Genomic DNA, 72,089 nt, shown 5'->3' on the forward strand with positions numbered 1-72,089 from the left:
GACCACAATCAAATGGAGCCCTTGAAAGAAGTCATGCAGTGTTAATGGATTATATTAGAGCTTATGCTGAAAGTTTTAATGATTGGGATAGATTATTGCCTTTTGCAATGTTTAGTTATAACACTTCTGTTCATCAAGCAACAAAATTTACTCCTTTTGAGTTAGTATACGGTAAACTTGCACGAACACCTAGTTCCTATCCTATTAATGATAATTTAGAAACTTATGGTTCGTATTTAAAAGAACTAATAATAAGATTAAATGAATTAAAAATTTTAGCTGCTGAAAATTTAATCGAAGGAAAACAAAATTCTAAATCAAACTATGATAAAAAAGTCAAACCATTCTTAGGAAAAATAGGTGATATGGTCTATGTTCAGAAAGAAGTTAAATTACATAAAAAATTAGATAGCCAATATCATGGCCCTTACAAAATTTATAAAAAATTAGATAAAAGCAATGTAATTTTAGAAAGTAAAGAAGGAAAACTTTTTCAAAAACACGTTGATAAGTTAAAACTTGCTTACATATAAAAAAAAGAGAATATTAATAAAGTTTATCTGTTTAGGAAAACAATGGCGGAATGCATTGTCACCAAGCCTCTTCGAGGACAATTGTACCCGTCCTACATTCTTCCTGAAGGGAGAGTGGAGGAATTAGAATTTGCAAAATCCCAATTGGAGGAGCTAGCCATAGAATATGATTTATCGAAACCTGTGGTAACATTGGATCGAATAGAAGGTCCTCAAAAGAATCAACTTTTCTTTATGAAAATAGCCATAGAAGAAAAGAAAAATGGCAATACGTTTGTAGTTGTAGGGGATGGAAAGCCATCTAAGAAGCAGTCCTTACATTCTGCTGCCAGAAAAATCCTTAAAAAATTGGAGGAAATCTACTATTTTAGTGAGGAAGAGAATATAAATAATGTAAAAGAAAACACGTACGTATATTGTCTTAATTGTCCTTTAAAGATTCTACGCATCAAACTTTATAAATGGGAAAATGCGTGTCAGTATTGTTATGCTCGAGGACACGTGATGACTGAGTGTCAAAACGAAATACGAAATAAAAGATTTCGTTAAAACCTCAATGGACTCTAAGAAAATGAAGTATGGCAATTTAAATTTTTTTTGATAGTTAACTAACATAAATGATAATCAAGATGTAAATATTCATTTCTTTTACTAACAATTATATATTGGAAATTATTTTATTTGCATTTATTAGTATTTACTAACAAAAAAAAACAATAAAAAAAAGGGTTTAAAAAAAGGTAGTATTAGAATATATTCTTTATCCAAATAAAAAAAGGGGAGTTGGCTATAACAACTATATATAAAATAACATTATGTGTAACTATAAAATACTACAACCGTGCTTAAAAATACTATTTTACAACCAATCACTATAGTTGCTTTTATAATCATATAACTAATGCATGAAATACTTAACTAGTTTGTAATTATACAAATTATTAAAGTAAACTTTAATAATTTGCTTTTAATTATTAGTATTATTATTATTATTTTTTTTTTTTGGTGGTCAGGTTATGCATCACTCTATAAAACTTTATAACTTACATCATTAAGGAATAAATACATTAATCTAGATATTCATTTTATTTACTTTAACTGCTTTTTTTTAAAGAAAGAGTTTGAATTTATATAATAATTATTATAATACGCTGCGTAGTAGTAATAACATTTAAGAAGTAATGAGCATGAACTTTAATTAATTTTATTCAGTTGATTTTAAATAAACAAAAATACGATTTCCCTATACAAACATAGTTAAGAATGCATGAAATACAGTTGTCATTTATATACAAAGTATTTAATCAATTTAGAATAAGAATGGTCATAAGTTTTATCTCTCTTATGTTATTGACTCCACATTAAACATTACTATTATAGAATATCAATGCTAATGCACTTACATAATCACTTACAATATACAGAGAAATATAATATGCATTATTGTAACAATAACTTTAAGTTTGCTTTAAGTATTACTTTCTTTTAACAAGGCGTTTATTCATAATCTATACCATCATTTCTATTTTAATAGATTTGCTTTATTTTATTTATTTTAATGCTAGAATAGTTCGTGATAATTAAAGAAAAACATATTAATCTATATTGTTAGGATTACATTATGCTATTAAATAATATATATATATATATATATATATATATATATATATATATATATATATATATATATATATATATAATCATTAATATTACAAAGCTGCATGATTTTACATATATTCTTACACATTTGTGTTTATTATAACATGTGGTTATTATTATAGTGCATATTAATTCTATAATAATGACCAAATATTATAAACATTTAATCAACAATACACTAAGATTTATTTTATCAAACAACATTTGAAATAGTATAAGTAATACTGGTTTACTTATATAAATTCCACATTGTGCATAGTACGTAAAAATTACAATTAACTAAGGAACAACTGCACTTAGAGATATTTTATTTTTCCCTTACTCTGTACTACAAATTATAATACTTTTTATCACATTTCAATGGGTTTTGTTTAATTATATCAAATACTTCGTACACCTAATGATATTCCTATGATTTTCTCACATTTATAACACTACAGGTATACGAGAAATATTAAGCAAAGAAAATATACAATGAATGCATGTATTAAAAAATTAAAAATTTTAGAGGTAGGCAACATATATCGCACCTATAGCACATAACGCATGATAAATATCTTTAAAACTAATACTTATATTAAAATTGCATGATTTAGATTAGTTCATTATTAATCATTAAGATTAAAATTTATTGGTATCCGCATAAGGAGCATAATAAAGTATTAAAGTATAAGAGAAAATATACAATTCTTACTATTTGTATTACATATCTTATAATCATTTATATTTAATCATTACTATAAGTCAAATTCATATACTTTTATTATAATACTTGTCAAATTGAAAAACAAAAAAAAGGAGCAAAACAACAAACAGTTGTAGATAAAAGAAAGATAAAAATCAACAAAATTCAATACCTTTTTCTTTTATCTAATAATCATAAAAAAAAAATTATTCCCAATAAATAAAACAAAATTCAAAATATTTAATCAATTTCACAGATGGAAATTCCTCTTTTTGGTTGGATCACGGACGTCAAAACTTACTTCTACATTGCCTTTCGAATCATATTATTGTTAATAATTGTGGTCATTGCAAGATATTTATATACATGTTGCAAATCCATTCATGCCAGGAGTAAAAGGACAAGAAATTCAAATAATAGAAATCAAAATTCTCAAAAAAGAAGTCAAAATTCCGTAAATTCACGTGTCATTCCATCCATTTACATCGAGGACGATGCAAACTTTTAAGGAGGGAGGACAATACAATAAAAATTTAAAAAATAAATAAATAAAATTCATCATATTAAACAAGCAAAAAAAAATAATTGTCGCCATTTCTCCATCTTTAAAATATATATACACGCCTCTTTATAATGGCCTCTTAATATGAAATTACGAATCACATACTAATGTCAACTAGCCATTGATTCGCACTTCAATATCACGTTACGTTGGGCGGCCGGACGGAGGAGGCGGAGAGAAGAAGATCATCACGTCGCTCATACACAGCAACTACGTGACTAATATGTATCGTAAGTCACAACGCGAGCGAAAGAATGTACAAAACCCTAATACTCCAATACATTTAAATTGTCCATCTTTTAAAATACAAAACATTTGATTAATTTAAAAGAAAAACCTATAAAAATACAAAAATGTAACTTATGTGCATGTGTATATACATGTATATGCCCATATAAAATATATGAGTATGTGTATGTATACATATGTGATTATTAAAGTAAAGAAATTGAAGATTACTGATGAACAATTAAAATACTATGTATTGGATATTAAAATTTTACGATAATATCTTAGAAAATTTTAATTTTATGCACTATAACATGTATTGTAATTGATTTATTTATTTAATTGAATTTACTGCAATTGTTAATGTTAATTAATTAATTCATAATGTGGATTTGAGTAAAATACCCGTTATACTTGGTTTATTTTAATTGAATGCCCGAGACGCCAGGTTATTTTGTGGAAAATAACCAAACCATTTATTCAATAAATTTAATATGCTAGCCCAGCTGTAAACAAGGAGAGCGGGTGGGTAAGGAAAATCACCAATATAATTTTTAAACCACACTTTAATTATAATATGAAACAGGTCCAGAAGGGACCTGTGAAAACACAGAAATTTAGTTGATATTTTGAAACAGGTCCTAAAGGGACCTGTGAAAACCACAAGTTTTCGTAGACAGAGTTTATTATTTATATTTTTGGCGATCAACTCCGCCGAAAATTCACTTTGAGACACTTTAAATGATGAGAGACTCACCAGATATACGCCGTCGTCCACGTAGAAGTCCTCGTCTCATTTTATTTTTATAAAACACAATTTAATCTTAAGCACAAAATTTACAAAGACACTCCTGTCAAACGCCAAAACGAGAATGATCAAAAATGGCTGTTCGTCCGCGTCATCGCGTCCGTTCGTCGCGCTTCGTCTACATGGTGAGTCTCGCCCGAGTTACAAAAGATCCACAATTGGTAATCGATGCGCGTCAGATGGTAATTTCATTAATTATCGACGGTCGAAAGAAAGTTCGATAAATGACCGATAGGGACTTAACCCCGATTGTCATTTTATGTAAAGTAAGAGAGAGAAAAGTGTTAGTTTTATTCTTAATTTTTATATGATCGGTGAACAATCATCTGACGATTCGCCCATAATGAAATTAAGGAATTTATTGAAATAAATGTTAAATAAAAGTGACAAAATTGAAGTGAAGTACAGTATGATTCCCGTTCTGGCGTTCAATTGATGATAAATTAATTAGTTTTCTTTATATGGAACGCAGGCAATAAAATGCCGTGTTACAACTCCCTCCTGCCAAGAGTGAGCCAAGGGGGAACAGAACTGGCGAACCGATGAGCTCTCCTCAAAGAGACTTCCGTCAGATAATTGATCACCCAAAATTGTTTCTTAATAAATTTTATATTCAATTAAGTTTTAAAAGTTTATGTTCAATTAAAAATTTTCAGATGACCGAATAAGAACTTCAAAATAAATTGTTTAGAATTGAACACGATGTAGTTGACTAAATTATTCAACTGTTCAAAACCTGAAAGTAAAGTATAAATTAAGCAAGGAGCAGGATTTGGTTTAGTATCACGGTCAAAGACAATGTGTAAAATTTATTTATGTGTTTTTTTTTTTTTAATTTTTAAATTCTAAGGTGAGGCAATTACCCTCCCCACAAGGGTCAATACAAAAATAAAGTAATTCTTTTTTTTTTTTTAAATAATAAATAAATTGTTAATTTTTTTTAGTGAACCGGGGGCAATCAAAGTATCTGTGACCACTCTGGCCACACTTGCCACATATTCCTCGACGGGCCTTATCGGCCCCCCAGAATTTAGCCTTCCTGGCTTTTTGGTAATGCGGCACTTCAACGTGCAGGACCCGTTTGTCGGATGGTACTGGGGTAACGGGATCTACCCCCCCCTGCTTCCTCGGGAATTGGCTCCGGACTTTCGGCCTTCGGAAGGTAGCGCTCTTCCTCCGGCGTCAATTTGACGGGCTGAGCCCGCCCAATCGCTTGGCGGATATTTTCCAGGTCATCCTCTGTAAAGAGGGAGGCCTGGGAAGGGAGTCGCCCTCTAGTCAGTAGGTGGCGTGCAGCCACCAACACATCTGGATCAACATCCGGATCCGCCCCATCCAAATGCTGCCTCGGATGCGATAATATCTCCTCTGTCAAAGAAAAGTTAAAGTCTTACTTCTTTGGTGAACTCTCTACACTAAGGGTCCAATTTCTGACAGAACGAATCGAATTCAGAATTTAAAACGAATAAGATCTATTACGGAGTTTGTGACGGTGAACGCGTTCTACATCCATTGTAGGTTCCGTCAACACAATTGGGTCAGTTTCCGATTCCGTCCTATTCGATTCCGAATCAGACCAGTGGATTTCTAATAGATCGCGGTCAAGAGATTGATCCTCATCCGAGTCATCCGAATCGCTACTAATCTCTTCCGCATGATACGGTTGAAGGTGGGATGCGTGATATCTCCCTGCGAGACGACCGTCTAATGACGCTAGTTCATAAATATTCGCAGATATGATTTTAATTACCATAAAGGGGCCATGGAATGCAGGGGCCAACTTACTTGCTATATTGTCGCGTTTATTTGATAGGACGTGGAGCGGTTTCTTAACTAAGTCCCCGATTTCAAAACGTTGGTCCCGATAACGGCGGTTATAGTATTTAGCCTGACGGAGAAAAGCTTTGTCTTGGTTTTGAGTTATATTTTCTCTCAGGTCTTTCAATCTAGACATTCGAGTTGTCCACTCATTGACATCAGGAGGTGGCAACTCGACTCCCCCCTCCACAAGCCGACGGAACGATTTTAATGGGACGGGTTCTCTCCCCATATTGAGGAACGCCGGGGTGACTCGATTTGTACTGTGAAGCGCTGTATTATATGCAAAACGAAAGTCGCCGATGAAAATGTCCCAATTACGGTGGTTATCGCCGATAAATGAACGGATCATGGTCTTGAGGACTCGATTGGTCCTCTCGACTGGGTTCGCTTGTGGGTGGTATAAAGGGTTGAACGAGTGGTGGATGTGATAAGCGGTGGTTAATTCTTTTACCGCGTTATTATTATATTCTGTACTGCTGTCACTGTGCAACACCTGGGGAGTACCCCAGCGGTTTATAACAAGTTCACGAAACGAGTTAGTAATAGTATTTGCGTTCGCTGATCTAAGTGGGGCCAACTCCACCCATTTGGTAAACAGGTCTTGGAATACAATTAAGTATTCGAATCCTCTCGCGCTTTTAGGGAATGGGCCCATTACGTCCGTGGCCACTACACTCCACGGTTCATGGACTATACGTTGAGTCATTATGCCACGCGGTTTGGCTTGTTCTGTTTTATTTAATTGGCAGACAATGCATATGCGAACGAATTGTTCAATATCTTTAAGCATGCCTGGCCAATAGTATTGGATTGATGCACGATCGTAAGTCTTTTGGCCACCTAAGTGACCGGCCTGGGTATGTTCATGGGCCTCTGTCATAATTTTTCAGCGGTCTCCAAAAGGGACTACTAATTTCCATGCTGAAAGGTCTTCTACAAGATCTTCCAACAGAGGGTTACTCCGATAGTAATAGAGTCGATCGTCAGTCACTTTCCAGTTATGATACTTGCGTGGGTCATTAATCACGTTTTGTTTACGAATTTCGTACCATTCATCGTTAGTCAATTCTAGCGCGGCGATTTTGTTCTCAGTCTCGTCTTCGAACATTCGGGACAATGCATCCGGTACGAGGTGCATTGACCCTTTTCTATGCAAAATTTCGTAGTCATATTCTAATAATTCAAGTGACCAACGGGCTAATCGGCCAGTCGGGTTACGCAAGTTATTCAACCATTTAAGACAGCTATGGTCGGTTATCACCTTAAAGTGATAACCTTCCAAGTAGCAACGGAACTTTTTGATCGCCCAAATGACAGCCAAGCACTCTCTCTCCGTTACAGAGTAGTTACGTTCGGCATTTGAGAGTATACGGCTGGCATAGGCGATCACTCGTTCCTTGCCGTTTTGAATTTGCGTTAATACGGCACCGATACCACAGTTACTTGCGTCAGTTTGAACGTGAAACTCGATATTAAAATCCGGATAACCAAGGATCGGCGCAGAAGTTAAAGCTTTCTTTAGGGTTGAAGTTGCATTGACCTGTTCATCGGTCCATTTAAACGGATGATCTTTCTTTAAAAGACGAGTTAAAGGTTCGCAAGTCTTAGCGTAGTCGTGGATAAACCGTCGGTACCACGAAGTCGCACCAATAAAACGACGGAGTTGACGTAGGTTCTTAGGTTGAGGAAAATCTAAGATGGGTTGGACTTTGTCATTATCGATAGATAGTCCATTTTTATTGACGGTAAACCCTAAATATTTTACTTCGGGTACGCAGAATTGGCTTTTCGCGGGGCTGATGGTAAATCCAGCCTCGAGAAGGAGTTTAATTACGTGCTCCAGCCATTCCATGTGCTCCTTGAACGTCCGCGTGACAATGATTATGTCGTCCAAGTAAGCGAACACATAGGGCTTCATTTGAGCGGTTATAATTTTATCCATTAACCGTTGGAAGGTGGCTGGTGCTCCACAAAGCCCAAATGGCATTCTAGTATATTGCATCAACCCCTTCCCCGGTACGACAAAAGCTGTCTTAGCTTTACTTTCCGCACTAAGAGGAATTTGGTGGTAAGCTAATTTCAGGTCAATCTTGGAGATATAATGAGCCCCATTTAGTTTATCGAGAATATCGGCCATGAACGGTATGGGATAAGCGTCTTTAACTGTGACGTCATTTACTTTACGCACATCCAAGCATTGGCGATAAGTGCCTTCCGGCTGTTTGACCATACACACCGGGTTGCACCACTCACCATTGGATGGTTCAATTAATCCCTGACGTTCAAGATTCTCTGAATTTTTGATGAAATATTCGCACACTTTTGGTGACATTCGATGATTTTTTTGACGGATGGGTGGATGATCCTCCGTGTTAATTACGTGTTCCACTAACGTTACGGCTGGTAACTTATCTGGGAGAGGGGGAACTAACTGTTTTATTAGCGAGTCAAGTTCCGCTTGTTCTTCAGAGGAAAGTTCCATGAGACCTGCGCATTCTTCGAAGTTAATTGGTTTATTGGGTTTACAGAACGCGATCCTAATAATAGGTTTTTCAGCCATCCACAGCCTTTGGATACTAGTATCAATTACTACTCCGAATTTAGTCAGAAAATCTACTCCTAACACGCATTGATCGGTTAAGTCGGGGATTACTTTGATTTCTAAGTCGCGAGTCACTCCAGCGATAGTGACCGGCAGAATAGCCTCGCCTACTATGGTTACAATAGTTCCATTAGCCAACATTACGTGACCCGATTCAAGTTCCTTTATTTTATTACCATTTAACTCTACGATTGATTTACCAATAGCGTTCAAGTAAGTTTTAGAAGAGCCAGTGTCAACCAGTGCCTGAGCTTCAGCACCACCAATTAATAATTTAATGTATGGTCTCGAGTGAGGCCCGATTCCACACAATTCATCAAGGTTAATACCAGATTCGCGACACTTAACATGTGCCGAATCTTGGGTCAAGTTATTTGTATCTTTTTCCTGAACACCTACCGTTTCAGTCAAAAGTTTACAAGTTACTTCTGAATCAGTTAAGCTCGATTCAGAGTGATTTACTGGTGGCTCGACTAATCTCTTACTTGAGACATTATTAAAAACGTTATTTTTATGTTCCATTAGAGGATTACTTGAATTGGGCGATAATGATGTTGAATTTAGGTTAAGGTTTAAATTTTCTTCTAATTTATGGTCAGTGAGGGTCAAAAGTGTAGGATAAGGAGGGGCATTGACCCTAAGTCTGCTCTCCTCCACTAGTTTCCCTGACAATAGTCCGAGTCGCAGTTAAATTTCGTAAATCCCGCTTTACCGCAAATGAAGCAGAATTTCTTCCAAGTTATTTTACATTCTTTCCACGAATGGTCCTTTCCTTGACAATTAAAACAAGGGGGTCTGAATCTTTCTTAATATTATTTGGAGCCACCGGTTTTTCTTTAATTTTACCCGCAAAAGCGAATTCAGGGAAAAACGAGTCTTCCGGTTTTTGTGGTTTTCTCTCGACCGTGAGAGAACTTAACATTCGCTCAACGTCTGCCGCAATGAGGGATAACTCTTCTAAGTTCATAAATTCGCGACGTTTAATGCATTTCTTAAGTTCAGGTTGCATATTCATGTAAACTCTATCTAACATTTCGGTATTCGTCACGGCACGGTTGAATTTTCGATACAAACCACGCATACAGGTAATGTAATTGGCAGTGGATTCACCCGCGCCTTGAATTCTATTAGTCACCTAATCTTCAAGTCGCCATTGATAATTTACGTCACCAAACCTAGCACGACATGCTGATTTAAATTGGTCCCATGTGGACCAGTTATGTTTATTCTGCCTGTACCAGTGGAGTGCTATACCGTCAAGCAAAAGAACTGCGGCGCGAAGGACCTCTTCACTTGTGATTGACGAGATTTCTAACATATCGTCCACGCGTTCCAAAAACTCCTCAACACTAACCGTACTATCCCCCGCGAATTTTATATTCCATTTACGAACAATTGAATCTAGGGGTTTTCTAGGGGAAGCTGCGACCCGCTCGCGATCAAGGTTTGGAGACAACTGACAACGAATGTCATTTAGCTCATCTCGATTGGTTGAGAGCCGATTTTCCTTCAAATGCGCATGTTCAGCGTGACACTCCGCATTTGTTGCGCATTGACAACTGATCGGTCTAAAAAGGTTAGATTTTTCGGGATCTTTATATCTTAGTCTACTTTGACCCCTGGGCGAGTCAACATCTAGGTTGGATGAGCCCTGGTTCATCGATTGATCAATTAGACTTTCTGAATCTAGTTCAATTAGACTCGAACTAGATAGAGCCCTGTTAGAAAACTGGGCCAGACTTGGCCCTTGACTGGGCCTGTCTAGCGCCTTGATTGGGCCAGGTTTAGGGTCGTCTAAGTACTGGCGAGATAATTTGCCAGGATTGGGCCATTCACTGGTCAACCTCTTTGTTATAGTCCCAGTCGATGGGTCTAATATCCCTGGTTTAGAAAAGGCCGAATTGCCTTCTGAGAATTTACTCGTTGGGGGTTTGATTATATCCGGTCGACTAGGGGTTAACAGGTTCGCGCCTGATTGACTTTCAGAAATATTCCATGTAGCGTTGTCTATTTTCGCGATTACACTATCAGAATATTTTGGCAATGAAAAATCAAATTTTGGTTTTTCAATCGTTGCCGTCATTATCCCCGGTTTATAGAATTGAAATAATTCAAATGGGGGTGTCACCTGGTGTGTTAGTCCTAATGGGCCCGGTGTTTCCGAAACTCGCGAAAAAGTGACCGAGTTCGCTACTGACGATCCAACTGTCACGTAAGAGTGAATTGAACTAGTCGTTGATACTGTCGGAAAAAGTGTATTTTGCGAACACGGCAATGCAGCTAAAAAACCTACTGCATTATTATCAGAAATCGGGACCTCGCGTCTGTTTTCAATTGAATTTGAATTCGTATTTACCTCTGAACTAATTCCCGGGGGCTTAATTGAATTTGGATTTCATCAGAGGGTAACCACTCGACTAAATTTTCTCCAGCAGAAAGGCGCAAATAACGCGATGCGCGATCTCGGAGTATCTCAAGGGTTCCATGTGAATTAATTTTAAAAGAATCTAAATAGGTTATTAATTGGTCGCGAAACCAATTGTCAAATAAATTTGACCCATGGTTAACCGGTGAAGCCATTTTAGAAAATTTTAACAAATGATTTATGGAAATATTCTTTATTGTTCGGTAAGGATTTAAGAAAGGATAATCGTTCGCGACGCTCTGTCAGAAAGTTCGGACCACACTTTTAAAATTTAAATGTCCCAAATCAACAAAATTTTAGTCAATTTTCATTGCTGAATTTTCACAAAATTTTACTCTTAAGTGATTTTGTATTTTTGAATAAACACAATAATACAGTCGATAATTTAATTATTTTTACTTTACAATGAAAATAATCAAAGAAATAAAATTTTATTGATAATAAACTTGTCCGACACTGCGAAGCTTTTGAACTATTCCGGGAAAATATTTCAAGGAATTGAAAAAAAAATATTATAAACAAAATAAATCAGTTGAATAATTATTTCACCACAATAGAAAACATAATAATAATTAAATTCATGTCATATTATTATACTATTTTATTTTATCAAAATTTATTTATTTTTTCTTTTTCGATTAATAATTTCGAAATTTTATTATTTTTTTTTTTAAAGATTTATTTATGATCATGAATTTAATTTTTTTTTTCAAAAGTCATTTAATTTTCACTATTGATTCTCAATTTTGTGCTTATTCAGTATTTTACCAAGAATTCACAATCATAACACAGGACCAGGTACTTGGCCTTGTGACTTTATCAATTTATGTTTACTTGATTCGTCCTTATGGATCGAGTTCTTATTTTTCGAAATTACGCTCAAATCAAAAAATATTTTTCACAATTTATTTTCACTGAATTGTCAATTCTTGGTTCAAATATTTGAAAATTTTAATTTACTATTTTTATTTTAAATTTTACACAATTTTCACTTTATTATATATTTTTCAAACTTTGATCTACGAAAATCATGGTGATTTTCTTGCCCAACCTGTTGTGCGCCATTTATAACGTGTATTTTAATTGATTTATTTATTTAATTGAATTTACTGCAATTTTTAATGTTAATTAATTAATTCATAATGTGGATTTGAGTAAAATACCCGTTATATTTGGTTTATTTTAATTGAATGCCCGAGACGCCAGGTTATTTTGTGGAAAATAACCAAACCATTTATTCAATAAATTTAATATGCTAGCCCAGCTGTAAACAAGGAGAGCGGGTGGGTAAGGAAAATCACCAATATAATTTTTAAACCACACTTTAATTATAATATGAAACAGGTCCAGAAGGGACCTGTGAAAACACAGAAATTTAGTTGATATTTTGAAACAGGTCCTGAAGGGACCTGTGAAAACCACAAGTTTTCGTAGACAGAGTTTATTATTTATATTTTTGGCGATAAACTCCGCCGAAAATTCACTTTGAGACACTTTAAATGATGAGAGACTCACCAGATATACGCCGTCGTCCACGTAGAAGTCCTCGTCTCATTTTATTTTTATAAAACACAATTTAATCTTAAGCACAAAATTTACAAAGACACTCTTGTCAAACGCCAAAACGAGAATGATCAAAAATGGCTGTTCGTCCGCGTCATCGCGTCCGTTCGTCGCGCTTCGTCTACATGGTGAGTCTCGCCCGAGTTACAAAAGATCCACAATTGGTAATCGATGCGCGTCAGATGGTAATTTCATTAATTATCGACGGTCGAAAGAAAGTTCGATAAATGACCGATAGGGGCGCTGCACAATAACATGTGTCTGGAAGATGGCGATGACCAGTGTTTTGACAGGTCTCTGTTATTAAAAGTGGATCTTCGTTTTCCTGGCAATGTTGAATAATTGGGACTCACATCCAATTATATATGCCAGAAAATACTTCCCTTGATGTCTTCCTTCAAGGATGTTTAAGTCGATGATCGACCCGATAATTGTGAAATCGGGGACTTAACCCCGAGTGTCATTTTATGTAAAGTAAGAGAGAGAAAAGTGTTAGTTAATTTTTATATGATCGGTGAACAATCATCTGACGATTCGCCCATAATGAAATTAAGGAATTTATTGAAATAAATGTTAAATAAAAGTGACAAAATTGAAGTGAAGTACAGTATGATTCCCGCTCTGGCGTTCAATTGACGATAAATTAATTAGTTTCTTTATATGGAACGCAGGCAATAAAATGCCGTGTTACAGCACATATAAATTAAAAGAGTAGAAAATTTCATTAAATATTATAGCTATAATAGAATTGTGCATAGAATAATAAAAATTTTAGTTTTTACCTATACATATATACAGTAATTAATCAATTTAAAGTTTCTATATATAGAAAAACTATATTCTCATAGTATATATGTATATGTACATTATATTTGGTAGAATAAAAATATTTTATTCAAAAAAAAAAAAAAAAGAGAAAATTTTTTTTTAAATACAAATTATTAAATTAATATAATTAACTGACTTTCAATGTATTTTTAAAGAAAATTTTAATAATAATTGTTAAAAATTAGTAAGGATGGAGCAGAAAAAAAGGAGTTAAAAAAAACAGAATTTAAAAATTTATAAAAAACTAACTCGTTTATTCAACAAACACTCGCACATTTACGCTACACAAAAAACCACTCACACAATATACCATTTCACATCACAATTTAAAAAAAAAAAGACTAAAAGATAAGCACTAACACTAAACACTTAAACTACACACTAAAGTTCAGTTGAAGAGGATCTTCTTCATCTGCCTCTACAAATTCCTCAACAAAAAATTGTGGAAGCTCGTCCAAAGGCTCATCCTTTACTTCGACCTCTTGAGATTCCTGAAAGTCAGCAGCAGTACTGGGGCCAGGTATTGCCGTGATATCTGCTACTTCTATAACAAAGATAACAAACAAATAAGCACTTCTATTATATGTATCCACAAATATGCATATAAATATAAAAAAAAATATACATATATATATATTGTTTTTAATTAAAATTACCATCAGGAATCTCATGACCACCAAGTCGGCACTTTCCACACCAACAATTTGGAAGACGATCTGGACAACTTTAACAAAATACAATAGAAGGAAATAAATATAAGATACGAAAGCAAACTTTTCATAAATAGAAGACAAGAAGAACAATACTTACGTTATCAAGGAGATTATATCCGCCAATTCTGCATTTACACTAAGAATTTCCTTAGTGACTTCATCGAACTGTGTGGTTCGATTCCTCTGCTCCAGCTCTTTTTGAGTAGGACGACCTTTTTTTCGTTTTGCCAGCTCAAAATTCTGGCATAAATCCCTGAGCGCCTGCCACACGCCCAAGTTGTGGCCTAAGTCCACAGATATTATAAGGATTTTGTCCAAAAATTGCCCTATTTTAATTGGGCATTGAGGTGGAATTCTTCCTACAAGAAACATAACATCAATAAAAAAAATAAAGTACATGTATGGAAATAGATAAACCAGTTAAATGTATTTAGAAATTAATGTTCCAAATTACCTGCTAAAAGTCGTCATATTCCCAAGTATCAGCAGAGGATCGTCCACTTTCCATGGTGACAATTCGATTACTAATGAAGATTTCATCCCAACTATGTCACTCAAGAGAAGAGAACCCATTAATAAAAACAAATGATGAAGGATTTTTGCACGTATTAGAAGTCAATGAACGTATGAAGAAGACGAAATAATACTTACGAGATCACTGCTCCTAAGGCGCAACTGATAACACAAATCACATCACACCATACACTATAAACACATAATCGAGAGTAAGCACGTACCTCCTTTATAGTAAGCAAAGTCCTCACTTTTATAAACAAAACGTAGTTTCGATTAAATGCCTTTACTACAATGTATGAGTATGAGATGAATGAAAGAGTACGCAATTGATAAAAATCAAGCTCACAATTCATAGATATTAAGTTCATTTGGGACAATGAACACTTTTAAGGAGGGAGGACTGTTACATCCCGTAACAAAAATCTTTCCTTAAAAGTATAAAGAACACGTATATACATAAAATAATATAAATTATCAAATATTAGTAGAAGGAGGGTGTATATAAGAAAATTCATTGTTCTCACCCATTTCTTCTGTTAATATTTGCAAGCAATCATGTTTACTACAAGTCGTTTTGGAAGCATTTTAGTTTGAAATAAAGGATTCTTTGTTCAATTCCTTTCTCACGATGAGTCTTATGCAGATGCATAGGCTAATATCTACCGATGTGTTTACATCATATCAAGTCGCATGTACATTTAATAATACTCTTAGTAGTAAGAGACCTAAATGTTTAGTCTTCTTACAGCTATACTATGCCACTTGATATGATTTTCACACCATTACCAATAGAAAATTGTAACATCCGCAACTGAAGTCAATATATGACTCATATATTGCATCGCGAGGCGCAAGCACATAAGCTTATGCTACGTGACCACAGGGTAGCTTTCGTCTCGCGTTGCAATACAATACCCCTATAAAAAAGACTGTAGATGCATATGCCGACCAGCGACCTATATCTATTAGATCCAAGAAATTGTCTTCGTGATTCTAAAATTATAATTCGATCAGGACGTGATCTCTGCTCATTTTCTCCCACTGAAGGTGGATTGTGCTAGAATAAAAACCCTGCAATTAGCATGGGGCGTTGTCAATTCTCCGGTTCTAAGATCGCACTTCACGTCAAATAATAAGTCAATACTTTGCTATTTTGATAATTGTAAAATCTTTCAAGTCTAACAGTACAATAAACTCGTGTTCAAAAGAATAAGTTCTCTTGGTCGCCCGGCTTGCGAGTATATTCTCAAAAAATCTGCAAAATCATATCAAAATACGAATAGAGACATTTGTGCAGAGATTAACGTTCTGTCGAGAGACCCTTCGGTTATGCACTTAATTTAAACTTGCAAATTTCTAAAACTAAGTAAACTCGTGTTCTTAAAGAATAAGTTCTCTTATAAATTGAATTGTGAGACATTATTAAAATTCGCATCTAACCGTCGAATTAGTGTAACTTTTGAAAATAAGTAAGATTTCGGAAGTTATGAACTAAAAACAGTGTGTGTAAAACAACGATTCTGTGTGAAGTTGAAAGAACACCGCTGCGTTAAATTCTCAAGTGTCAACCACTTGAATCATCTTGTTTTTCGGCCCTCATAAGAGGTAGTTGTAAGTACCAATTATCTATTTGTTAACTTCTATTTTTTTATATTAAATTTTAACACCTGTATTCACATCAAAACTGTACTTTATCATATCATTTGCTTTTCAAATAATTTATTGAAATAAATCAAAAGATTACTATAATTTCGTTTTATTTCATTTCATTCAAAATCTAATCATAAAACTCATAAATCTTATAAATAATGGATAAAGTTTGACCAATTGTTAAATAAATTAATAAAGACGACCCCCATAGGATCGATAGATAACAACGATCTCACATAAAAATAAATAGTCAGAACTTACCAATCTGACTGTAATCAGCCTACCTGGCCTCCCTTATAATTTATAATTATATTCAAAATATACATATTAATTAACCTCGCCTTTCGCTCGGGATGTAACAATTATATACCAAATGATTACATTTTAGTCTCGCTGGACGTTACATCTCTGTTTACCAACGTACCTCTTGACTTGGTCATTCAAAGTCTTGAACGTAGAATCACATATATTAATAATTGTAAAATCCCCTTTAATGATATCTCACACTGCACTGATTTTCTTTATAAAAACACCTTCTTTGTCTTCGATGGAAAATATTATCAACAGATTGGTGGTACCCCTATGGGTTCTCCAATTTCTGCGTTTTTCGCTGATATTATAATGGATGATTTGGAAAGTGATTGCCTTAAAAAATTAAAAATTGAACATAATTGTGTACCTATTTTTTACTTTAGATATGTTGATGACACTATTTTATGTATACATAAAGATCATATTAACCCTGTCATTGAAACTTTTAATTCTTATCACAATAAATTAAAATTCACCTATGAACAATAAGGTAACAATCAAATCAATTATTTAGATATTTCTATAATTATAAAAAATAATAACATTACATATAATTGGTATCAAAAATCATCGTCTTCTGGAAGACTCATCAATTACTTTTCAAATCACCCACTCCAACAAAAAATAAACATTGTATATAACCTGGTAGACCGAGCAATGTTATTATCACATCATTCCTTTCACAATGACAATTTAATGAAAATTAATAATATTTTACAAAACAATGATTATCCACTTAAATTTATTAAAAAATATACTAAAATTCGTTTAAATAGCATTAAATTTCATAAAAAATAATGATAATAATTCTAATAATATTGTAAATTCACAAGCACTTTTATATAATTCCTAAAGTTTTCCAAAATTACGATTCAGCATTAATTTCCCACTTTACATCCCTAAGCGTACCTACGAGGCGTCTCTGGCCCATAATTCAATGTTCAGTACGGTCTTGGTGAAAGACGGAATACCACCCGTGCCTCCACCAATTAAAAAGCCAACGCGCTCCCGTCCGGTACCAAGGACCCGCTTTAATTGTATGCTTATACGATTACTGCGGCCGGACGTAAAATAAAATCCAACTTACTCCGAAGTCCACGGAGGCCGGTTGAAATCAATTCGGGGAGAAGTTTTAAGGGAAGGTCGCTTTCCTTATCTTTGTCGCGAGACCAGCCAGGTACGTGTAGGACCCGCGCCTGCCCTTGCAATTGACGGGTCAACAAATTAGGGTAAGAGGGTAGAGTTGTCTGTCCCTGTCTAGTTAACGCGAAAACGACATACGGCAAATCGCTAATGCGCCACCTGAGTGAGTGTGAGAGGACACAAAATTATGATAGTTTTTTTTTATTGAATGTTTTGCCCGTCGGAAAGTGTTTGTAAGGGGCGAGAAGGTGTTTAACCCTCAACTAACCGACGGTAGAATAAGGAACACGGAACGGTAAGTACTCAACGTATCGTTCCGAACTAAAGCTCAATTTCATTTGTTAAAATTTGATTATTTCTTTCTATGTCTTGGCAATCTTTTGATAAATAAAATTTGTGATTCTTTTCCTAATTCTTTGCTATTTATTTCTTTCCCTCTATTCTGTCCATGACAATTTAATTAATGAAGTCGCGGTATATTTTCTAATTCCATCCAGAAAATATCAGCAATTTTAACGAAAACGAACCCATAAATAAAAACTTAAATCCTAAATTGGATTTAAGGCAGTTTGGACCTCCGAGAACTCTAGAAATTTGGGCCATCTCAAAAGCCTACAGTTTCTTTTAATTAATTATTTTTAAAGTAATTGATTTCTGTAAACTAATAATTTCTTGGTTCGTAACATTAACATCGATAGTTTTTATCTTTGTCAAACTCATCTCATATTCCAAAACATCTTGTTAGAGATAATATTAATTTTCTTGTGCTATTCAAACAAGATGAAAGGAATCTCAAGCATGTTTACAATGATCATGTGAATACAGATATGACTTTTACACAGTTTCGAGATTTATGTTCAGTATGTTGGAACTCTGACAGGTATAGATTTGTAGTTATTGATAAAGATAGAAATATGAATGATGGAAGATATAGGAAGGGATTTTATTGCTTTATTCAGTTATAAATATTAAGCATTTCAAGAGAATTGCATTAGTTCAGTTTGAGACTTTCATAAATAAACATGTTTCGAAAGGAGCGAGAGACACTACATCAAATAGCTGCAACAAGTGATGCTATACGTCGAAAGTATCGTATTCTTAAAAGTGGCAGAGGGGCAGCTAAAAATATGTTGAAGGAAACCTTTCAACCATTTGAAAAATTAGTGAATATAACTAAAAATCCTATAAAGATTGAAAATTTTCAAAACCATGTAAAGAAAGAAGAATAAGAAGACTTTGAATCATCTTTTAAGACTGTCATTAGTAAAGATACACCTTTCAACACACCTATTTATAATGATGATGTAACGTTTTATGATCCTATTTATGAAGAAGAAGAAGAAGAAGAAGAAATGCAAAATTTAATAAAAGAAAATATAATTGATAGATTGCCCAATCAAGAGAATCATAATATAATTACTAATGAGCAAAATAATAATATCCTTAATTATGACTTTCATGCGCAAGGCATGTACGATATTAAAGATGAAAGTAATGTGGTGAATACTGTGGAAGAAGATTCTGATAAATTAACAAAGTTTCTACAAATGTTGGACAAAAATAGGAAACAATATATAGATACGGTTTATGGAGTACGTAAACTTCCAAACGGTACATATAGGATTGGTGATACGCAAATTGATTTTGAAGGTTCTTACATTAACCTAGTTGGGAAGAAAAAATATTCTAAAACAGATGGATTATTAGAACTCATATTCTGTCAAAAACCTGATCAGAGGTTAACAAATGCTAATGATTTCGTAAACTATAAAGAAATCCTGCGTAGTACGAATGCATATAGAAAGAACTATAGCCCAAATAAACCTATTCGTAGTAATAAGACTTTCAAATATAATAATGTTATTGCAAAACAATGTTATTGCTCAAATCTGGAGATTCTTTTTTGAAGAGAAAAACTCAATTACCACAATTTATGCCGGTGAAGAAAGAATCATATCCCAATAGACTAGGATCCAAACGAGATTGTTGATCGTTTACACTTACTTGTCGCATCACAACAGGCAGGCAATTTAAGTCATAACAATGAAATTATGTCAATAATTGAAGAATTACGGGAAGCTCAAATTATATATTAAGAGTGAACTTGTAAAATTAAGACCATTATTATATTGAATATTGTTCTATTAAGAATACTTTTTTTTTGTTAAAAATCCTTCAACAAGAATTATCAAAAGTTAACAGTTGTGACAGAGTTACATAGGCAAGCTCGGAGAAATTATCCACGTCGAAAAGTAGAAATGCTTGGAATTGATGAAACTTGGCAAGCAGATTTAGTTGAAATGATACCTTATTCTAAAGTTAATAAAGGTTTCAAATATATGTTTACAGTTATAGATATATTTTCTAAGTATGCATGGGCTATTCCTGTAAAAAGTAAGACTGGAAAAGATGTTTCTGAAGCTATGGAATCTATTCTTGTGAATGGACGTGTTCCTAAAAAATTGCATACTGATAAAGGGAAAGAATTTTATAATTTTATATTTAATGAAATTATATAAAATTAAACTGTATTTAACTTATAGTAATTTAAAAGTTTCAATTATTGAAAGACTTAACCGCACATTAAAAAATATGATGTGGCCACAGTTCAACTTACAAGGAAATTACAAATGGGAAGACATTTTACCATCTCTTGTTAAAAAGTACAATAATAATAAACATCGCACTATCGGAATGAAACCTAAGGATGTCAGCAGAGAAGATGAAAAGAGACTGTTAAAACGCATATCCAAACAAAGGAAAATTTTATCTAAGAAAGCAAAATTCAAAGTTGGTGATAAAGTGCGAGTTAGCAAGTGTTACATCCCGTAACAAAAATCTTTCCTTAAAAGTATAAAGAACACGTATATACATAAAATAATATAAATTATCAAATATTAGTAGAAGGAGGGTGTATATAAGAAAATTCATTGTTCTCACCCATTTCTTCTGTTAATATTTGCAAGCAATCATGTTTACTACAAGTCGTTTTGGAAGCATTTTAGTTTGAAATAAAGGATTATTTGTTCAATTCCTTTCTCACGATGAGTCTTATGCAGATGCATAGGCTAATATCTACCGATGTGTTTACATCATATCAAGTCGCATGTACATTTAATAATACTCTTAGTAGTAAGAGACCTAAATGTTTAGTCTTCTTACAGCTATACTATGCCACTTGATATGATTTTCACACCATTACCAATAGAAAATTGTAACATCCGCAACTGAAGTCAATATATGACTCATATATTGCATCGCGAGGCGCAAGCACATAAGCTTATGCTACGTGACCACAGGGTAGCTTTCGTCTCGCGTTGCAATACAATACCCCTATAGAAAAGACTGTAGATGCATATGCCGACCAGCGACCTATATCTATTAGATCCAAGAAATTGTCTTCGTGATTCTAAAATTATAATTCGATCAGGACGTGATCTCTGCTCATTTTCTCCCACTGAAGGTGGATTGTGCTAGAATAAAAACCCTGCAATTAGCATGGGGCGTTGTCAGTTCTCCGGTTCTAAGATCGCACTTCACGTCAAATAATAAGTCAATACTTTGCTATTTTGATAATTGTAAAATCTTTCAAGTCTAACAGTACAATAAACTCGTGTTCAAAAGAATAAGTTCTCTTGGTCGCCCGGCTTGCGAGTATATTCTCAAAAAATCTGCAAAATCATATCAAAATACGAATAGAGACATTTGTGAATAGTTAGAAGCTTTTCTTGCTTTGACCCTGGTGGTTTCAAGTGTTCAGGACAAAATAGGAAATCATTATGCATATTATGTAGTTATGTAGGATAATCTAAATCAACTTCCAAAATATAACCTATAGTTGCATCATCTGCAACGTTAAAATTAAAGTTATTGTCAAATTTTAAAACCCACTTGAAATCTCCATAGGGAAGAGACTGTACCATGGCCCAACCATACAGATTATTAGCGTCAATACAATGTAAGAAGTCTCCTCATTGACATTGTGCTCTTTCATATATTGATTATTTGCTTTGGCATAACGATTTGTCCTTTTACTTATGCCGCCTCTTATACCACGTTCAATAAACATTATCATATCAATGTCAGTGAGAAGTTCTAGTTTTACATTTGTATATTTTAACATAGCATCCCAAGTAAAACCAGGTGTCGTGTAATAGTGTGCAGGATCTAACCCGTATGCTTTTAAGCATTGTTCACGGAAATTTTCAAATACATCAGCAAGCAGCAAGATGTCAGTTTTCATATATAAATAAACATAATCACTAAGATTTTTACAATTGAATTCTGACCATACTTGCTGAGTGTGTAAATATTCTTGATCTGATATATTTGAATCATTCAATGTACTATAAAAATGTTCTTTATGGAGTAACTGAGTTTCTTCGAGTTTTTCCTTAGAGTTGAGATACTCGTAAGGAAAAACTCCTTTTCGGGTTAACAAATGAACTTTATCATCACTATAGGTTGAAAAGTTTGATTTAACAATTTTATATTCATTCAAATAAGATGCTAATTTGTCTAAAGATGATAACGTAAATCTAAATGAATCAATGAATCTAAATTTAATGAGACAAGTGACATCTTTTGTAAAACTAATATATTTTTCCTTATTAATGGGAAGAACGTCAACTTTACCTTCAAACTCATTCGCGATTGCTTTAATAATAAAATGTGCATAATAACCACTTAAATTATGGAAGACTACAAGAACTATTCTAGAATCTTGATAATTGACATTACAATCTTTATGGGCTGCACCTCGATACACCCCAGTTAGATGACAATGATCTCTAACTTTTACTTCTTCATGCTTGATAGTTTTCATACAAATGTGGCGCATATAAGCTACTTTAAATGCGGCTATTTGATCTGCATTTAGAGTATCCATTGCAATATTTACCATAAATGTAGGTTCAATTTCTTCCGCCAACTTTTTCAACTCTTTTGCAAACCATCTCGCCGGATCTTCTTCATTCCTGGGTGATGCCCTGTATTCATTTAAAGAGTCATCATAACTCTTTAAATAGAATCCTAAGCTGAGAAGTTGATGTTGTTGAACTACTTCTGTGCGACATCCCATAGATGAAGAATTCTCCCCTGGAACTAGTAGACTCTCGCAATTTGCATATATGATGAATGGTACTTTTTCTTCATTACTAAAGTTCTTGAATTGAATGCTATTAGATCCGAATTTCGGTAAGATGATTTTGGTGTTATTCTTTTTCTGGCAATCCTCAACGTGCTCGGTAAGTTTATCGTTACTTCTGAAATAGTGAAGACAACGATCGCAAATAAATAACGCATGCCCATCTGTTGAGACTTGGTTATTTATTAGACGCGATAAAGATTTATTTATTGTGATATTTGTTGGAAATTGAGGAATCTTCTTTATCATCATCCTCATCAATGTAGTGATCATCAACACGTAGAAGATTAACATGTTTGGATCGTTTCTGCGAGGTTAGGTGTATTGGCGAGACGGTGAATTTCCCCATTCGTTTTACAAGACAATAAACATTTACTGAAATATTGTTAAGCACTTCGAATCTTGCAACGTCATTGAGTGTTACGGGGAATTTAATATTTGTAAAATTTAAATAATGTTGAATATTTTCATAGTTTTGCAAACGAGATGGATTTGACGAAGCTTCATACAATGCCGATAATATTGTCCACATGAAGCATTCATTATCCTCTTCATTTCTGACATTAACACAGGCACGTTTAGCTTTAATAGATGGCGGTAGATCAATAAAAGAACCAACACGCAAAGGATTGTATTTGTTAATATTGACATCTAATCTATGGATTGAATACAGTTTGATTCCTTATCTTGAAAATCTTCAATTTCTTTAAGTGTTTTCTGCTTTACATAATCATTATACCAATCGCGTAACTCAGTTGAAGGGAAAATTGACTCTGACTTATTAATGAAATATTTTATATCGAATTCTGTAGTACCGTCAGGTAAAAGTTTTTTATATTTTGCATTGAATACTGTATATGGGCAAATCCACAGAACCGGCCGATTTCATGTTACTCACATATTTTTCTATTTTAGAAGTATTATATTAATTATTTTCATACTTCAACCATTTTGTAATATCTCTAAGAACCTATTGAAATAAGAAAATTGAATAAATGTGAACCTTCTAGTCTTTTATAAAAAATAAAATCGAATTAAGTAACTTAAAAAATGAAATTTACGGTGTTACTCCAGGTATAAATTTTAATTCTTATAGGTATAACTTGTTCGGCATAGATGCGAACAATTCCAAACTGTGGTGAATTATAGTTTACTTATTGAAGAATGTTTTGAAAGTAATTAAAAATATGTGCTCTTAAATAAAAAGAAATGATAGTCGTTGAAACTAGCGTTACTCATTATTTTATAATAATGAAATGTCTATACATTTTTGTAAATATCTTTTGCGGCGATTATTCGATTTGAATTGTTCAAATTGGAGCTTATTGCTTGTGAACAGACGAACAAATGTATGTATCATAGAATAGAGTGCAATCAGAATTAAAGAGAATATTCCAATAATTATCACTCTATGTTTAAGCGTGAACCATTTTCAACTTAGCCTTTTTTCAGTAGCACAACTACAGGATAAAATATGATGAGTTGAAAACATGTGTGATTATATAAAGACATTATTATAATTCTTGTATGCAAACGCCAAATTATATTTTCAATTTATAACGTCTAAAAATTAAAAATAAAAAAAAATTTATCGAAATTTAACTAGTTAATCGTGAAAAATGAATTATCCTTTCATTTGTTTTATTTTCAAAGTTATATCAAAATCGATGTCAATAATGTCAGTTTGTTGGTTAAAATAGTTAATATCAAAATTAGTAAGTAAACAATTTAATTTACAGAAATAAAAAATTAAATGCTAATAAATTAAATATATATTAAAATATGATAAAATATAAATAATTTATTTTTGATAATTAAAAAATTAATTATTTGTATTTTATCATATTTTATTATTCAAAATGTTTTGCACATATTTCAAATATATTTTAAAGAAAGTAAACCATAAATAAAAGGTGTGCTTGCTATTTGGAAAATTTTCATCTTGATAAGTAAAAATTGTCCGGTTCTGTGGATTTGCCCATATACTTTCAACGGACCGAACGTGTCTAAGCAAGTTTTAATGTGATTTTCAAAAGGAACAAAGGCATCATCTAAAAATTTATTAACATCTAAGTGACTTAAATTAATGACTGTACCAGTTTGTAATCGATTATTAAAAGCCGAATCAGTTAGAGCCCATTTACTTTTTTCATTTGTTTGATTAAGTCCTGCACCGTGTTTCATTAGCGAATCAAAGTGGCATTTCAAGTAATTTATATGATGTAATAACGTTAAGATCCTATGTTTTTGAGGAACTGAGAAGCTACATTTTTTAAAAAATTTAATTAAAATTGCATAATTTTGTCTAGACTTGTGATGCCACTGAAACGCACTAATGAGTCAATCGTCACCGGATTTTCTAGAGCATAACTCTACATTGTCAGCATCAATGAAATAGTCTGAGGCTTCACAAATCTCATTGAAACTATCAATAGAGGTGTATGGTTTGGATGTTCCCAAGTAGCACGATATATTAACCAGATGACACGGTGATATCACAGGGGAATGTCACCGTGACATCAGGAAAATGTCAAAATGTCCGCCTTACAGTGATATCACACGGTGACATCGAGGTGATATCATGGTGACATCAAGGTGATATCACAGTCATATCACGGTGATATCATTGTGATATCACCGTGATATCATGTTGATATTTTACAGGGACTTAAAATTTTTAATAATTTAAAAAATAATAATAAAAATAATAAAAAAAAATAATAATTTTTTAAAAATTTTAAGTCCCTGTAAAATATCAACATGATATCACGGTGATATGACTGTGATATCACCTTGATGTCACCATGATATCACCTCGATGTCACCGTAAGGCAGACATTTCCCTGATGTCAGTGTGACATTCCCCGGTGATATCACCGTGACATCTGATTGATATATCGTGCTACTTGGGTTTCGATATTTCTACGGTTAGCCATTTTTTTGTAAATTCTGATTAAATGAGGAAAAAGCTGAAAAAATCTGAAAAGAACGCTGAAAATAACACTGAAAAGAACGGTAAAAAAATGTTGAAAATAACTTAAAAAATCTGAAAAACCAATCAAAAGAATTTGGAACAATTTGGAAAGGAAGTAGTCTGCTACTTTAGTATATCTGAAACAGAAATAGAATTATAATCAATTTGATGAATATTAAGAGAAATGTATGCAAATATATTTATTTTGAGTAAACTTACAACGCTGCTATAAAATTTGGCAATGCAAATGAATGTTTGTCTCTTTTAGGAAGATTGACTTGATATTCTTGAATCTAAAACAGAAAAAAGGATTATGATTAATTTGATATAATTTATGTATAAGAATATAAGACTAAGATTAACTTACGCTGATGCTCTTGGTACTGCTTCTTCAACAAAGTTTTGTACTGGAATGAGACCTCTGAAGAGGATTGCTGTAGATATATGGCTAGTGTTGGAGGTCTGATGCTGCTGATTCTGGAAGCTGGAACAGAATGACTTTCCTTGCCACGGGAATCGCCTGAGGTACATGTAGTCCCCACCATTCACAACATCCCACCACTGAACTCCATTCCCACTTGACGCATGGATTACCAACGGGCCCGGTGACCGTACGCGCTCATCTGCCGCGCACCATTCACTTTTGAGTCATCTAATTATGATTTTTGAATTTTTGGGACCGTATATGTTTATACATAGGGAAGACATATGCAAATAAGGGGGGGTAGGCGACCAAAAGGGTTAAATTTTAAAAAGACATGCAAATGAGGGGTTACACAATATATATTTATATACAATTAATTAAATATTTGTTTGATCTTTTATTTAAAATATTCCTAACCAATTGTTCTGATTAATATGGGATCTCAACCAACTCACTGAATAATAGTGAGGTAAGGAAGGGATCCACTACCTATTACAATATAATTTGTCCGAAGGGCAACGTGTGTTAAAGTACCAAAGTCTTTTAGAGTTTTAGAAAATATCAATCTTTGATTGATATTGAATAATTTTCTAATATTCAAAATTCATCTTTAACAAATATTATTATTTTTGTGAGATCAAAATTCCAATAAGTGTCCGTCAAATAAAAATAAATTTTTAATTTTTCATAAAAAAGTATAGATACCGCGCGCGTTTACGCGCGTTTCTTTTAGCTAGTTAAATAATAATTTGCTTTACGAAAATTGTATATTTTATTGTTAATTTCATATCATTATTTAAAAATAAGTAATATAGTTTACAAATGTGCATGTGATAAATAAATACTAAGTTTTTAATTTATTTTTAGGCGCTATTTATTAATGCTCTACAACATGGATTAAAAAATATTTTGCGGCGAAATAAAGAAGCTCGACATATATTGGCACTACTAATGTCATTGGCTCTTTTACCTGCGAATCTAATTGGAATTACGTATGAAGAAATTCGTGATTCTTCATCTCGATACGTAAAACTAGTCTGTCAATCGTTCTTTCAATATTTTGAAAAGCAATGGTTCTCGAAAGTAACTCCTCAAATTTTCAGCGTGTTTATGCTGATTTATCGTACAAATAATCGTTCAAATGATTGAATCGTATCATAAAACTTTAAAAACAAAATGTGGAATTAAGTCTACCATTTGGGCTTTCAGCAGTAAGTATATGTGTATATTAATTTACATGTACTCCATGTAAACCAATTTAGTATTTATCACTTTTACCCTAATTTTCACCATAAAATAAACATACAGTAAAATAATAAATAATTATTATCGAATTTGTCTTTGTTTGATTACCAGACAATTTTTTATTTCTTAAATATAATAATTCAATGTCCGTAACTTTCACTGAATTTTTTTTAACATTGGTTATGTAGGCTTACTGGTATCTGGAGATACCGTTGTCACGAGATGGCGCTGTTGCTCGCGGGAATTTTTGAATTTTTTAACCCGTTTGTTCACGGGAACTCTTACGTATATTTACCTTTGGAATTCCTCGTGTCTCAATTCAAACGTTATTTCAATTCTCCAATTTATTACAGTTATTTAATATTCTCTTTATCTCAATCAATTATGGTAAACAACTCTCAAAACTCAATAGAAAACATAAACTCAATTACTGTTTATTTTCAATCTTAATTTCAAAACTAAGTGATCTCAAAAGAAACTCATTTATATACTCTTTAAATCAAACTCAAAAAATCAGATTCTCTTTATTCAACTACTTCAATTATCAATTCTTTGTAAAACTCAATATTCTTAAATCAAATCACAATTCAATACTAAATACTCTTCTTGTCAAAAATCTCAACTCAAAAATAAATACTTTAAATAATCTCAACTCAAAAAATCAAAACTCAGATAAAACTCAATAAAACTCCAAATGGAAACAACCTCAAAACTAGAGGTGTATTTCAAAGAGTCTCTCACTTAGAGACTCAAACTCCAACTTAAAACTCTCAAAAAAACTCCAAGCTCTACACTGAGCTCACTCTTCTCTCCCACAACTCACAACTCTCTAAACAACCCTGGTCTAAGGGGTTGTTCCACCTGTCTCACTCGGAGACCACACTTGGAAGACCTCGATCTTCGTGTGTCAACTGATTTTATTAAGTTGACTTTTGGTGGGGAAAAGAATATTTTATTTAACAAATTTATTCTTGTCAATGTTTTTTTTATTGCAACCTTGCAATATTGGGGTAGTGTTCCAGTTCAGTTTGAATGGACATACCTTGGATGCAGCAATGTTTATTGCGCCATCCTTTGTTTCTTGAATTAAATTAGTTCACTTAGTTTCTCAATTTTATCATGAATTTTAAATAGGTCTTCTTTAAAATTTAGGTTATTAATTGAAAGTTAATATTTAATATATAGTTATTTGGACATCTCTAAGAGATTCTAAAGGCATTTCTTATAATGTTTATAAAGTGTTATTTGTTTGTGTTGCATAATGTGTCCTCTTTTTCAAGTATTGTATTAATGAATTATTAATAATGTTAATAATTTATTAATAAGAAGTTACGAAATTCATACATAACAATATTATTTTTGTAATCGTTACTTTATTACTATTTCAACATTATGGTGTTATAATAATATTATACCTATTATTGCACAGTCAATATGACCTTTAAATTTTGTACTCAAATAAAGAATATATGCTACGATCATCGAATTATCAGCAATACATTTAAATGACCCGTCTCAGGATCCATGCAGGGTGAATTCCTATTTTGTTTACCACAAGGCCTATTAACTTAAAATCGCTTCACAATGTTAAAAAGTTCTGGATTCTTTATTTCGTCTGTGATTTCAGCACATATCATTTTATTTAAAGTTTCTGAATCGCAAATTTGTGTACGTAAACATGTAGTTAAACGCACATGTGGCAATCCACGCTTTTTTCTTCTCTATGAAAGACGATACATATAAAATTGTAAATGAATAAAATTACAAGTACCTTGAGTATGCTTAAGGTTAACAGTCCATCCAGGATCACCATAAGGAAACATTGTAGGATATGTCATGGAATCAAAATTTTCCCTAACAATAAGACTAGAAATTATTTTCTTATTATTTTCTGTAGTATACTGAATTTACATCAACATGTAAATCTCTCTTCAATTTCTGTTGATAATTTCTTCATCTTACAAGACAAATTTTTTTCTTTGGGTATTTTCTTTTCATTCTAAATTTCAGTAGACAGAACTCTGTTGTCATTTTTACTGGGAAAAGTCTTTAAAAAATATGAAAGGTTTAGTTCACCATTTTGAAGTTCTTTAGCTCGATTTATGAAAAGACAATTCCAATCATTCTCTACAAATCGAAATCCTAATATTAGACATTCTAACTGCCGGAAAATGATTTAATTAATATTTTTCAAAAAATGATATCAAATGCTTGCTTATTATATTATTATCATTTTCATAAATTAATCTTTTAATTTACACTGTTAACCAATACAGATGTTGCAAATGCTATTGCATTATACTTCACACTTAACTGTACCAATCGGTTGTTGATCAACATCTACGAAAAATTCTGTTGGTTTAAAAGGGAACAATCTAATTAAATATTCTATTTGATGAATATTCAAACACCCTGCATTAAGGCTATCAAAAATATAAAGTCTTACTCCATCGTAATAAACACAAATCCAATAACCAGAATTGTTATTACCGCTAAAAACTATTTGAATATGTTTATCTCTTTCTCTAATTGGAACAATTAAATCAAGCATTTGTAAATACAAAGTACTTTGCATAATGAAAAAAGAATTTGAATCATTTTTTAATAATTCTTGAAATTTATACATATGCATATCATTTAACATTTCATTTACATTTTCAATAATTTTAAAATCTTTATTACTTAAAATAAAATACTCTTTTATGTTCGACATGGTATCCTTCTTCAACTTTTAAACTGCCGATAAAGCCAATTTTCAAAACAAATCGTTTATTTTAGTTTATTGCTTTAAAAAATTTAGTTACATGTGTTTCACCTATAAAATATTTCATTAACTATAATTCAGCTAACGAATACAACAATGATAGTCTTATATGAACGTGAATTAGCGTTGTTTATTCTTTTTCCATATTATATTCTTTTCTATAATGATTATTATTTAACTTATTTGCCTCTGCAATTTTTATTAATATTCAAATCAATATTCAACTCACAAACTATTATTTAACCCATAAAACAACTTTAACCCTTAAAACAATATTCAAACCTCTTTCTATCTATTTAAATACATTTCCAAAAGCCAGCATCCTCTATTATCAAACAGTCAATATTTTTTTTTCAGTATCGAAATATATTCAATACTAATGTTATCCAATATCATTTTTTATCCTTAAAATGAAAATATCTTTAATGCCAAAATTATCCAATACCAACAAATTTTTCCAAAAGCCAGCTTCCACTATTATCAAACAATCAATATTTTTGTTGCATTATCAAAATATATTCAATACTAATGTTAAACAATATCTTTCTTTAAAAAAAAGTTGAGAAAAATTCGATCCTTGGAAGGAATAAAATAACATAAAAATTGTATGTTATTAATATTGTTTATTGTCACAAAACAAGAAACGACGTTTCGATGACTTGGTTCGTCATCATCTTCAGGTTAAATTTACTAAAAATATTTATAATTTTATTTATAACACCACATTATTATTATTTTTTTTAAATAATAAAGAATAAACAAGTAAGTTTCTTTATCCTCAAAATCGTAATATCTTTAATGCCAATGTTATCCAATACCAAAAAAACTAAATGGATTGAAGTATTTTTTATATGAAACATTTAAGACAACTAAAAGAAACAAATATCTTCTATACCAATATTATGCAATATCCATATTTTATGCATAAAAAAATTATTCAATAATCAATGTTTTATCTTCAAAATACATATATAATTATTAATACTATACAAAAATAGGAATATATTTTTTGGGCCCAATAGAAAAATTAAAAAGACAAATATAATATAAGAAGATTCAACACATGCAGTAAGTTATTGATTGACAAATTGCAGAAAAATATTATAAACTATATAATAATCAACTTAAGTTACCTGATACTATTAGAAGCTTTTTTTAGCGACACTACTACAATGTTGTTGCAACGGTAGATGGTTGCTCTATGTTTATCTTACATCAGCAGTAGCCGTTTCACTCCATTGAGGAGAAGTGTTATACCCCCACTCTACCAACTCGGGCCTATGTTAAGTTCTCATATATTGCTCCAATAATAATAAATGTTAATATTGAAAAGTTTTATAATTTTAGTTCAATTCAATAAACCTACATGATGTGTTTTAAACCGATTTAACCCAAAGGTGCTGGCACCAAAAACTTTCTTCTTGCTTTTTATTCTCCAGTACATATAACCACAAATGGTGATTGTTCGAACCGGGCTGGTAAAGTGGGAGACACAACTTCACCTTTCAGGACAGTATTTAAAAGGTCATCGACCATCCTACGAAGCCTCAACCGAAAGCTGTTTTGACAAAACAAATTTCCGGCAGAAACCTTCGAGAACCCTAATTATCAAAGTAAAAATATATATGTATATATAATCTAATAATAATGAGAAAATTCAAGTACTAAGAAAATGTGAATGAATGAAGGAATGAATACAAAGATTATTATTCTATAATTTTAGAAAAAAAATTAGTTTTATAAATATATTTTATATAACCAATTGTAAAAAAAATTAATTCGCATAAGCAAATAATGTAGGGTCTCTATTCAAATTTCAAATAAATATCTGGATTTAAAAAAATTTTTTTCCATATTTGTCATTTAATGCATTATTAACTATATTGCTAACATATTAATGAGTTTAAAAATCTTTTTATTTTGCTAAATTTTTTAAATCATTAGAGTTGCTCCAAGCTTTTTTTTAATTCTTTGGACTGGTTTAAAATATATCATGAAAATTAATATTGATAATTAAAAACAAACAAATAAAAAAAGATTAAAACTGAAATTTTGTATATCTCTTAGAGAATTCGCGAAGCTTTTTAGAAATTACTGAATTTTTTTGAAAATATTTTGGTTTTTACAAGTGAAACTAAATTCCCGATTAATTCGCGGTTTTCTCGTTCGATAGACACTCTAACAATGATAATAATATCTTTTCCTAAATCCTTTAAATCATTTAATTAATTATTAGAAATAATAATGTAAAACATTCTCAATTTTCATTAAACACAACAAAAATATATTAAATTTATTTACTAATAATCTTGTATTAAAAAGAAGAAAATGAATGAATTAATAAAAATTATTAAAACATTCATAACTTTTCCTACTTACTTGCTTATAATGGAAAAAGCATCCATGTAGAATTATGTTTGGAAATACTTGTAGCAAAGCTCTTTTTAGACCATTTTCAAAACCTATGAGAGCTTCCTCAATAATAAATTCTGGAATCAGCCTTTTAATAGATAAAAAAATTGATCTGTACGCAGCCGCACTCTTCTTCTCCATCAAAGCCCAAATGCAGGGAATAGTCTGGAAAAGTTTTTTTAATTTTTAAACTCTTTCATTATTTAACGCAATAAATATTTTTAATTATTACCTATTATCGCATATATTGTATTAAGTTTTATTTTGCAAATAAAAAAATCAATGGTGTCTAGTGAATTCTTATTTTTTCAAATTCCTGACAAATTTTCGTATCTCAAACTAATTTTTTCATTAAAAGATTCATAATTCTCACAATTTTTAAAGTATTTTAGTTGCTCTAAGGTTGATAAAATAATAACATAAATTTCATTTTTTAAAAATCTTTTTTTCTCTCCAGATTTATTTATAGATTTTCTCAAACTTACAACTGAATTATTTTAATAAATTCTGTGAACTCTTTAGTCATTTCTAAATCTTTTTCCAAATTCATGTTTTTTTTATATTCTAAATTACTGAAAAATTCCCGCATTCTCCAGATTACTAGACACCCTGAAAAAATTAGTATTAATTGGATTACTCACGTTATTAAATCTTCTCGATGATATTGTTAAAAACTGACTTGCGCCAATTGATTTTGGTACAAGCTTAAATGTCGCATCTAAATAAAAACATCCATTTATTGCTGCTTAGCGAACAAAATTTGGATTAATGAAAAGTACATTGTGAGACAAATCGTCAGCAACTACAAGTGAAATATGCATTATTCCTCCTTTATAATTCATTAAGTGCTTCCAATTATTTGAATTAATTACTATCACATAGGAAGAAAGTGAAGCAACTAATGGGGAAGAATTTTCTGACGCCATTTAAACATGGTATTCTCAATTGAAGAAAAAGTTACAGTAACCGATTCATCTTGATGACTGAATGTAACAAATAAAAATGCGAAAGTATAAGCATAAGATTTTTTTTTATCAAATAAAAGATAAATATTTTCTGAATAAAGGTGATAAAGTTATATTTAGATTTTCTATTAAAAAATGTTTTAAAATAAAGACAAAATAAGCATAAAATTGTTAATATATTGCAGCTGACATAAACATTTTATTGGGAAAAAAAAATTTCCTTTAAGCAGGAAATTATTGTCTCTTATGTGAATAAAAAGTAAAAATTTTAAATCATACGTGCGATTCAAAAACATATTTTTTGATACTACTTACTAGAAATCATAATTTTACTGAAATAACAAATTGATTGAATTCAACATAAACAAAACATGTGATATCACTTTGCGAAAATACATTTTTTTATTTAAATAAAAATTTCACACATTAGAAATAAAGTACGTAATTTAAATTCCAGAATTGAGACGATACTAATCACACTATTATTTTGACCTTACTTTGAGACAATATTTTAAATAAAAGTAATTAAATAAATAATTATTTTAAACGTAAGATATGTATCTACAAAAGTGAACAAATGGAAATATCATCTTAATCACGTATGTAATATTAAATTGAAAGTGTTGTGCTTTAAAAACTAAATTACAATTTTGTTTTTTCTTAGGAAATGAATAAAATTAAGAGTTTTATTATATATGTGTACTTACTTTAAACAAAAAGAATCATAAATTTTTCTCAAATTTTCAGTTTCATTGGATACTACGGCTTGATGCAATTCGCGCTTGAATGCATCTTCTTTTAATTTTGAAATATTGGGCTGGTGCGCATGTGGGTGAAGTTCAGTAAAGGTTTCATTTTTAAGAACACCTCTGCCACGACAAGTGCCTTTTTTACCCTGACTGCAGACGTAATAACTGCAAATTGTTATTAATTTTAAATTAACATTAATTAAATAAATTATTAAAATTTGAGATGAAATTTATTAACCTATACTTTTTTATCTTTTATTACGGATAAATTGAGCTCTTAATTTTTGAAATTAAATAAATAAATAAAAATTTCAGACGGATGAAATAATCTGTAACTACTATTTAGTGATCCGCTTTACCCTACTCACATATTTTTTGTCACAGAGGACATAGACACAGTGTAATAAAAAAATAATAATTACTTACACCGCATTCTCCCTGCAATACGCTACGCTGTATTTGTAATTGTTCCAAATGTTTTCTTTGAAAATACAAAATTTGCTTGCATGTTTCAAATTTTTGAGACTGAAAAAAAGTTTAATGAAGGATTCACTTTGAGAAAAGAACAATATGCGTCATTGTCTTCACATTGGAAAATTAATTGCGATTTGTGCTTTATTTAATACATACCTAATAAATTATTTATTTTAACCTCTTTCCAAAAGTAAATTAAAATTGTAATAGTATCTCACATTTAATGTAAAACATATAAAATGAACATTTAAATGTACAATGACAATTAAATCACTTGATTAACATAAGAGTGAGAGGAAAATGATGAATAAAAGAATAAACTAATCTAGAAAGTCCTTCAATCTAAAAATTAATCTACTTTCAGAGGTAAGAAATTAATTTTTAATTGTACCAACAGATGTCATAATTGCTTACAGAAAATATTAGAGAGTAAGAAAAATAATAGCCAAACCCGGACTCAACCTTTATATCTTTCTTTATTGGTTATTATTGTGTAAAAGATAATTATTGTATTTTTTATATATAAATCTTACTTTATGTACTTTGTTTATAATAATTTGTAAAAGAAAACATGTACAAATTATCACTGAAAAAGAGCCATATTATATTTCTCAATAAATAGTGAAATCCACATTTGCTCAGATTATGATTTTTGTTATTTTATAAAACTTGATCAGTCGGGTGAGAAAGAAGATTTCAATGAGGAAGATCTTCACATTTTTGGAACTTATATTATTAATTATTCACATAATTAATAATCACATCCGATATTGATTGTGATCTGACACGGAAGTATACCGAGGATGTCAACCCTCAGGGGCCACACGCATTGCGCAGGTCACTGGGTCAGGCGACCCTGCTGTTGCAAATCCAGGGTGGCCAGTGGACCGGGAAAACCGGGAAATGACAGGGAATTTGTTTTGACCTGGAAAAACCGGGAAATGACAGGGAAATTTTACCTTGACCGGGAATTTTGAAATTTTTTATTAAAAAGTATTTTATTTAATTCAAAAATTGTTGAAAGAAAAAAAAGCTTTGATCTTAGAAAATGCTCGCAAGTGTGCAGAAGACATTGATTTAGAACTTAAACAATTAAATAACCAAACCTGATTTTTAACTGAATACGTATCTGAACGTATCTTTAATTTAAAATATATATATATATGTTTATTTTAAAACTCAAAGTATTAAGATGTTAAAATATTGAATGTGATATTAAAAATGTAGTTTTTAAAAGTTAACTTCTAGTTTAATTGAAAAGAGATACAAATATCTACGAAAAAGTTTATTTTATTAAAAAAATATATAGTATGTGTTTATTATAAACATTAAGTAAGAAACAAAATGTGATAAACGTGATAAAACGTTTTTTTTTAAATGTATATTACGTATTTATATGTTTTATGTTTAATAAAGAGTCAATATTCAATAAATTTATAGAATAATTTTTTTGGGAATTTTTCTTTATGACCGGGAAAAATAATTCATGACCGGGAAATGACCGGGAAATGACCGGGAATTTTTTTTGGTGAAAAAAACGGCCACCCTGAAATCAGTTCGAGTTTGGCTACTCACCCAGTAATATACGAAAGTACTTATCATTTATCTCGCTTGATTGTTTTTACCGGTATAACCGCAATTATGGAATATCGGAAGATATTAAATAAAATAAAAGGTTAGTGAGCAGTTCTTCCTGTCACTGGGCATCTTTGTTCTGAACTCGCACGGAAAAAACCGAGAGAAAACAGGAAAATATTGTCCGACCGCATGGCATGGAAAATGGACGCCAACCTGTTCTCGCCGGCTGATCTCACCGCCTAGTAGTGTGGATTTCTCGAAGAAAAATTGAAGTTATTTAATAAATTCAGAAATAATTTATATGAAAATTATTTTAATTGCAGTGTTTTATTTATTAAATTCAGTGTAGTGTGTCGTTCTCTCTCACCTGTGTGTGTAACTCACGTCCTGAGAATAAAATAAATGTTTCGCTTAGTGTAATGTGTGAACTCGCGGTAAGTCGAGCTAGCCTGGGTAGAGTTCACACTTCGAAACGGTCAACGGGGATCCGGGTAATCTTTTACCTGGCGCTGAGGAGGAAACTCTAAACGGATCACCGTGGGTCTTTTTATAAATTCGAAGCGTGGAATTTATAAATCGAAAAAATGTGCAATCAACGCCATTTTTGTAGCGTCTTCTCTATGGAATTTTCCGTTGAGCACATGTTCGACGGGAATATAGGAAATTCGTAGAGAGGGATAGAGAATATCGTTACACTCTCTCGCAAAAAGTTTTCTGCTGATTGTCTCGTGCTAGAAATAAAAAAATTTATCTGTGACTTTCGTGTTCTACGACACAGAGTGATTTTTTTTAAGATTATAATATCTTGAACAATATTAAAAGTAATTATAAATAAGAGTTGAAATATTAATTTTTAGGAATTTTGGCTTACAATTTTTTTGAACTAATAAATACAGTGCTTTAACTCTAACGGAATTTTCTATACTTTTATTTTTTGTTATAGAATTTCAACTGTTTAATTAAAAAAATAATTCGAAAAAACGTACTTAAAATCACCTATACGTAATTGAAAAAAAATCGATTCCATATTTGGATTTTCTTTAATTTTGCCTTTTAAATCTCCCTAAAAGTATTATTAGACAGGTGTTTATTACTGTATCGTATACCTATTGTTAAAGTGATGAAGTGTTTATATTAGGGTTTTTCCTTCAGTAGGTATTTTCTCGTAACGACAGTACCTTTCAAAAGTTGTTACTTCAAAATACTAAAGATTAATAATTAAGATTTAATAAATATATGATTCTAATATTATATTTTTTATTTATTATTTAATAAAAATAATTCAATTCAATTAGTAAATTTTTTTTTAATTTAAAAATACTAATAATATACAATAATATTAACATATTTAAAACTTTTTAAGTGTATTAAGTTATTTGTCTTTTTATAATTTCATCAGATTTTAAAATTAAACAGACAAAAATATCTGTTATTTGTATTCAAATTTTTTGAAGAATTTGATTTTGTACGTGTATACAACACAACGTACAAACGTGCCTTATAAAAACACGGAATAATATTATCTATACATTCTATTGTAGACAAACAAGTGCTAGACATAAAGTGGCAAATTTCAGAAGAATGCATGATCCTTAACATGCCTTTAACCCCTTAACTGCGATGACGAAGATTTGACGCACAAAATTGTCGTCATCAGCAGTTAAGGGGTCAACCATCTATGTATGTACATATATCTTTCATGCCGAAATTCCATCTCTCCTCGTGCAACCTTCTTTGAGAATGGATATATATAAGAAAATATATCTAATAATAATTTGATTAAATTAATTAATTCGTTCAATAATAATTTGAAATTCATACTTCTACTCTTATTTAAAATTACTTCAAAAAAACATTTTTTTTGTCATATATAATATATTACAAATATATATTTAAACATTTGTTCAGTCATCGACGAGTACAAATACTGAATATTCGACCAAATAGGACTGCTTATTTGATAGACGGGCATTTATGTAACAAAAACAATATGAAATTTGGTTTAACGTAAGTAATTCACATTTATTTTCATTAAATTCTACTTTAATTTATAAAATTTATTTTATTTGCAAATTTCTCCTTAGATTTGCTTATTATTCATATGTCTTATAAGGTAGAAGTACCATTTGTGACCACATCTTTTATCAAAAAATAAATATATTAACGCACTATATTTAATTATAATTTCTTTTTTATCAAATCTAATATATATATATTATTAATTTGATTATAATTATACTAACAATTAACAAAAAATTGTTTTAATTTGCATTGTAAAAAATAAAAATTTATTTTCAATTGAGCCAACTGAATTTCCATCAAGAATAAGTTGGCACAGTGTTGTAAAATTATTTTAGAATTCTATAAATGTACATATAATGTAATAGTAATTTCAGAAATTTTAATAATATCAAAAGAAATCTAAAAGTGTCAAAAACTAGTGCAATGGTCACAATACAATAACAAGTTGTAAATTCAGATGTTCATTACATGAACATTTTGCTTCCTCTTTACGATCAGAAAAAAATTTGCTTCCTCGTGGAGAAAAAAAATTTTATTGCCAAGATGTGAATTTTTGATTTTTTAACTTTCATTAATTCTTTAAATTTACCTCAAATGTATACTTTATATATATCGTTCGATTCGTCTTGACGTAAGGAATACAATTATTTCATATATAAACTTCAATTTAAAAAATCACAAAGTTTTATAGCCAAAATGTGAATTTTTGATTTTGTAACTTTCATTAATTCTTTAAATTTAACTCAAATGTATACTTTATATATATCGATAGATTCGTCTTAACGTAAGGAATACGATTTTATTATATATAACCTTAAATTTTTCTATTTAAAAATTTTTTCGATTAAAAAAAAATTTTGGAAAAAAGACCATAAAATTTTTTTTGGAGTATTTTTCAAAATCCTTTGGTCAGATTTGAGATATTAATATGATAAATGAGCCTACCAAATTTTATCTAAATCCATTAAAACCTGTTAAAGTTATCTTCTAAACAAAAAAGGGATCCACACACACACATACATACATCCGGACAATTGATCAGGATCTCATATAACATGTTTCTGTAAAGAAAAAAATTTGTTTCCGCCACTTTGAAAAGTTTTATAAACGAAAGGACTACAAAGCTTCCTCCACGAGGAAGCAATATATAAATACAATATATACAATACAATACATTTACCCTACCAAATTTTTTATATAAAATATAATATTTGTGCTACAGAATTTTTGTTTAATCAATTTTTTATTAACACAAATTTTTCCATACCAAATTAAATTTAGTAAAATTTTTATTTATCCAAATATTGTTAAGAAGAATTTTTATTCAAACTGATTTTGTTTTACAAGCATTTTTAATTAACAGACTTTGTATTTAGCCTACATTTTTAATAACAAACTTTCTACTATATCAAAGTTACAATACAAATAATAATTTTAACAATTTTAATAAATACACTTTGAATAATAGAAATATTAAATTCCGCCCTTACACACGAAACGAAACGAAAGCCTTAGATAAAAAAGGAAACTGTTTCAAATACCTGGAACAAAAGTTTCCAGAAATCTCTGATGCGAAACTAAAAGAAGAGGTTTTCGACGGACCACGTATTCGCAAATTGTTAAAAGATGAGCAGTCTATCACCAAGATGAATAAAAAGGAGAAAGCCGCATGGCTTAGTTTTAAAGCAGTTGTCGAAAATTTTCTGGGTAATAACAAGAGTGAAAATTGGGAGCAAATAGTTAGTGATATGATTAAAAACTTTGGTAAGTTAGGATGCTTAATGAGCATAAAGTTGCATTACTTAGACTCGCATCGGGATCAATTCCCTGAGGGAGATTACAGTGAAGAACAAGGAGAACGATTCCATCAAGATCTGAAACAATTTGAGCGTCGTTATCAAGGAAGATGGGATGTAAATATGATGGCCGACTACTGTTGGATGCTGAAAAGGGATATTGCACCTGGAGGGACCAATTTGAAAAGAAAACCATTACACAGATCCTTTGAGGACAAAAGAGTGCGCTACCATAAAAAGACGTGAATACCTTACTTAAGTATATAAGAATTTCCATTTCTAGTTTTGAAAATCTAACTTTAGATTCGTAATCAGCGACCCAAAAAACCCCTAGATACAAAGTTTGAAGTAAATCCATCAATTTTTACAAAATTCGTCCGCCATATTGGAGCCGCCATTTTGAATTTTGAAAATCTAACTTCAAATTCGTCATCAGCGACCCAAAAAACCCCTAGATACCAAGTTTGATGTAAATCCATCAATTTAAAAAAAATAGGCTACCTCTCAAAATCCGACAGGTTTTTGGAGGTTAGAAAAAAATCCTGACGTGATAGAGCAAAACGGACTTCGGATTCGTGTTCAGCGCGTCAAAATACATAGGAAATGACTAGTCTGGTCTGCCGCGCACGACACTTTTTTTTGTGGGGCTGTGTAATTTAATTGAATAACTTATAAAAAAAAATTTTTTTGTGATGAAAAAAACCTTTAATTGTAATAAAAACTTGAAATCATTCAGTTTCAATTGAGATTCTAAATTACCTCGTAGGCTTATCTATAAAAAAAATATAAAATAAAATTTAAATAAAATAAAAGAAACTAGACAATTCCTAACAGCTATCAAGGTCAAATTCCCTATTCCCTAAATTAAATAATCTATTATAAGTAAATTAATTTTGCAGATATTTTCCTTAAACGCAAATTTATTCAACATGTTATTAATTTAACAACATATTAAAATGATCTAAGTCAAACGGAATATAAATGAAAAACTCATTTACTTCTCTGAAAAATTGCTAAATAAATAATTTAAATAAATTATTTATTTCCTAAATTAACTATTGATTGGAGGACAGGGATTCATAATCAATTGAATCTTACACATTAACAAATTGATCGCCTATTGCAATGAATTTGAGATATATGTATCTTCAAGAGACTTACGATTTGCTTTTGTTACCACTTAAGGATCCAGATAATGAGGTGGTACTCCGAGTTATCAGAAACCCCTCAAGTCTTTCTCCATGGCGTGACTTTGTAGATTATATGTTTTGAATTAAAGTGATTATTCACTTTTTCGTTTCTTCTACTTTCCTAATATTGACTTTAAATTTATTATTTGTTAAAATATTTTATTTCTTATATAATTCTGAGTTGGAACGGTTGTTAAACCAGCCTCTCAGATATTATATGAGATTAAAGAAAAATATGAATAATAAAAAAATATAAATAATAAAAATTTAATATTTTAAATAATAAAAGAATTTTAAATGCTTGTTCTTTTGTTCTTTTTGAACTTACTGTTTTATAGATAATTCCAATCACAATTAAACTTCACAAACTATCTGTCAAAAAATTATAATAAAATAAAGTTATATGTAGAGTGTCTGATTGAAATTCAGAGAATGAATGTCCAAATTTGGGTCTCCTTCTCTATTTATTAACTCGAGAAGACGCTTCATCCCCCAAATTTCTCTATATCCCTTGTATATTTAAATTTAGTAAGTGTGTTAGAGAGACTCTGATAGCTGATTGCTTGACAATCCGCGGTTTTCCCTTCCTACCTTTCTTCGTATACTTTTGCTGTATATTTCTTACCGCCAAATTTTCCCTCTAATCGCATTTTTCGCGGCGTCCTATTTTCTTAGCCAATAGTATTTAAATTGTTTTGGTAAGGATAGAGCGATTTCTCTCTTTCTAATTCCGTTGTAACGTATACAGGGAACAATGCCATTGTTCAGCTGTCAATCATTTCTCAATTATTACTATAATTTCTTTAAATCTTTAATATCTTAAAAAATAATAATTTGACAAAAATTTTACCTTTACCATTAATTTTTAAATAATTTTTACTTTTATTTAACATATAATTTTTATTTTAATATTATTATTTTAAGCAATTAAATAAAATAATTTATATTATTTTATGTAAAAAAAATGAAAAATATGGTTACTTAATTTAATAGTAGTTTATATTTATTTTTAATATTGTTAATAAAAAATCTTTAAATTTGAATTAAATTAATAATTTCTTTATATTCGAAAATATATCTTTCGTCTCTTACTATTATTTTTCCTTATGTATTCTTATATAGTGTTATCTATGAATGTCTTCTGTCTCTTTCTATTATTTCTGAAATTCTATTTCTCTAGATTTAAATTCATTTCTTAATATTTCTTTTCTTTGATTTTTATTAATAATTTATATCTTTTTTCTTTTAAAATAATTAATTAATTTTTTATAATAATTTTGCAAAATAAAATAATTTCTATTATTTTATTTATTGATATTTAAGATAATATAAAAGGGTATTTTATTTATATATTGTTAATTATTTAATATAATATTTAAACATTGAATTTATTTTACCTATGCATTTTTGTATTTTAGGGATTTCTATATTAGTGTATATTTTAGACTCATTGTTATTTTCACAATGTTTGTAAATTATATTTATAACAAAAGCAACGATGGCAACACAATTTTAATATAACGACGATTACACAATAATAATAATATTAGAACAAAATACTGTAACATAAACACAAATTCGTTTTTAATAAATGTCGTCGGGTAAGATTTTTAAATGATCCGTACGCGGTGACGTTTTCTTTGCAACTACTCTTCTCCAGTTTTCCCTTCTTCCTCAAGGACAGTTCAATTTTCCTACCTGTTATTGTCTTCACCAGTATCATAAACGCGTCATCGATTTGCCCTCCGGCGAGTCCGGTCTCTCTTTTGTGACGTAATTAACATACTCCACCCCAGTATGGATTGTGTTATACAATCATACTACGATTGTACTGGCTGTATTACAGCGATTTTAACAGCAGGTCTTTTAAACACGTGGCCGTTACTTGCACGTACGTCCGCCACACGAATACGACCATCTTTGCCCGGATACACAGCGATGATAATTCCTTTTTTATCCATAGATTTTCGGCTTGTCTTAAATCATCTGCAGTCGGTTTTGTTTTTTCCTTATGGAGCCATATTTCTGTCGCTACAATTATCCATGCGGTACTCCTAATTAGTCGTAGCCATTTTGAAAATCGAGTAACGTCCGGTAGATCCAACTCCTTTCGTATTTTCGTTATTGTTAGACAGGTGATCTTTTTCTCGATGTTAGTTTCGGTGATGATCTTTTTCATCATGGGTGATGGCCATTCGTCGTCGGTTTTCTTAAGGAACTCAGGTCCCTGCAGCCATGTTGATAGTTGGTCCTTTATCACTCCGCGATCTCTAGTAGCTGCATCCGCAGGGTTCTCTTTAGTACCTACCCATCTCCACTCTTTTGGGTTCGTTAATTCACTTATTTCACCAAGACGATGGGCTACGAATGCTTGATATTTATGAGGATCTGCATTTATCCAAGCTAGCACATTTCTAGAGTCAGTCCAAAAGAAGCGTTGATCTATTTTGATTCCCTGTTCTCGTGTCACATAATCAGCCAATCTGCTACCTATTAGAGCTCCCTGTAGCTCCATCCTCGGTATAGACGTTGGCTTCAATGGTGAAACTCGACTCTTTCCGGCAACATAGGATACTTCTACCGATCCATTTGGGTAAATTATTCTCAAATAAACAACGGCAGAATAAGCTTGTTCACTTGCGTCGGTGAAGGTGTGAAGTTCGAATCTCTTGGGTTTTTTGTGTCTTGTTTTGTAACATCTAGGTACTTTCGCCTTTTTAACTTCTTCTATGTCGAGTATCCACTGTTTCCATTTTTTAAATTCAGGATTTTTTAGCTTTTCATCCCAATCGATTCCACTTTTCCATACACTTTGAAGGAGGATTTTAGCCTTGATGTGATAAGGACTCAGCATTCCTAATGGATCAAAAACAGACATGACAAGTTGTAACATCTGGCGCTTCGTGGGTATTTCTGATCCATTCAAGATCCCCTTTGGTGTTCTTTTAAAGCTTAGATCGAAGGTAATTGTATCTGTTTTAGGATCCCATATCAGACCAAGTGTCCTGTGTATATTTACATCTGGTGTTTCTAGATTAATCGATCCTGTTGCCAATGATGTAGTTCCCAATTGAGATAATACCTTTTTGCTGTTCGAAGCCCATTTTTCTATTTCAAAACCTCCATTTTTATGTACTTTGATCACTTGCTTTATTTTAGTAACGGCTTTTTCTTCGTCTTCTGTACTATCCAAGTAGTCATCCACATAATGGTTGTCTAAAATGGCCTTGACCGCTTCTGGGTATTCATCTTCAAATTCTTTGGCATTTTTGTTCTTTATGTATTGGGCCGTATGCGGAGACGAGGCAGCTCCAAATACCATCGACGTCATCACGTACGTGAATGGTTCTTCCTCTCTGTTCCACCCTCGCCACAAGAATCTTTGGGCATTTTGGTCTTCCTCACGAATTTTTACTTGTAAAAACATTTCTTTGATGTCTCCTTTAAATGCAATTCTTTCCATCCGAAAACGCATCAATACGCTTAACAGTGGGGTCACTAAATCCGGCCCAGCCATCAACTGATCGTTTAATGACACCCCATCCACTTTTGCTGAAGCGTCGAATACGAGACGTAATTTTCCTGGTTTGTTCTGATTCGTAACTCCAAAGTGGGCCAAGTACCAAGTTCGATCGTTCGTTTTAAATGTGTCATCTACCTTTTTTGCGTAATTGGATTCGATTAATTTCTCCATTTCTCGGACATATTGATTTCCGTAGTCAATATCCCGGTCCATCTTACGTTCAATAGCTTCTAATCTTTTCTTCGCATACTCCTTAGTACTTGGCATTTTATAATGATCGTATTTCCACAATAGACCAGCTTCCCATTTATTTTCAATTCTTCGTGTGGTGTTTTCTAAAATGTTTTCGACTCGTTCTGCGTCTTTATCTTTTCGGCGTATCAGTTTAATTCCCATAGACTCAAAACTGAAATTTATTTTTACCATTCGATGAAGGTCGTTTTCTGTATCTGTATCGTCATTATCAATTATTTTATTTTGAGTTATCTGTGCGATATATTCTTCGCTTCTAATTGGGCGACTTCTTTTTATATTTCCGTGTATGGTCCATCCAAGAGGCGTGAGAGAACCTACTGGTTCATATATGCATGTTATTCTTGTTTCGATTGGCGTAATTAGATGACTGTTATCCTTGCCAATTAAAATTTTCGGTTTCACCGTGTTATGAAAATTTAAATTTAAATATTTCAAGTGTTCATATGAGTTAATGTCCTTTGTCTGCAGGCTTTGTGATGGCAATCTCAAGTTTTCTACGGTTTGTGCGTTTTTTATCTTATACATTTTCCTTTGTTTATCCGTCGGATTTCCTATATCAAATTCAATCAATTGGCTCTTGTTTTCGATTACTTCAGTCCCCTTGACTGCTTGAAGTCGCAGTACAGAATTTTTTCCTTCGGCTCCTATTTGTTCGGCTATTTCTGAATCCATTAAAGTTACCGTCGCTCCGTCATCCAATAAGGCGTATGTGAGGATACTTCCTTTGGGTCCACGTATGATTACGCGGATTATTTTCAATAAAACTAGTCAGCTTGAGATTCCTGCTTCTCCCTCTTCGGGGTCAGCGTTTGCATCCTTTTGTTTCCTTGCCTTTGGAAATCCACCATGGATTAATGAGTGGTGGCTTTTGGTACATCCACTAACGGTGCATCCCGCTGCAGTGCAGTCTCTGTTGAAGTGTGTGCTTGACAGACAGCGGTAACATAATCTTTTTTCCTTCACCCATTCCATACGGTTTTGCTTTGGCAGTTTTGTAAATTCTTCACAGTTAGAAATGTTGTGACCTTCTGTTTCACAATAATTACATCCATTCTCTAATTGTAAAGGTCCAGTTTTTGCTCGTTTAGCTGCCGGCGTTGTATTCGTGTGTAATATGGTGCGTTTTTTGAAATTATTTCCTCGAAAATTGGTTTGTTTCCCCAGTCGGTCTTTGGCACTTGCCTTCGTATCGTCGTTATTTACGCCCTTTTGTGATTGGTGATATAGCTCGCTTGTCCCTGCCTTGCATGCCATTTCCGCTTCTTGGAAGAGGAAATCTGATAATGTTACTAGTGAAGATTCCATTTCGTTTACACCATTACACAAATATCTGTGGTAAAGGTGAATCATGCTGGGTGGCAACTTTTTCAGTATTTCATTTGTTAGATCGGGACTGTAAAGGTACCCGATGTTGTTAGCTGATTGTATTGCCGCTACGCAATTTTTGACCTTAGTCGCAAATATCACAATACCTTCTCCTCTTTCATTTAAAGGTGGTAACGCCTTCAGGTCTTCGACTATCTTTTTTGCAACAGTTCCAGGATTTCCGTATCGCATATGTAAAATTTTAATAACATCGTCTGTACTGTCGGCCGTCATCATTACAGAAGCTACCGCCTCACGTGCTTCCCCTTTCAAGGATTCGTGTAGTCTCATAAGATTGTCATGCTCAGTCAGCCCTCCCATTTTTGTCGATCGTTCGAAAGCCCTTTTGAATGCAGGCCATTCCAGTACACTACCACTAAATTCAGGAAGTTTCTTGTTCATTGTCATATGTCCTAATAATTTTTTTGTTATTTCCTCTGTTTGTTCCAGTCCCATGTTCCTATGGACGTGCCAGTTGCTTTGTAGTCCTTCGTTGTCCGATGTATACAGCGGTTGTTGGTAACTGACATCTGCCCATTCTCGAGTTCGTTCGCGTCTGGTTCGATGAATATCGTTTTCATCGTCGTGTGTTTCGTAACCAATGCCATACTTTTTTGATTCATTATCGTCAATCCCTTCGTCAATTCGTCTTAATTCGTCTAAATATCGTTGTCTGGCAACTTCTCGTGCTTCCGCAGCTCCTTGTTCAAGTGAGTTCCTTGGTCGCTTCAGAAATCTATCGTTATTTATATCTTCACGATTTTTTTGTTTGTTTCGGATGTGTTGTCTTAAATCGTCATCCTCGCTTTCCATATGCGACTCTATTGTTCTTTGATTGCTGCAGTGACTCCGGCCACCACCCTCACCCCGTGAGGATCGATTCCGATTTCTAGATTGGCTGCGACTTCGACTGTGTCGTTCCGTCCCAAAGGATCTTCCTGCCGTGGACAAGCTGCTACGAATCTCACGTCGTTCATCATTTAGTCTACTATTGTGACTACCTGTCGTTAAGTAATTTGTCTCCTGTCTATTAGGTCTTTGACTACGATCTTCACCCCGTGTAGATCGAGTCAGCTCTCCGTATTGTCTTTGCCTTCCGATTCCTGATGTATCCCGCGAGGTCCTGGACCCTAAAGACATGCTTCGTCTGACTCCTCGGCTCTCATCGTGTCCTGATTCGGTTGCTTGAGCAGTCCGTGCTGATGGTCTCTGGACCACGTGCACGACGCTGCGAAGGCGTGGACGGCTCCCCGAGTCGTCCGCGTGACTGCGAGCACGTGGAAGGATCTCCGATCTGTTCAATGGGTTTCGAACACGAGAACCGCTCCCTGAGTCGTTCGATCGATTTTGGACACGCGAACGGCTCCCCGAGTCGTTCGATCGAATTTGAACACGTGAACGGCTCCCCGAGTCGTTCGATCGATTTTGGACACGCGAACGGCTCCCCGAGTCGTTCGATCGATTTTGAACACGTGAACGGCTGCCCGAGTCGTTCGATCGATTTTGAACACGTGAACGGCTGCCCGAGTCGTTCGATCGATCCCGATCACGTGAACGGCTCCCCGAGTCGTTCGATCGATTTTGAACACGTGAACGGCTCCCCGAGTCGTTCGATCGATCCCGATCACGTGAACGGCTCCCGGAGTCGTTCAATCGATCCCGACCACGTGAACGGCTCCCCGAGTCGTCTGGTGGTATATTAGGTTGTTCACTTTTACCCTTTCCGCGACCCCGTCCGCGTCCTTGAGGCATTTTATTTTCACAATCACTATTTCAATTATCGTCCTTCCATACCCGGCGCCTCCACCGTGTTATTTTCACAATGTTTGTAAATTATATTTATAACAAAAGCAACGATGGCAACACAATTTTAATATAACGACGATTACACAATAATAATAATATTAGAACAAAATACTGTAACATAAACACAAATTCGTTTTTAATAAATGTCGTCGGGTAAGATTTTTAAAGGATCCGTACGCGGTGACGTTTTCTTTGCAACTACTCTTCTCCAGTTTTCCCTTCTTCCTCAAGGACAGTTCAATTTTCCTACCTGTTATTGTCTTCACAAGTATCATAAACGCGTCATCGATTTGCCCTCCGGCGAGTCCGGTCTCTCTTTTGTGACGTAATTAACACTCATTCTCCTGAGTGCAAGTGTACTCATGAAAACAGTGTTCTTCTTTCTTATATTTTTCTTTACCCATGTATATATATATATATATACTAAAATGAAACGTTATATTTTTGAAATAAATGATACTCTATTTTCTTCCTCTCCTTGCATTTAAATAATTATAATCTATTGACTATTGGAATAACTCTTCAATATGCTTTAAATAACAAAAATTCAACAATTTTTAAATAAAATTTTAGAAAATTGTTTCTCCTTGCATAACGTACACTGCGTATTGATCCAGTTTAAATCTTGATGATAATAAAATAATGCATTTCATCAAATAATAATTTCATTATTCACATTTTTAATAGGCTTTGCTGTTTTGGATAAGAAAGACAATTGAGAAGAATAATAGAAGTCTTCCTCTCAATGGTTTGGAGAAGCGACTTTTAGTAGCAGTTTACACACAAAGGGCAAGAAATTTTTCTCCTTAAATTAAATTTACCATTTAAGTTAAGGTTTTTTAAAAAAAAAATTTCCAAATTAATTATTTCTTATTTATTAATTGAATTTTTTAAATTGAATAATTTGTATAAAAAAATTACAAATAAAAACTTTTTAATTAATTCAATTAAATCTGTAAACAATTTTTCACTAACTTAAAAAACATATTAGATTTAAAAATTTTCAATTAATTTGTCAATAAATATTCTTTTCAAAAATTAAAAAAAATCAATTATGGTAAGTTGGGGTAAATGGGGACAAGAGGTTTTGTAGCTGAATTTGCAGTTTTAAAATTAAGTTTAACGTCAATATTTTAACCTCAGATCACCTGCAAGAGGTTTTGAGTATTGCCAAGCTTTTATTTTGACAATTGGCAGCAAGATAATTCAAGTTATCGCTTAATGCATAAAAACTTGTAACTTTGTTTCAGTATTTTGTCGAGCATTTCAAAGAAAACAGACTTAAAAATCATACCAAATTTTTTTCTTATTCCTTATGACTCACATAACAGAAATTCACTTGAATTTTTGTCATTTTGTTCAATAATGACAAGCTATCCCCATTTACCCTGAGTTTTCAAATTTTTGGGGAACTGGGGACAGCTTGTCATTATTAACCAAATTAACAAAAATCAAAATTTCAAGTGAATTTCTGTTATAGGAGTCATAAGGAATAAGAAAAAAATTAAGGTATGATTTTTAAGTCTGTTTTTTTTCAAATGCGAGACAAAGTACTGAAATAAAAAAAAATAAAAAAATTTTCAATTGGTTCAATTATTATACATCTACTACAAATTCTTTTTAAGTTTTTTCATCCCTTAATACAGTAATATACTTAAGAAAACTTTTTTTCTTGAAAATTTCTTAGAAAATATGCTGTCCCCATTTACCCCAAATTTTATGAAATTTTGGGGTAAGTTTCATGCGTTTAAAGCTTATCTAAATTTTTTTCTATTGCATAAAATTAAACCTGGGAATGTAAATAACAACTAAAAAAATAAACCCGCAAATATTACCTTTTAAAGGAAGAAACTTACATAATTTGTGAAAAATATCGATTTTGTCTCCATTTACCCCAACTGACCCTAAATTAAATTATTAAGTTTTTACAAGTTTAAAAATATTTTATTTTCAATTATTTAATTTCAATTTTTCTTTAATATTTTTTTTATTTTATTTATCTATTTTTAATTCTTTATTTTGACAATCTTTATTAAAAAAAAATTTTTTAAAGACTTTTCGTCAAATTTCTTAAATTTTAAAGTTTTGCAAAAGTATGGAAAGAGTGTGCGATTTTGACTAAGTAACATCGAATTCGTAATCATATTTTCTGTATATTTTGGACACTTTTTGTCGAATTCCTTCGGCCAGCCAAGGGGTTAAAAAAAGTTTTAGGGTTTCAGAATAAGAATCTAAATTCAGATTTTAAAAATTTTATTTCATAAAAATTTTTAATTTACTTATAAATAAATGAGTAAATAAATAATAATAATTACTAACATAAATAAACATTTCATTGGGCTTAATTATATTCTTCTGGAGTATAATTTTTATCCGCGTTTTTCTTTTTATATTTTTTTTTTGGTTGACCTTGGCCAAATGCATTACGCAGTTTTTGGATTTTTTTTCCTTTTTTTCTTCTTCTTCTAAGAACTGAAACAATTATACCTATGTACATATTAAAATTTTTTAAATATAAATTATATTTGTTTTCGCGTTACCTGCAGTCATAATTTTTAAAAAATCCATTTTTATTTTTTATATTTTTTCAAAGTACATCATGTTGAAAATGTCTTTCAGAAGTATCGAATCAATACGAAAAGAATTAACGAAGGTATAGACATTTTTTGTCGCGCACCGCAATGTTCAGATACACTCCCAGTAAAAAAAAATAATTGAGAGTAAGGAAAAATAATTGGGAGTTAGCTTACTTTGTATTCGGTTTGGCGTCTAAACCGTGTAGGGACGTTACGGTCAATTATTTTTTCTTACCCTGAATTCTTTTCACCTGGATTGTTTGAATTGATGTTTGTTGATCAACGTTTGCATTACAAATGAATAGAATGCATGTTCCGAAGTATCAGAATGCCGATTTGGAATAAGCAATGTAAAATTTTATGAAAAAGACAAAATGTGAAATATGACTGATTTCTCGACAATTTTATCATGTGAGTAGTGCTCGTATGGTAAATTTATCATATGAACACTACTCACATGGTAAAATTGTCGATAAATCTGTCATATTTCACATTTTGTCTTTTTCATAAAATTTTACATTGCTTATTCCAAATCGGCATTCTGATACTTCGGAACATGCATTCTATTCATTTGTAATGCAAACGTTGATCAACAAACATCAATTCAAACAATCCAGGTGAAAAGAATTCAGGGTAAGAAAAAATAATTGACCGTAACGTCCCTACACGGTTTAGACGCCAAACCGAATACAAAGTAAGCTAACTCCCAATTATTTTTCCTTACTCTCAATTATTTTTTTTTACTGGGCTGAAGATGAGACTTTAAAAGGGGTTTTCTCTTTTTTTTGGGAAAAAAGTTTGTTTTCAATATTGGTGAACACGATTACAACAAAATGTACAATTTTTACACAAGAATTTTGAACAAGTTCTTGTAACATAAAACTTGTACAAGATTTAAAAGAAAATATACTTGTACAAGAAAATATAAATGTACTTGTACATTTTTATATATATTATCATATTTCAAACATGTTCTTGTACACGTTCATTTATCTCTTCTTTTGGTAAAAATTAAAAACTTTAAAGACTGCAAAATAATTTTTAACAAGCATAGTCATAAATTTATGTCCAGGCAAGTTTATTCATGTTTAGACTTGTCTGAAAAAGTTTACACATGCGCAATTAAAGTATAAGGAAATGGTAAGAAAGGTAGACATTTTGTATACATTTTTATACATTTATTCATTGAATATAAAATTTTCACAATCATTATAAAAATCTTTTAATGTACAATCGTTGTCAACTTCATCATTATTTTCTATATTATTTCGTAGTACATTCGATAGTTATATCAACCAATTTCGTAGGTTACAAACATTTTTAACAGCGCAATTGCTAAAACAACAACGTACGACATGATATCTGTAACAGAGGAATGACCTAAGATGCATAGAGGTGCTCCTTTTATAGTCACTCCTCCCCACCACTAACACCCTTTTCTCTCTTCTGATTGACTATTACAACCACCAATCAAGTCCATATACACGGAGAGAAAAATTAGGTTGTGTGGACTGGAGACTTAAGTTAAAACTACTTGAGTGACTCAAGTAACGATGCCTACAGTTAAAGCAAAATTGGTAGCACGGTAGTTTTGACCGTGCGGTCCCAAATAGTATTAATGTGCCATTAAAAAGTGATATTTCCATTCATTTAAACAGTTGAGGTTATTCGTGTAACAAGTAATATCAATATGTTAATATCAATAGCGAATTCAAGAAAAAAATTATACCAATTTATTTATTTGTAAAATATTTAAATACTTAACACACAACATAACTTCAAAAAGTGTTTCTTTATATTTTTACATAATTTTTCAGTTAATTTGAAAAACCTTTAGATTCAGAATTGCTTAAAAACTATATTGTGGACCTTATTATTTCCTTTAAATCATCAAAAAAATGTTAATATTTGAAATTTTTTTAAAAATCAAACCTAACCTAGAAAAAATTAATAAATATAATATTCTATTAATATAATAATTATTATTTATCAATTTAGACAAATGTATTTTTTATAATATAGCCTAATTCTAAGAAAAAATTGTTTTTTCTATTTTATGAATGAAAAATGAATATACCATAATAGCCCCAAGCGTGAAAAGTTTGTTATTTGAACTCATAGTTTAAAGAACTTAAGTGAAAAATATTTTTGTTTATAATAAAACTTGCGCAATATCTTATGGAAGATGTTCACAATATAACTTAATATAGTTGAATCAATCATTCGATAAATTTTAAAATTTTAGTGAGGCATAGAATAGAAAAATTGCTGTTTTTTACCATAATAGCTCCGGTTGGCAGTTTCTTTTTTATCAATATTCAATGCATTTATACAGAAAAATTGTTTTTATTAGTAAGTAAAATAGTGTGATATAAATAAAAAAATGGAATAGGCGTGTTACATCCCGACTATTTAAAAATAGTTTTTTTACGTATGTATGCATATATATACACATAATATACATAATAATTAGACTTATGGATAACTATTATTATAATGTAATTAATATATAGTATTTAAAATTAATTATCTCATAAAAGAAAAGTATATAGATATGTATATGGTGTGTGTATGTATGTGTATGTGTGTGTATACATCTTTTAAAGAAATGATCTACATGCATTGTTTAATATTATCGACCATAATTAGCATTGCTCTTCTTCACTGCAGTCGATGCGTTATCAACCCGTATGATAATTGATCAACTTAGAATTAATTATGAGGCGTCGATATTGAACAATATCACATTCTCAGTAAAGTAAATTATATACAAATAATTAAATAGTATCTTAACGTTTTGCGCAATAACTAATGGAAAGATTTAAATAATAATGGACAAACATATTTTTCGTACCTTTCTGAGAAGGCACATATTTATAATATAGTAAATATATAAGAAAGTATGTCATGAGATGATAAACTTTGATCGAAGATAAAAATTCCAATAATAATTAAAATAGGTAATTGCTTTAACTAAAAAACAAATTGAATAACCTTTTGATCTTACAATTTTTATCATAATTAAATTAGATCATTTCATTGTTTAAAAAAGTATATAAACCACTGTTAATCGGCTCATAGTTGTCATATTACTCCGGTGAGTTTCTGCCCGAACAGTATCGTTGAGTCGGCGCTTCAATCGTGAAATTGTACTTTTAAATCAGCGTTAATAGAAAAAGTCTTGTTTCTTATAAGTTATATAAGATCGAAGGTAATTTTCATTGAGTTTTGTAAGTTCATTTATTTCGATTGTCGTATAATATTATTTTATAAAAGTTACTTCCGATTATTAACGAAACAAGTTTCTTTTTGTATTAAGGTACAGTGTCGAGAAATAACTCTTAAATAATATTAAATAGTCGTTGGTACATTAGTACTAAATAACGAACTTTTATTGTCATCCTGCGATACAATTGTGTAAAGCCGGTTGCATTCATTGTAACAATCCAGAATCAACTTTAACATTGTAAGTAAAATTATATTTTAAAACATTATTGTCAAATAAATTGTTCATTTTAAAAGGGAATATGCATAATATTATTTACAAAGGACCCTTGTTCTTATAAAGTGACACGAATCCACAAAAAAATAAATATCAAGATTTACCAACTTGATAAATCAGCACTTTACCTCCCTTTTTTTGTTGATAAATAAAAACCACCCTCGCCTTAGCTCGGGACGTAACAGCTGATTTGGTGGCAGCGGTGGGGTGGTCACTTTTGTTAAATAATTTAGTAATAAACAATTAACCTTGTTCTTTTTTTAATTGGCAATTGCGGATCGAATTGTACTCGATTATTGTGCAAGTTGTCTATTATTAGCATTTAGAATTATCAGTTTCCCCTCGCAATTCGGAGTACTCGAAACATAGTTCTTTCCTACATAAAGGTGCAAGTTAATAATTTTCAACAGTTAGAACAAATATAATAAAAAAAACTGCCCTTGCTTTTAAATCATTAATTGCAAATTAATTAAATGAACAAATATTTTGAAAATATAGAAAGTAATCAATATAATTATCCATATGTTACATTGAATTCTGGTTATTTTAAAACACATATAGGAAATTTTCTTATAGATCATACATTATCTATAAATTTAATAAAAAATTGTGCAGTTGCCTCATTTGTAACTACGGATAAACACACTCTAATTAAATATCGTAGAAATACAATTTATACAAGTGAAAAGGCAAAGATAGAATTTTCCGACTTTTCATTAAATTTTTGTATTGTTAATTATCAAGGCAATTCGGAAATTATTGGAATTTTAGGAGCACCCTTTCTTGATCAGATATTCGAAACTAACTATTTTTATCAGGTATCAATAAAATACGAAAAGACCATCTGTAAACATAAAATTTCCATTCAAAAACGAATAAGAAACTTTTTCAAAATAAGGAAGTGTTGTTAAAAATTTTATGTCTAACAAAAGCAATAATATAATTTTTAATAATGAAATTTACCTTAAAATTCATATTTCGTCCAAAACAATTAAAAATACTAGAGGATTATTTATAATAAATCGAGCAGTAAATATTAATTTAATTAATGTAAATCAATTAAGTCCTGAAGTAATTATCAATCGTTCCGAAATATACACTTTAGTCCCGGGATCAATATATACTTCTGGCACAGTATACATTTCAATCGCTAATAATCCAATCAAATTCAGTACTTTTACAAATAATAATCAACTCGAATTAGCTGGCGTATTAGGACTAGAATTTTTAAATATTAACCCGAAGAAATTTCGATTATAACAATTTTTTAACCTTGTCTAAAAATTGCATTAGTTTAATAATAATAAAAGAAAAATATAGGATCCATGTATTGCTGTATATTATCTATAACTCTGTTTCTTATTACACTCCTTTCTATATATTTTTGTGTTTTAAAATATATTTTATTGTACAAGAATTTAAATTATTTGCTCACTCAGAATATAACAATTCAAAACCATCTTCTGTATTTAATTGAGTTGTATCTTGGTTATATTAATCTATAAATTTTTAATTACATGTCTATAATAAATTTTAATTACTCCACAATTCATATTTTTTCATTTGATTTACATAATTGCACAGGTCTTTTTTTAATAGATCCTACTAAAATCATTAATTTAATTAGCGAAGATTATTTAGCCTCACACATTAGGATTGACAGGTCAGAAACTTATATACTATATCAAGCCACATTAGTAACCACAGGTGTTGTTTATATCAGAATAGTTGATAAAGTAATAAAATTCCATACTTTCAGGCGCGATAATCTGATACAATTAGCCGGTGTTTTAGGACATCCCTTTTTTAATTAAAATCTTCCATAATTACATTTTAAATTACAAATTTAAAAATATATAAATTTTTATGTGTTCTTATTTTTATTTTCTTGAAAAATACAACGAATTATACCCAAAAATTACTCTCAAATCTAAATTTATTAAATCTTTTGAAGGTTTATTCATTATTGACCCCTCACTCCCAATAAATTTAATTAAGGAAAAGGATTTAATACCATTTTTCGGAATAGATTATTCAAAATCTTGTTCACTCAGGGACAATACTATTCAAACAATAGGCTTAACTAATATTCCAATTAATTATACAATTTTCGAATTTCATTTTATTAAACATCAAGGATTAACGGATATAGTTGGAATTTTAGGATTACCTTTCAATCTAAATATTATCAATAAATTTTCTTAATTAATGAAAATTGGTCCTAAAAATTCAGATATGGCTAACAGTGAGGAAAATATAGCAGGTACTAAATGATGGAACTTTAAATGATGCTATGGTAACATCTATGGCAGAATGTTTTGCCTTACAACAGGGTATTATGCACATTCCTTTTTACGATGGAAAAAATATTCCTGTAAGAGATTTTATTCAAGATATTATTAATGGAGAATCTAGCATTCCCGTAAATTGTGAAGATCAATATATTAAATCAGTTTTATCGAAATTAAAATGTGCTGCTAGAGACAGCACCCATGGTAAAAAATTTAGAACCATTGATGAACTTATAAAACACTTGAAACAAAGATTTGCCCCTAAAAAATCTTATTCTTGGTATTTGCATGAAATATCCACTATTCGTATAGGTCGCAGTGAAAACGTAAATGAATTCTATGACAGATTAACCCTTTTATTATCCGGAGCAAGGGCTGCCCTAGCAGAAAATTATGACGCAGACAAAATAGAAAATATGACAGAACCCTTAAATGTTTGCGCCCTAGAAGCTTTCATAAGAGGACTTCCAGATGCTATTTCTAGTATGATAGAAGCTCGGGATCTTAAAAAAATCGATGACGCGTTTAAAGCAGCTCTGCAATACGAATCTCGACATCAACATCAGTTACATGACTACAATAATACTTATCAGTTATCAAGATATCAGCAGCCGAGCGGTTATCGAATGCGAAATACAGAATACGAACTTCGACATAGAAGTCCCAGCCCCCATGTACGCTTCAACCCCACAGAAGATAAATCAAAATATCGATCCCAATCTCCAGTTTCACAAGGAATTTTAAAACATCCTTATAATTCCCTACCATCAGGATCTAACTATTATCCACCATATCCTTATTTTTCACCTCCTCAAATTAATTCACATCCATATATACCATACAACAACCCTTATCCATATTACTCACCTCCTCAAAGAACAGAAAGACTTAAAACAAACCCATACGTAGGCACTAGAACACCACCACGTGCTCAATCCACAGCACCATCAAATGAAAAGAATTTAAACTTTACCCAAGCTCGACGAACAGACGCGACGACGAGCTCCGAAAAACAAGAGCGTCCAGCCAATGTAATGATGCTTTAATTAAAACAACTGATGGATTAATAATAGGTGAAGGAGTAGTAACAAACAAAAATGGACTTTGCCATATACTAGCAATAAATACAACACTTGAGGATATAGAAATAAAAATTTCATCCCAAGAACTAATTCCATTCGAATATTATAAATTTCCGGGTGAAGAATCTGACGATGAATTTTCAACTGACGAATGTGAAACTCCAACTGACAGAGTTACTGCAATCATTAACAATTTAAGACTAGAACATTTAAATTTAGAAGAACAAGAACATGTCAAACAATTAGTACAAGAATTCCCTGAAAGCTTTCATCTTCCAGGTGAACACTTAACTCCAACGAATCGTGTAAAACATAAAATCATTACAATAGATGAAATACCCATTCACACAAGACCATATAGATTTTCACCTGCCCAAAAAGAAGAAATAGATAAAGTCATAGAACGAATGCTTTCCGAACGTGCCATAGGTCCTTCCTCGTCACCTTACAACTCACCATTGCTCATAATCCCTAAAAAAATTGATAAGACTGGAAAGAAGAAATGGAGGATTGTTATAGACTTTAGGGCCCTAAATGAAAAGACCGTTGGGGACTTTTACAACCTTCCGAATATCACAAGCGTGATCGATTCATTGGGCCGGGCCCAATATTTTTCAGTTTTTGATTTAGCTAGTGGTTTTCATCAAATAGAGTTAGATCCTAATGACCGACAGAAAACAGCATTTTCAACTGTACACGGACACTATGAATATATACGAATGCCTATGGGGCTAAAAAATTCACTATCTACCTTTCAAAGACTCATGGATCAAGTACTGGTTGGCTTACAAGGAGTAGAATTATTTGTCTATTTAGACGACATAGTAATCTAGGCAGAAAATTTAGGAGAACATGGTAAAAAGGTAAGAAGATTATTAAAAAGACTTAAAGTGTGATGACCGTTAGAATAGAAATTACTGAGACAAAAAAAATCAATAACAAACGTGTAGGTAAAAAGCGCGGACGGTGGAGAAAGGCTCCACTGCACGGAGCGAAAAGTTGCGCACCAGCGACCGAGAACCGACTTAGCGTCGCGCAGCGCAAGTAATTTCCCCCTCCAGGCGCTCAGACCTCCGAGCTCCCCCACCGCTTCTCTGCCAGACGGACCGACATAAAAGCAGCAGGCCCGACACGGAGAGCTCAGAACTGAGTTTGACTCAGGACGAAGAGTATCACTCTTAGAGCATTCCCTATCTTGAGTTTTACTCGATAGTGGATCGTAAGAGAGTTTTACTCTCTCAAGTTAAGAAAGGGTTTTATCCTTTTCTAATAGACTTCAGGGTATCTCTTACATCGTTCTCGAATCACGAGTATCACTCATGATCCCATCACCCAGAGTTTCACTCTGTCATCATCGAACGACAGGTGACCAGCCGAACCATCCAAGGATCGCAAGGAGCATCGTTGGGGTGATCGTCCATTTTCCGCAAAGTTACCCCTCTGGCATTAATATAATTTCCGGTAACGCCACGACTCGCTTTATTTCGTTTTCGCTCCATTTATATATTTATTTTTATATTTATTTATATATTGTAAGTCTTTTCTTTTTATTGTGTCTATCGGCGTTAATTTATCTTTTCACGTTGGTTAAAGAGATCACACGTTATTGTTTGTAATTAGATTCCGTAACAATTAATGTACCGTGCGCAGATCCCGTTATTATTATTATTCTTGTCCATTTCTAAAATATAGTTATCTGTAACTAATAAGTCAATTCTTTGTTTTATTTTTTGAATCCTGATTCCGACGAGCTTTTCCTACAAAATTACAATTATAAACGTTACTGATTTTTGGCGCCCGAACAGGGACTATTCGAGAGTCCATTATTTACGTTAATTTATTTCTGTAAAGGTTCACAATGGCGGACGACAACGAACCGTTGTCAAAATCACGCATTTGGAAAATGTCAAAAGTCGAAATGGTAAATGAATTAAATAAAAGAAAAGTGCCTTTTGCTCGTGGAGCCACACGTGACGAATTACGCAGACTCTTACGTGAAACGATCAGATCCGCTAATAGTAACGATTCACGCGAAGATAATATCCCACCGAACGCCGACGCAAGTACATCGAGGTTAGAAACTAATCCCCCTGATGTCGCGACAAACGGGGCCCCCGTAATTCGAACAAATGAGGCCGATAACGAAAATCACTCGGACAGAGGGGGCGGTCCTCAAGCAAGTGTTATAAGTAGCCATACGGTAACTATTAGCCAGAGTGTCCCACTTTGTGAACGTAGTATTAACTCCCGCGGAACAAATAAACGTAGTCGAAATGGAACCCACGTTAGCCGTCCCCACGCGTCCCAACACAATAATTTGGAGGATCGTCTATTGGATTTCAACGGAGAAAATGAAAACCCCCGACAAACCATTTCCCCTCCTAGGAACGAAAATCCCGTACACGGAAGTAACGGGGATAATCAACGTTACCGGGAAAATATACAGCGTCAACCGAACAACAATGCCGTCCAACCTCGCCGCCTTAATACAACGAACCGTAACAGTATTCCACCTAACTACGAAACTTACTACCGTCCGCCATCACGAAACCATTCCCCGAACTACGGTAGAGACGCGCTTAGGACAAACGAATGTCTCGCGGAACGAGTTCGTAAATGGGGTGTAACGTTCGACGGGACTCGAAGCGTTCTCGATTTTTTAGAAAGAATCGACGAACTCAGCTATACGTACGAAATTCCTTTAGATCATTTAGTCTCGTGTCTTCCGATGTTACTAAAAGGAAAGGCCATCTTATGGTACCGAAACAACCGTCGAGCATGGCGTTTTTGGGACGATTTTGAGTTTGATATCAAGCAGTATTTTCTCCCTGTTAACGTCGATAGACAACTGGAAGAGGATATACGTAATAGAACTCAGGGTCCCAAAGAAAGCGCTCATGATTACATAACCGTGCTCCAAACGTTAATTAGACGGTACGAGAGAATGAGACAATGAAGTAGAGAGAATTTACAACAACCTACGACCCGAATACCGGCGATATATACGCAGACACGAGGTGAGAACAGTAGCTGACGTTATTCGTTTGTCAAATGAGTTCGAATTAATTTTAGTTGCTGAAAAAGCGTATAAACCCCCGCCGTTGTCCGTTTTAAGTAACGAAGAAAAACCGAACAAAAACAACAAAGAGAATTTAGCTAGTGTTAGTAATACGTACTCACGCAAAGACTGCTGTTGGCGTTGTGGAAAGCGAGGCCACAGTCGAGAAAAATGTCCCGGTCCTACGAGAAAGTTTTGTTCATGGTGCGGTAAAAAGGACGTATTCTTTAGGAATTGTCCTTGTCAAAAACCGGAAAACTCTCGACGGACCGAGGAAAAACCGGCAGAATCGCGGTCCGAGAACCAAATTTTGATAGCCGGAAACCCGACATCGTCAGCCTAGTCAATGTTCCCCGAGATGCACGAATGTACGAGCCAATATCTCTGGATGGCGAAACTTATTGTGCTCTACTAGATACCGGTGCAAGTCGATCGTTCATAGGTCAAAAATTGTTTACTGAAATTCAAAAATTGAAAATTGCCGAATTAAAACCAGCAAAAATGATAGCGCGTTTCGCCGACGGTAGCCGCGCAGATATTTTAGGAACAATCTACTTGAAAATTCATTTTTATGGCAAAACTATTGACGTAGCGTTCCGTGTTTTACCTAACCTTGACTCTGATTTGCTTTTCGGTCTTGATGTCCTCAGCGCCGTGGGGTATCGCTTCGATTATAACGACATCGCATCGACGAGTGATAATAATCGTAAAATCGAAGAAAAAGAGATAGAAGAAGCATTAAGAGAAATTTCCGAAGAATTAAAACTCTTTGAAAATATCAAGGGTACAACGAATGCGGGCGAACACGTCATACGGTGGAAGCCAGGTGTAGAACCTATAAATTTTAGTTATAAACCGAGAAACCCGGCTATGCAAAAAATTATGGTAGATCAAACAGATGCTATGCTTGCTACAGGTAAAATCGAACCCTTCACAGCGTTATGGTGTTCGCCTATTGTCCAAGCGCAAGAATAATGAGTATCGGTTCTGTAACGATTATCGGAAGGTAAATTCTGTAACTATTCGCGACGCCTACGCTTTACCACAAATTAACGCTACGCTGGATAAACTTCATGATTCGAAATATTTCACGGTCATAGATCTCGAAAACGGTTATTGGAATATTCCGCTTGCCGAGGAAAGCCGCCCTATAACGGCGTTCTTTATTCTCGGTCGCGGTCTGTTTCAATATAAAGTGATGCCTTTTGGACTTCACTCTGCGTCAGCAACTTTTCAACGTACGATTGAAAAAGTGCTCGGTCCCGAAATCGGCGTTTGCGCATATGTATATCTAGACGACGTTATCATCCTCGGGAATACGGTCACAGAACATCTCGAGAATATCAAACGTGTCTTACAACGCTGGCGAGACGCTAACCTGAAAGTAAATCCAGTAAAATCCGAATTTTTAAAGACTAAAATACGTTATCTCGGCCATATCGTTGACGAAAACGGTATTCACACGGATCCGGAAAAGGTGCAGTCAATACTCGCGTTTCGATCCCCACAAAACATCACCGAGCTCCGTAGATTTATCGGAATTGTGTCGTGGTATCGAAGGTTCATTCCGGACTTTTCTGCGCTCACCAAACCACTAACTAATCTCTTACAAAAGAAACATAGGTGGAATTGGGGGCAAGAACAAGAAAGTGCGTTCCTGACACTAAAGAATAAACTGTCAACCGCGCCAATATTAGCCGTCCCTGACTTCAAAGAACCTTTCTGCATTCAAACCGATGCAAGCAAACATGGTCTCGGAGTAGTTTTGACGCAAGTGCAGAACGGTACCGAGGTCGTGATAGCTTACGCTAGTCGAACTTTGAACAAGGCGGAAATGAACTACTCCGTGACGGAAAAGGAGTGTCTTGCAGTCGTCTGGGGAATCTCAAAAATGAGGTACTACGTAGAAGGTTACAAATTTATGGTTTTAACTGATCACGTTTCATTGCGATGGTTACAAACGCTCAAAAGCCCGGCAGGTCGCATAGCAAGATGGAGCGTTTATCTTCAACAATTTGATTTCGAAATTAAATATAGGAAAGGTAGCCTAAACTACGTTGCGGACGCGTTCTCTCGTGATCCCCTCCCTTATGAAACTGATCCGAAAAAATTTATCGACGAAACGGTTTTCGCAATCGCGGAAAACGAACAATGTTCATGGTATCGTAACCTAATGAAGGCTGTAGCCGATAACCCGGACAGGTACCCCGAGTTTTCAGTCCAAAAAGGTGCATTATACCGCCACATGCACCATAGTTTAAATTTTACCGAAAGGGATAAAGCATGGAAACTCTGCGTGCCCAACCCCCTACGTGATCGTGTTTTAAAAGAAAATCACAACGAACCTACAGCCGGACATTTAGGGATCAGTAAAACGATAGCAAGAATCGCAGAAAATTATTATTGGCCAAAAATGAACGGCGACATCGCGAATTATGTACGACGGTGCGAATCGTGTCAATCACACAAATTACCCCAAACGGCAATTCCCGGAAAAATGGGTACCTGTAACGCCAATTATCCTTGGGAGTATGTCTCAATGGACATAGTAGGTCCTCTCGTAAGATCATCACGCGGTAATAAATATTTACTGGTAATGCAGGACAAATTTACAAAGTGGGTCGAGCTACATCCCCTCCGTGAACAAAAAACCAGACCGATTATAAACGCGCTAAAAGAAAAAGTAATCTTACGATACGGTTGTCCCAGGATTCTAATTACCGATAACGGAAGTCAATTTCGGGCGACTGAATTCGCGAATTTATTAAACGAGTTTGGAATAACTCACCAAAGAACACCCCCATACTCACCCCAATGCAATCCCGTTGAAAGAACAAACAAAACGATAAAAACAATGATTTCACAATACGTAAACGATAATCAAAAGACTTGGGATGCGTTGCACAGTGGGAAATAAATGACCCTCTGTGGACAAAAATCTACCGACAACACAAATCTTAACCGATTTTAATATTTTTTTTTTTAAATACTCGGAGAGGTTTTTCCTGTAACGCACAACTGCGATAAATTTGATTTATTTCAAACTAACCTTAAAAATGATACCTATATATAAAATTACGTTATTAGGATGGTTTAAAAAATAAAAAAATGATTAATTTTGATATAGCAGAGAGTATTGTGAACCCTTTTTGATCACTGAATGCGAATTTGACATTAAAATTGCAAAATTTTAAAATTCAAAATGGCGGGTGCAATATGGCAGGCAATGTTTTATAAAAGTCACCAAATTCACTCGAAAGTTGTTATTCAGGGGTTTTTAAGGTCGCTGGTTACGAATCTGAAGTCTGATTTCAAAAATTCAAAATTGCGGATCCAATATGGCGGATTAAAAAATTAAAAACTCATTGAATTTGCATGAAAGTTGTTACTTGGAGGTTTTTATGGTCGCTGATTACGAATCTGAAGTCAAATTTCAAAAATTCAAAATGGCGGATCCAATATGGCGATCAAATTTTTAAAAAGTTATTAATTTTTTATTTTATATCCGCTATTTTGAATTTTGACAATTTAACATCAGATTCGTCATCAGCGACCCCGAAAACCCCCGAGTAACAAGTTTTAAGCAAATATAGTGAATCTCAAATTTTTTTTGGTCGCCATATTGGATCCACCATTTTGAATTTTGGAAATGTGACATCGGATTCGTAATCAGCGACCCAAAAAACCCCCGTGTAACAACTTTCAAGCAAATCCAATTAATTTTTGATTTTCTTATCCGCCATATTGGATCCGCCATTTTGAATTTTTGAAATTTGACTTCAGATTCGTAACCAGCGACCTTAAAAACCCCTGAATAACAACTTTCGAGTGAATTTGGTGACTTTTATAAAACATTGCCTGCCATATTGCACCCGCCATTTTGAATTTTAAAATTTTGCAATTTTAATGTCAAATTCGCATTCAGTGATCAAAAAGGGTTCACAATACTCTCTGCCGTATCAAAATTAATCATTTTTCCATTTTTTAAACTATCCTAATAACGTAATTTCATATATAGGTATCATTTTTAAGGTTAGTTTGAAATAAATCAAATTTATCGCAGTTGTGCGTTACAGGAAAAACGTCTCCGAGTATTTAGAAAAAATAAATATTAAAATCGGTTAAGATTTGTGTTGTCGGTAGATTTTTGTCCACAGAGGGTCATTTTTTTCCCACTGTGCGTTGGTGACAAAGTAAGTAAACGAGAAAGACCGTTATCATCCGCCATTGCCAATTTTTCATCAAAATTAGCGACGAAATTTAAAGGGAATTTTGTAGTTACCGACATAATAAGCCAGACCGTCATTGAGATCGCCGATCAGGAAGGGAAATGTCACATCGTCCACGTAAAGGACATCAAACCCTATTTTGAGGGTGAAGAGAGGGCACCAGATGACATCAGCGAAGAATCTCCGCGAATCAACCAATCAGAAACCAACAAAAATCCTATCCCCACCCCTGCCAATAAATCTACATAAAACCACCGCTCGTCACTTAACGGGACCATTCTTTTTAGATATCGCTCACACGCAACATGTCAAAAAAAGACTTAATGTTTGAACTTTTTGTCGATGACGGTGAAGTCGACGACGAGTATTCACCCACGTCAGTTACACGAGAGAAGGAGGCTCATCTAAGGGATCAAGAAATATCCAGAAATACCGAGAGCCTACCTGAATTATCTGAAGAACTTTCTGACATCGCAGTTGCCCAACAGATAGACGAAATTCTTCAAAACAAAAATATTCCGATACCAAAGTGGCGTTCGTCGTCTAGATCGCTGTGCTACACATAAAAGCAGCAGGACTCAGGACGAAGAGTATCACTCTTAGAGCATTCCCTATCTTGAGTTTTACTCGATAGTGGATCGTAAGAGAGTTTTACTCTCTCAAGTTAAGAAAGGGGTTTATCCTTTTCTAATAGACTTTAGGGTATCTCTTACATCGTTCTCGAATCACGAGTATCACTCATGATCCCACCACCCAGAGTTTCACTCTGTCATCATCGAACGACAGGTGAACCAGCCGAACCATCCAAGGATCGCAAGGAGCATCGTTGGGGTGATCGTCCATTTTCCGCAAAGTTACCCCTTTGGCATTAATATAATTTCCGGTAACGCCACGACTCGCTTTATTTCGTTTTCGCTCCATTTATATATTTATTTTTATATTTATTTATATATTGTAAGTCTTTTCTTTTTATTGTGTCTATCGGCGTTAATTTATCTTTTCACGTTTGTTAAAGAGATCACGCGTTATTGTTTGTAATTAGATTCCGTAACAATTAATGTACCGTGCGCAGATCCCGTTATTATTATTATTCTTGTCCATTTCTAAAATATAGTTATCTGTAACTAATAAGTCAATTCTTTGTTTTATTTTTTGAATCCTGATTCCGACGAGCTTTTCCTACAAAATTACAATTATAAACGTTACAAAAGAAGCAAATCTAACACTACAACCTGTGAAATGCTAATTTTTATTTAAAGAAGTAGCTTATTTAGGTCACATAATTACCAGCGAAGGAGTCAAACCTAACCCGAAAAAGATTGAAGCAGTAGAGTATTTTCCAACCCCAAAAAATTCTAAAAATGTAAAACAATTTCTTGGTTTAGCCGGATATTACAGAAGATTCATAAAAGATTTTTCATCCAAAGCTAAACCTTTAACTAATTTACTAAAGAAAGATATTAAATTTATTTGGGGACAAGAACAAACAGAAAGTTTTAATGAATTAAGATCAGCCTTATGTACTAGCCCTATATTACAATATCCTGATTTTAGTAAAGTCTTTACTATAACCACAGATACATCCCACTACGCCGTAGGTGCTGTACTCAGCCAAGAAAAAGATGAAATATATTTACCTATAGCATTTCTTTCTAGAGTTTTAAATTCACCTGAACAAAATTATTCAACAACTGAAAAGGAGTGCCTAGCAGTCCTTTATGCTGTTCATCATTTTAGACCTTACATTTATGGTAAAAAGTTTATATTAGTTAGTGATCATGAACCATTAAAATGGATAGATTCTATAAAAGATCCTGGACAACGATTAGTTAGATGGAGATTGAAATTACGAGACTACGAATATGAATTTAAATATAAACCAGGAAAACTAAATCATAATGCAGATGCGCTTTCTAGAAACCTAATAGAACAACCTATAGAAAATAATAACAAAAAAACAGCTAGAATTCTTATAGAAACCAGACAATCGAACAAATCAAAGATTCCACCACCTGCATCTGCACGAGGCAGAAGAACAAATTTACCGTCCACTAGTACAGAAAAAACAACATCTTCAACACGACCAAAAAGAACTCTTCCACCATCAAACAAACCTTCAAAAATTTCCCAACCAAAAACACTAACTAGACCTTCAACATCAACACAAAAATTAGAAACAAGCTCCATCGCTCAGCGAGTAACAAAAAGACGACAAAGAGAACAACCAAAAATAATGAAAGACTATTCATCCAGTTCAGAATCAGATATTGAAGAAATAATTCCTCCTATAAAAAAGAAAAATACAAGTGTTTTACCCAGCCTTGCTATATCAACACCACCTTTATATGATCCACATGCACCACGAAATGCATCTCCAGAAATACCAATCAGTAAAATTGAAATACCCCATGAAAATATCATCTCAGAAAAGGAAATAGTACAAACTATCAGCCCACCATTAAGCGAAAGTGAGGATAGTTCATCGGAAGAAGAAAATCTTCACGCAAAAACGAAAGAAGAAATTGCAGAAGATTTAGAAAATTCAATAGCACAATTTAATAAATCATTGGCAGAACACGAAAATTGGCTTAAAAAAAAGAATTACCACCAAGAGATTGGCATAATCTTTCTGTCGGTGAAGATGATCCTATGATTCATGAAGCTGCCAATACACATATACCTGGAAACTATGTAGAATTTTCCAAAAAAATAGCTGAAAAATTAACTAATGCTCATAAGAAAATAATAGAAGAATTAACCCTTTAATGGCCGAGTTTTTTGTCGTTACTTTAGGCTTATAATGTATATTAGATTTAATTACTAAAGTATTCAGTATGAGAAAAAAATTTTTTTTAACATGTCTCACCCCTTAAAACCACCCCCACGGTACATTACTACCCCAAAAAACTGATATTTAACCAAATTGATGAATTAAATATTTTTCAGCTCTTATCTACTTTTTATTTATTTATAAACATTGCCTGGTTGCTTAAAAATTGAAAAGGATCAATAACCCCTTGAAAACACCCTTAAAGTCAAATAATCATTCCTTGACGGTGAAAGTTTTTGTAAATGATTAAAAAAAATCTATAGATTCTAATTGCTTCTAAATTATAAACAATTATTTGAAAGTTACACAGACATAGATAATAATAATAATAATAATAAACTCACCCCCTACCCTTGAAGCCCACCCCTAATTCATAACTATTCTCAGTTTGGAACAATCAAAAAAATAATTTTCACTGATTTTCGAAAATATGAAAAAAAAAATTTTCTATGATAACTAAGTATTAATACTGAATATAAACAACCCCTGAAAAACAACCCTTAAGTCAAATAACCACCCCTTAATGATAAATGTTTTTGTGAATAAATGAAAAAAATTATATGGATTCTAAGTGCTTCTGAATTGTAAAAAAGTATTTCAATGTTTCACAGATATGGATAATAATAATAAACTCACCCCCTACCCTTGAAATCCACCCCTAATTTATAAGTTATAAGATACTGAATTCAGTTTTCAACAATCAAAAAAATAATTTTCACTGATTATTATCATATTGAGAAATGCATTGAGTACATACTCAATGCACTCCCCTCCACGATGGCGTAGAGGGGAGTGCATTGGGTAAATGAAAGGGGGGGGTACGACAGTAGCAAAGAAGCTCCCATGTGGAACTGCTGTTATAAGGCAATCAGCGCGTCGTTTCGTTTTCTCTGTGTAGCGTTCTCCCACTACCTCACCGATTGAGCCTGGGTCTGTAATTTTCATTTTCATACTAAACTCCTAACAACAGGCACTAAAAGCTACAAAATTAATAGGCAATAATGACACCAGCATTATTTTGCAATTTTAAAAACTGACATCATATTCGTAATTATCGACCCCGAAAACCCCTGAGTAATAAGTTTCAGATGAATCTAATGAAAGTTAATCATTTCGTCCGCCATATTGGATCCGCCATTTTCAATTTTCTAAATCTGATATCGGATTCGTAATCAGCGACTCCGAAAACCCCGCAAGTGACAAGTTTCACATGAATCTAGTGAATTTTTATATTTATCGGTCGCCATATTGGATCCGCCATTTTGAATTCTTAAAGACGGACATCGGATTCGTAATCAGCGACCCCGAAAACCCCCGAGTGATAAGTTTCACGCGAATGTAGTAAATTTTTATAATTATCGGTCGCCATTTTGGTTCCGCCATTTTGAATTTTTGAAAACGGACATCGGATTCGTAATCAGCGACCCCGAAAACCCCCGAGTGATAAGTTTCACGGGAATCTAGTAAATTTTTATAATTATCGGTCGCCATTTTGGATCCGCCATTTTGAATTTTTGAAAACGGACATCGGATTCGTAATCAGCGACCCCGAAAACCCCCAAGTAACAATTTTCAAGCGAATTTATTAATTTTTAAAGGTTTTGGTTTTTAGGGGTAGTTTTAGTTATTTTTCTGCACCCTCGGGTTGAATTTTTAATATTAATTTTTTTTTACAAAGGTTGCAATATTTTTAAACATATGTTACTATGAAAGCCTGAAAAAAAAATTTCTTCTGAAATTTATACCTGTTTTTTCATTTTTCTCATTTTTCGGGTTTTTTGAAGGGGTGTATTTCAAAGAGGGTAGTTTTTTAAAAAAATACATGTATTTACATTTGTTACTCTATCCCTCCCCTTCAAAATGAGATCTTAGTGGAGTTAATCGATTAAGTTTTAAGAAAGTTATGATTTTTTGAAGTAGGTGGGACGTATGTGTCCCACTGGCCATGAAAGGGTTAAATAACTCGCCAGAAAAACCAAATACAACCAAAAAAATTGAAGAAAATACCAATAAAAAAAATGTTACTTTTGAAAACCAATCTAAAAGAGCAGTAACACCATTAAATTTTGACAGGCCACTTGCAATATCTACACCCTATCCACCAATACGTGAAGAATCATCATCTGAAGAATCTGAAGAAATTGAAGAACAAAGCGAAGACGAAAAAGAAAATACTCCACAAAACAAAGAAATACAACAAAAATTCAAACTTCCATCACAAGCATCCCACCTGAAATATCTCTTATAACAAATGACAAAGAATTTTCTAATATAATCGGATGTAGAGAAAATTTAACCTATTATAAAAATAATTATGTTCATTTCATGTCCTCCGATTGCGAATTTACAACACCCATTAGTCGACTCCTTATCGATATTGGAGCAATCGACCCTCAAGAAATAAGACTTAAAAACCCAAAAAAAGGACAAATTTTAATTACTCCAAAAGGACGTTATAACATTTACACATTAATTGTAAAACATAAATATTTTGATCAGCTTCTTAAAGAAGATGTACAAAATATTTTACAAAATTTAAAAATTACACTTCAACGAGATAACATAAAAGAAATAAGAAGTTCTAGAAAAGGCGACATAACAGACGAATTACTCAGAAATGAACTTTTACAGATACTAAACTTTGTCTTTCGAAATAGCAATATAAAAATTACTTTATGCTACGGACAAGTTACTTATCGCAGAATACGCGAAAAATTTTTTTGGACAGGAATTAAAGACCAAGTAACCAAATTTATAAGAAAATGTCCTACTTGTCAAGAACAAAAATTAGTCAGAGCAATAACCAAAGAACGAATGTTAATTACTGACACTCCTCTTGATGTTTTGGACAAAGTTTCACTAGACACTGTAGGAAAACTACCCACAACTGCAGATGGAAATTCCTACATACTAACAATGCAAGATCATTTATCAAAATATTGTATAGCAGTAGCAATTTCCGATATTTCAACAAACACAATAGCACATGCAGTTGCAACCGAATTATACTCAAAATATGGAGCCCCAAAAACTATTTTAACAGACAAAGGTACAAGCTTTATTAACAAACTCATGAGAAAATTATCAAAAAATTTCAAAGTTCAACAAGTAACAACATCCGGATACAGACCCCAAACAAACGGAAGTTTAGAAAGAAGTCACATAGTTCTCGTGGATTTTCTAAAACAACATTCAGAAAATTACGATGATTGGGATAAATTATTACCTTTTGCAATGTTCGCTTATAATACATCAGTTCATGAAGCAACAAACTTCACACCTTTCGAATTAGTATTTGGAAAAACTGCTAGAACCCCTAGTTCCTTTCCACCAAAAGAAAAAATAGAAACCTATGGCTCATACTTAATTGAATTAATAACAAGATTAACAGAAATAAAAAATCTAACCGCCAAAAATCTCATAAAATCAAAAATTAAATCTAAAGAAAATTACGATAAAAAATCAAAACCCTTTTTAGGAAAAATAGGCGATAAAGCTTATGTTTTAAGAGAGGTCAAAACAAGTAAATTCGATCCCTATTATCATGGACCTTACGAAATAGTAGATATTTTAGATAAACACACAGCAATTTTAATCACAAGTAATGGTCAAAGGTTCCAAAAACACATAGACAAATTAAAATTAGCATTTGAATAAAAATAATGACATTATTTTATGTATTCCCAGGTGCAAATGATTCGTAAGGAATTCGTTTGGAATTCGTTCGGAATTCGTCCAGATTTCCGAAAGAATTCGTTTAGATTTCGTCCAGATTTCCTGTCGAA

General features: G+C 32.5%; 1 protein-coding gene across 1 annotated transcript; it reads right to left on the bottom strand.

Annotated features, from left to right (window-relative positions):
- Positions 1-23,396: 23,396 nt before the first annotated feature.
- On the bottom strand, positions 23,397-46,237 carry LOC127280291 (uncharacterized). The gene is made up of 4 exons (XM_051303197.1): positions 43,673-46,237; positions 32,981-33,178; positions 26,388-26,461; positions 23,397-23,850 (listed from the first exon to the last, which is right to left on the bottom strand). The coding sequence occupies exons 1-4, from the start codon at positions 46,235-46,237 to the stop codon at positions 23,397-23,399; spliced, it is 3,291 nt and encodes a 1,096-aa protein (XP_051159154.1).
- Between the last annotated feature and the right edge of the window lie 25,852 nt (positions 46,238-72,089).

The sequence above is a fragment of the Leptopilina boulardi genome, unplaced genomic scaffold, assembly GCF_019393585.1.
Source record: "Leptopilina boulardi isolate dan_hultmark-lab unplaced genomic scaffold, ZJU_Lbou_2.1 LbouV2_234, whole genome shotgun sequence".
Lineage (NCBI taxonomy): Eukaryota > Metazoa > Arthropoda > Insecta > Hymenoptera > Figitidae > Leptopilina > Leptopilina boulardi.

Coding starts and splice junctions, on each gene's coding strand:
- LOC127280291 (XM_051303197.1), bottom strand. CDS start 46,237: ATGGATTCAGAAATAGCCGAACAAATAGGAGCCGAAGGAAAAAATTCT. Junction 33,179..43,672: donor TGTGGCGGACGTACGTGCAA/GTAACGGCCACG, acceptor AAACTTTTCCAG/ACTATTCCCTGCATTTGGGC. Junction 23,851..26,387: donor CCAAATTTTATAGCAGCGTT/GTAAGTTTACTC, acceptor TTCAATCCATAG/ATTAGATGTCAATATTAACA.